The sequence below is a fragment of the Heterocephalus glaber genome, unplaced genomic scaffold, assembly GCF_053883595.1.
Source record: "Heterocephalus glaber isolate CG9 unplaced genomic scaffold, H.glaber_assembly_v1.0 deba00001788, whole genome shotgun sequence".
Lineage (NCBI taxonomy): Eukaryota > Metazoa > Chordata > Mammalia > Rodentia > Bathyergidae > Heterocephalus > Heterocephalus glaber.
This window is the reverse complement of record NW_028258471.1, coordinates 1-62404: the sequence shown is the minus strand read 5'-3', so window position 1 is coordinate 62404 and position 62404 is coordinate 1. Positions and strand designations below refer to the sequence as shown.

Here is a 62404-nt window from a genome sequence, read left to right as displayed (position 1 = left end):
CTCCTTAGATCCCCACAACCTTTTGAGGGAGTGCTATTTTTATTCTGATTTTACAAATGAGGGGAGCAAGGGGCCAGGGGGTGAAAAAACTTGCCAGTAAGTGGCAGAGCCAGAACTCAGACTCAGGTGGCCGGTGGGATCCAACCTCTTAACCACGAGGGAGCCCAGGCCTGGGCCTGGGATTCAGAGGGATGACGACATCATCAGCCACGGCCCCCACGTGACAGCTTCCAGTTCTCTCAAGGAAGACTCGCTAGGAAACACAAATGCATCCCTCTCAACTAGGCCAATGTTGTTTTGAACACAGTACATCATATTATAAAGTGGACATCCATTTGCTCACTGGCTCCAACTCTCAAACTATTTTGTCCTATAGCAAACCATTTTTGCAATGGGACCTTACAAACACCTTCAGGCCAAGGTTGGTAAAATTTGTTTTGAATTGTTTTCTGCTCAGATCAAACCCAACTCTTTTCCTTTCTTCTCTGTTCATTGCCTTCAGTTACTAACCTCATCCCTTAAAATCTTGCTCCACCCGGCCCCCAGGTCTTCTGTAAGTGAGTTGCCAAGGCCAGGTAGGACCTGGAGAAGGGCCTATCAGGCCCCCAGCAGGCCTGGGGCACTCTGAATTCCTGTATCTGTTCCTGTTCTGCCATAATGAATCAGCATACAACCGGGTGACTTAAAACAATAGAAATGCATGTGCTGGCAGGGCTGCAGTCCTTCTGAAGGCTCCAGTGGAGAACCCTTTTCTGCCCCTTCCTGGTGGCCTGCACTCACTGGTGTTCCTTGGCTTGCTGCACCCTCATTTTGTTTCTGCTTAACAAGGGCACTGTCATATAGCCTTCTTTTCCTGTATACTTTTTTTTTTTTCCCAAGGGTACCAGTCATTGGATTTACACCTATCCTCATCCAGTATGACCTCACCTTAACTGGTTTATAACTGCAACAACCCCATTTCCAAATGAAGTCACAGTCACAGATTCTAGATAGATGTGAATGGGGGGGGGGCACTAACCTGGTACCATCCCCAAAAGTCACTGTTAAAAGTCCTGAGCTGAGGATGCAGAAGTATAAATTATAGCCACACCTTCAAAGAAACTCTGGTTACTGAGGTAGGACTTGTAGTCAACTACTGTAAATAACTAAGCCAGGAGATGCTAAGAGCCAACAGCCTGAGGCCACATGACAATCCATGGGCCAAATGGCAGTTGTGCTCCAGAAATTCGGCCAATGGAACAGTCCCTGAGGATGCCAGTAGGGACATTCACTCACTCTTAGGTCAGGGTGATGCAGGCACACCCTTGAAAGAAAAGTAAGAAAAGCAAAGATAAGAAATGAAGGCTTATTAGAGAAATGCAAATTAAAACAAGGTTAAGATTCTATCTTACTCCAGAAAGAATGGCAATCATTAGGAAATCAAACAATAACAAATGCTGGTATGGCTGTGGTGAAAAAGGAACCCTCCTTCATTGTTGGTGGGAAAGCAAACTAGTATAACCATTATGGAAATCAGTGTAGAGATTTCTCAAAGAACTGAAATTAGAAATTCCATATGACCTAACTATCCCCCTGCTAAGTATCTTCCCCAAAGAGTTTAAGTCATTAGACTACAGTGATACACACATACCAATGTTTATAGCTGCACAATTTGTAATAGCTAAATCCTAGAAGCGGTTGGTATACCCATATACAATAAACAATTGGATAAAGAAAATGTGGTATCTATATATAATGGAATACTACTCAGCTATAAAGAGTGAATGAGACATTTGAGACATTTGTAGGAAAATGGATACACATGAAAAATATAATATTGAATGAGATAAACTAGACACACAAGCTTAAATACTGTATGACATCTGTCATTTGAGTGAGGCAAAGTACAAACAAAGAAAATGATATAGATAGAAAGGGACAAGGGTATGGCTCTCATGCAATAGGGAAGTAGTTCAAGGGAAGAAGGATGAAGGGTGCAGAGGAGAGGAAGGGGAAATGAGAGGAATAAAGATGGGCCATACAGGAACCTAATAACTTCAATTAATGTAAACATTGTGTGCCATAACATGAGCTAAGACAAATAATATCAACAAGTATGAGAAAGGGGGTAGGAGAACAGGTGGGGGAGGGGAAGGGAGGGAAAGGGATTATAAAAAAAAGCTACACTATGTACATGTAACCACTCCCCAAAGTTGTAAACTGTATTAATTGCAAACATGTACTGATAAAATTTTTAAATTATTTTAAAAATAATTTTTAATACATAAAAAAGAAAAAATAATGAAGGCTTATAAAAAGCACATTGGGGGTGAGGAGGAGGTGTGTGTGCCTGGCAGGATCTCACTCCTGAAGTTTCATGCAGAAATGAGAGGCCAAAGAAAGGCAGATACTTAGCATGCCAGGTATATGAACATGATGAATTCCTTCTACAGTGATACACAGTGATACAGTGATACGATGTCATAGCAATTAGCAGGCTTTAAAGTCCTCTGAACTGGAAGTGTAGCCTTAGTAGAATGCTTACCTGGCATGCTTGAGTCTCTGGGTTCCATACCCTCAACACAACAAAGGAGGAGAGAACAGAGGGAATCAAGGAAGGGAGGAAGGGTCTCCTTCCAAAGCATTTCTTGTGATCTTTATAACAGTCCTGAGCACTATCAGAGAAAAGAACATTGTATCTTATATATAAACAAGGATGTGAGTCTCAAAGGGGTCACATAACTTGCCCAGGCAAAAGAGCAACTATAGAGTTGGTATAAACACTGGTCTGGATTTTCCTTGTTTAAGAACTGCACTACCAAAAGATGTTGCCTCTTGGGTCAGCATTTTAGTATGAGTTGTGTGGTTCTTGATCCAAGGAAAGCTTTTACAGAAAGGGGCATTCCTGCAAGAGAGGGAAAGCCTCCCTGATGTGAGTCCCATACTGAAAATACAGTGAACCTTCCAAAAATGTCTGAACTGGTTTCAGTAAATTGTGTAAGGATTTCCTAGTGTTTTGAAGACTCCTTTTGGCCTTCAGAGACTTCATTGGATTCAGAACCTTCTGCAGAATTTGGCTGATTACCTTGAAGAAATAAAGGTTAAAGGCACACAGAGACATCGGTAAGAAGTTGCAAGGAAGTTGAATACAAGTGAGAAGAAATTATATCATAGGATGATGAGCCAGCAGCAATTAATACTCAGAATTCAATGCATGATCTTACCAAGGTGGAGTCACACTCAGGACAAGATCCTGGTGTATTTTGAAGACTTTCTGATAAAGAATGTGTAACTATAAGAAGCAACTGGAGGCAAATAGAAAGTCCAACCCTGAGCTGATATCTAATGATTTCACACGTTTCACTGGAGTTTTCTTTACTTAGGAAGCATGTAACTTGCTTCCTTTGCTGGCTGAGTCTTTAAAGATACAGATATTTCAAAGGCTGAGATGCTTTTGCGTCTAGTGTGAGTCACTGAGTTCTTGCTTGTTCAAAGTGCTACACTGGTTGCTATGGGAAAATATAAAAATATAAAAGACAGTCACTGAGCTCAAGAAATTCCTATGTAATTTAAGGGATATGAAACATATAGGAAAAAATTACATAAGTGTGGTTGCAATGAAATTTGTAAATCTTCCTTACCACTCGGTTCTCTGTTCAGATGTAATGTCTTAAAACCAGGCATTGCCTGGCCACTGTGTTTTAAACACTTGCCTCCTCTACCACCATAGCACCTTTTGGCTTTAATCATGTTTTATATTATTTCTGATACATTAGGTCAAACTAAGTTTGGTCTGAGAATGCCCCTGCGAATGGAGTCCTAAGGTAATGAACTACAACCTAATTAAAGGTAAAGACACTGGGCATTTGCCTTTGTAACAAATAGCTGCATCTTAACCAATTGCAACAACTGAGCTTCAGTCCATCACAGGTGGTCAAATGCCAAACTGTAACCAATTCAGCTATACCTCACTTCTGTTTTCTGTATCTTACTTCCTTTTCTTTGGTTGTAAATATAACCTGCATATGTTGGGGTGGTTTGCAGCATTCTGAACCATTTCTGTTCTGGACTGCAACCTGATCCTAGAGTGGCAAATAAAAGCCAATTAAGATTTGAAAACTAGTGTTATGGCTTGTATCTAAATGTCCCCCCAAAGCCTCATATGGTTATAGGCGTGGAGTTTCAAAGATGGTTGGATTAGGCTGTGTGAATGTGGATTAAGGGTGTGGGTAATAAAAACCCCACCCTAGGTATGGGTGACCCTAATCAATGGGCATGTAGCCTGGATGGAATATAAGTGAACAGAAAGAAAGCAGGCTATTGCTGCTGCTCACTGCTTCAGCTGGCTGCTTGCTGCCTTCCTGCCTACCATGGACTGTTTCTCCTCTGTGGTGCTCCTCTGACATGCCAGCTTTGGAATCAGCTGACTATGGACTGAAACCTCTACAAACTGTGAGCTAAATAAATGTCTATATGTTTTCTGCAAGAAATACACCTCATCTATGATAACATACAGTGATTAAAAATGAAAGGATGGAATATAATACACCAAGTAGCTAGAGTCTGAAAACAACTGGCAGTAACTTAATTAGGAGAAGTAATATGTAAAAAAGTTGGCAGGAGGAGACAGTGTAAGCCAATACATATTGGTAAAGAGAACAATTCACCAAGAAGAGATAATAATAAAAATATATACACACCGGGGCCGGGGATTTAGCTCAGTGGTTTCACTGCCTGCTACACAAGGGCAAGGACCTGAGTTCGATCCCTGGGACAAAAAAAAAAAAAATTTATATATATATGTGTGTGTGTATATATATATATATATATATATATATATATATATATATCACACTTCATCACACTCAATTCCTTAAAACAAACAATACTTAACCAGAAAAAAAACAAAAAAACAGAGATGTGTGAAAAAAATGATAGTTGGTTTACTCCAACTGCTATATCACAACAGATAGGTCAAAAAATTAACAGAGAAACATCAAAATTCATCTACAGTATGGGAATTAAGCAATTAATCTAATCTTTAGAGTAGTATATCCAGTGGCAATAGAATACACTTTCTCTTCAGTCCTTTAAAGAATTTGTTGCAAAATAAATCATATTTTAGACCATTCAGCAAGTCTCAATGAATACAAAAGATGAAATAATTTCATATATCCTAACAGGTCACAAAGGAACCAACCTAGCAATTAACCACATGAGAAATCACAGAAAATACACAAGCCTTTGAAGATTGAGTACATGCCTAAGTGATCAATGAATTACTGAAGAAATCAGGGGACAAATTTAAAAGTTCCTAGTATCAAATGATATTCAAAACAATGTGTGAGACACAGAGAGCATTTTCATGAGGGAATTTTACAGCTGTTACTGCCTACATTACAAAAACAGAGTAAACCCAACTAAATAACCTGATGATGCCTCTGAGGGCTTCAAAGAAAAGAACAATCCAAACAACAAACTTCTGGAAAGAAAAAGTTATAAATATCAGAACAGAAATCAATGAAATTGTGACTGAAAACAATACACAAGATCAGTAAATCAAAGAGTTTGTTCTTTGAAAGGATGAAAAAATATTGAAAAACCCTTAGCCAAACTTATGAAAATGAGGAAAGAAAAGACACACATTAATGGAATTACTAATGAAAAGGCAAAATTAGAATAGACACCATTGAAAGCCAGGGTGTAAAGCCTTAAGTTTTATATTGTGTAGGGTTACTGAAAATTATTTTGAAAACTCATTTCAAGAAATTGAAGGGTCTAGAAGAAATGTGTAAGTTCCTAGACACATGGCTTATAATAATTGAATCAAGAAGATATAAAACCTCTGAATAGATCAATAAGAGGCAATGAAATCATAGTAGTAAATAAAAACTCTACAATCTAAGAAAAGCCAAGGTCCTGATGGGTTCCTGGAAGATTTTTCCAGATGTGTAGAGAACTAATGTCAAATCCTCAAATTTTCCCTTAAAATTGACAGTTAACATACACTGTCTTCTGATAATTTGAAGACATCATTTCATGCCTCTAAATATTAACAAGAATTCAACAAAAAAGAACGTTGATAAAAATAGGTGTAAAAATCCTCAGTAATATACTTGCAAACAGAATGCAACCAATCATGAAAATGATCATATGTCATGACGAAGTCAGGTTCATCCTAGGGATACAGGGATGGTACAACATACATCAATCGATAAATATAATACATAACAAAAATAGGATGAAGGATAAGTACCACATGATCACCTCAATATATGCAGAAAAATCCAACATTCACTAATGATAATATCCCTAACAGAACTATTTAAAGAATGATCATACCATAAATTGAAAAAGGTCATTTATAACAAATCCATAGGAATAAATAGTTTAATGGGGCCTTGAATTTTCAGTATTAGTCACTTTCCCAAAACTGTGGCAAAATACCCAACATCTACTACTTAAAGAAAGAAAGGTTATTTTTGGCTCACAGTTTTCAGAGGATTCAGTCCATGGTTGGCTCATGTCATGGTAGAAATGGCCACAGAAATGCAGTTCAACCCAAGGTGAGCAAGAAGCAGAGAGAGAAGACAGGATCTAGGGACAAGAATACATTCTTACAGGTCATGTCTCCATTGGCCCACCTTCAACTGGGTTCCACCTCCAAACAGCACACTCAGATAAGAACTCACTAATGGAAAATCAACTGATAAATACAGCACACCTGTGATTCAGTCACCTTCTAAAAGCTCCACCTCTTAACAGGATATTTGGGGGAGAGTTTGGATCTAAACTATAACTTCCTGATAGCAGTCCCCACAATACTCATGTCCATCTCATTGTACAAAATTAATATAGTATACCTCTGTCAACAAATCCTTAAAATTTTCATCATGCTGCAAAGTCCAAGTTGAAAGTCTACTCGGAGTCTCAAGTCAAATTCTTAACTGTGATCCATTGTTAAAAGTAAGATGAAAACAAATACTTCCAACATAAAATGGCACAGGGATAACACTTCCATTCCAGAAAGGAGGAAGAGAACACAAAGGCAAGAATAAAAATTAGAAGGGCAAACATAAAATCCTGTAATTCTATGTCCAACCCTGGGCAATCTGTGGTGAGATGTGAACTCCAAATGGCTTGAACAGCCCCAACCCTACAATACTGTCAGTGGAAGCCCACATGACCTCTCTCTAGTGCTCACTGCCTACAGAGTCCTCTGCATGTGTTCCACCTTCCTGGCACTGCTAACTTCCTGGGGTCCCCACTGTGTCATGGACTTCACCCTCACAGCCTTATGCCTCACACTCTCAGAGAAACCTGAAAGGTACTGTTAATTTGCTACACATTTTTGCTTGTCTTTTCAGGCTATCTTTTGTAATTTGTATGGAGATCTCTGTGACCCATATTTCTCATGTTTTGTGTATGTGAAAATACAGCACCACATATATGATGGCAATGTCTGCTGTCACCTGTGACAGTAGCCAAGCCCCCTTACAGAGAACAAAACATCAACCAATTCATCACCTATATCTCTGAAAGTTGAGTGATGACAGAAAGCCAGAAAGTAAGCCCAGGTGCCTTCCAATCCTCCAAAGAAAAGAGCCTCTCAAGTGCACATTTCCAACCAACACAAGGTTGTGCCTTGGATCAGCCAGCACTGGGTATGTGGTACCCCAGCAATAACACCCCTAGAAAGGCAAAGACCAGACTGGCACTAGGCAAGAATCCAGTTTTTCCAATGACAGTGACATGCAGATCCCCAGAATACCTGTCTTCCCCTTCTCATAAAATCTGAATTGATAGAAGCCAGGCCAAGAAGCCCTCTCAATGAAATGAGGAGCGCTCACCAGGCACACGCCTTGATTCTTCCACAACAATGACTACTGGGCAGGTAGTGACCACTTTTTATCTAAAACACAAGTCAGGGCCAGGGATTTAGCTCAGTGGCAGCACACCTGCCTTGCAAACACAAGGTCCTGAGTTTGATGGCCAGTACTGAAAAGAAAAAAACCAAAAACACAAGGCAACCCTTGAAATTACCTGTCTGATATTTATCTCAGTCCCCAAGTTATAAATGGGTTGACATTTTTCTTCATCATATGAGGGCAGGTGATGTGCTGAGGTAATAAGAACCAAGTGGATCATTACAAAGGCCAATTGTGTTGATTGAGGACACATCAGAATTTTAAGTGTAAAAATTTATACCATAAGAGAAGTTACAAGAAACCAAATGGTAAATATTTTCATGAGAATGCCAGAAGATGGGAGGTCTTTTGAATTAAGTAGCAATTTAGTCAATAAGTTGTCTTCCTCAAAAAGAAAAACATGTAAAACCCTAGCAGAAATGCCTTACAGCAAAGACTAAAGAGACACTGAGGAAAATGTGGACCTCATCATTACCATATAGTGCCAATTTATACATAGTCCAAATTCTACTCCCTTACAAAGACAAAGTCCCAGTATCCACAGTCATGGACATAATCTGGGATCTGATATACTCAGAAAAGAGAGAAGGTTATCCTCAGCACAGATGATTCCCAACTTCATCCATAAACAGACTTGTGAAATAAAATAGCCAGATTACTTTTCCCATTTCTCAGAGGACAGGGCTTTATTTTGAGTTCAATAACATCAGGAAGTGGATAGAGGACGGGGAGGGCACTTGCTCAGCTTCCGGTTGAGATTTGAATGAGTCCACCAAGAGCCTGGACAGTAGTGCAACAATACAGGAAATAATATCAAGAATTTACAAATGCAAATATATCAAATTAACAAGTTTCTGTATGATCAAGGAAACAATAAAGAGACAATAAACTTGATGGAAAAAAATCTTTGCTAATTATGTGTCTTTGTTTCTCTTCTTGTTGCTGGGACCAAATACTCAACTTCCACAGGATAAAGGATGAGAAGTTTATTTCACTTCACAGTTTGTAGAGGTTTCAGTTCACTGGAGTCAGCTGGCTCCAGTACAGGGCGGCATGGCACAGGGACATGGCAGAGAAGAAACAGTTCACAGCAAGGCAGGAAGGATGCAGCAATCAGTGGAGCAAGTCTCCCTTTCCCCTTTATCCTGTCCAGGCTACACACCTTTTGGGTGGTGCCACCAATACCCAGGGTGGGCTTTTCCTTTATCCATATACATGACTATGCTAACCCAATCAGTGGACTGATTTAGTACCACACACCCTTCATCCCAGTATCACACACCCTAGATCAGCTAGCTCTGAAAAGCCTCATGTATGAGTGCATGAGGCTTTGGGGGGACATTTAGACCCAAAGCATAGCATTCCTCTCCTAGTCCCTAAAAGACTCATGCACATCTCTTCATGCAATAGGCATTTAGTCTATTTCTGAGAGTTTCTAAAGTCCTACCAGTTTCAGCATTGGTGAAAAATCCAAGTTCAAAGTCCCCTCTGACCTTTCAGGCAAACTCTTATTTATTAGCACCCGTACAAAGGACAAGAAAGTTATACACTTCCAAAATACAATGGCACAAGATAAACATTCACATTCCAAAAAGTACAAATAGGGGGACAGTAAAGAACGGAACCAAGGCAAGTCTAAAATTCAGCAGTGCAAATATTAAGTCCCCTAGTTCAATGTCCAGCATCCAGGTCAAGATGTGAACTCCAAAGGGCTTGGGTTGCTCTACCCCAGTGGCACTGCCTGTGGTTGTACCCGTCATGACCTCTCTTTGGCTGGCTTTGCTCACTTCTTGTGATTTTCCTCAGATGACCCACCATCTTGGCTGCTCCAACTTCTGGGGTCTCCACTGCACATTTGGCTTCACACTCACAACTTCATATACTGCCCTAGCAGGGGCACAGTGCCTGCCCACCCAGGCCTTATTTTAAAATCTAGGTGGAAGTGTTCCTCACCTGATAACTCTTGCATTCTGCACAAAACTAAAACCAGCACCATGTGGATGCTGCCAAGGTCTGCTGCCAGCTGGAGAAGTAGCCAGGCTTCCTTCTGTCTTGGCTGTAGGTGTCAAGTGAGTGACTGGATTGCTGAGTACTATGAACCTAGTCCCAAGGAACAAATTCTCTAGACCATCACCATTCTGGAACATAGTACCCTGGGGTTCTCGTCTTAAAGCAAAGTCTTTCAACTTTTCAACCCTGAGGTTGCAAGGGTGGAGTCCTCATGGTTGTTTTGATGTCCCCATGCCATCTTTTCTATTGTCCTATCCAAAATACTTGGCTTTTTATTGCTAATCTTTTCAGCACCCAAGTTCTCCTCAGTTACATCTCTGCAGGCTGCAACTTTACTGGAGCTTTCTTTGTGGCCAAACTCAAAACTTTTAAAATCATTCTGATAAGTTCTTTGCTCTTGATTCTCAACATAGATCTGGTTAAAGGGCCCTAGAAGTAGCCATGCCTTCACTTGAACATTAGATTGTCTTGAAAGTTTTTCTATCATGTCCACTCCCCCCTAATCTCAGTTTCAGGCAGTCTCTGGACATTAGTGAAATGCAGACAAATTTCCTGCCAAAGCATAACACACATTAAATGGAGTTCAATTGTCAATGAAGTCCTTGTTCCCAACTGGAACCTCTTGAGCCTTGTCTTATCCAGCTGCATTTTGGTCGGCATTCTGGACCTCTGTTTAAAATCTCCCATCAAGTTCGGCCTATAGCATACCTAGGATGCCTCTTCAGCTTCAGGCTTTTGAATCATATGGCCAGAGCCCACTCCTGGAACTAAAATGTATCTTATTTTGTCCTTGCTGGGGCAAATTACTTAACACCCTCCAGCTAAACAAGGATGTGTTTATTTTAGCTCATAATTTGCGCAGGTTTTAGTCCATAGTTGGCTGACCCAGCCAGCTCCAAAAAGCTCCATCTATGAGTGGGTGAGGCTTTTGGGGCACATCTATATACAATCCATAATGCTATGCTTCTACAGAGGACTGATATCTAGAATACATAGAAAATTAAAAGCTAACCCCATGAAACAATGAACACAGTAAAAAAAAAAACTAGGCAAATTGAATAGATACTGTTCTCAAAAAGCAGTTCAAATTCCTCAGAGGTATGTGAAATGTTTAATATAGCTAACCTTCAGAAAATGCAAGTTAAAACTTAATTGAGATTTGATGATCTCACTTCAGTCAGAATAGCTGTCATAAAGATTAAAAGGACAATGAATGCTGGTGAGAATGTGGGGGAAAAGAAATCCTTTTATATTGTTGGTAGAAATGTTAAGCATTTCTAGTTACACATTCCATTAGAAAATGGGGCGATATCCCCTGATCTAGGATGAGCAGGATTAATGTTACTCAATGTCCATATTACTAAAAGTGATCTACAGATGCAAGGCAACCTCTGTAGGAATTAGTACACAGATTTCTTTAGAAAGTAAATATGGGTACAAACACCCAATGACAAATGTAAATGAATTTTATACCTAAAATGTACCAATAAAAGAACAACAAAAAAAGTAAATATGAAATGAGGTGAGATAAAAGAAGTAAAACTAGTAAAAAGCAGGCCAGGAAAATGAGAATTTAAAATTGTTCTTTTAAGAGAAAATGCAGGTTAAAGACAAGCTCTTTTCTTGCCTCTGGAGGCCACCACAGCATGTGACCCCTCTCTCCATCCTTATAGAGAATAGTGTTAAATTCCTAAAGGGCCTCTACAATAACCTGTAAATCCCTGGGTGCTAGACCCCTTTAGCCTGCAAATTTCCCTTTCCTCTAGCCCAGAAAGCAGCTGCATTGGACAAACGTGTCTTAACTTGAGAGACATATCTCCACTTCAAACCCATACAGATGGCTTGCAGTGTAACCTGGCAGACGGTGAGATTACACATCCGAGATCACCCATTTTGAAAACAGCCTTTGAATGTCCCCCACCCTGGCTTGTAATGTGTTTTCTTTCTTTGAGCAGCCTCACTCTACTCTCGAGTGTGTCCTATATCTACCTCTAATAAATCTTTCTCATACTCCTTTAACTGACATGCCCTAAAAATTATTTTTCCATGCCAAGAGTCAGGGAACTTGCATACTTATTTTAAATGGGAAAATTAAATTTCTTATTTCAGCCTGAGAAACCCTCAGGCCCAGTCCAAGATAGAAATACAATTTGAATGAGCTACACCATTCTTGAGCATAGTCTTGAAAAAATTATCTATACTATAGTGATATATGAATACTCATATATCATATCACAACCCCAATCAGGATTTAGCTTACAAACATATTTAATTTAATCTGAAGCAAATGTTTAAACAATTGAATCATTTGGAGCTCTGTGTGCAGAGGTGAGATAAAAGTTGACATAAGAGTCAAATTGTATTCTCATTGATTAATTTACTGACTCATTGAATGATTTCTAATGTTTACGGATACTAAAAGAAGAAAAAGTCAGTCCATGTTCAATACAGGTGCACTTTTTGTCATGAATATTTTCCTTCCATGGATACAAAAACCATAGATATGGGAGACTACTTGTACTTACTATTTTCAGAGATATGTTCTTTACATTTTATGAAATAACTTGAGACATGTCATCACATCCAGTGTGCAATGACCTCTAACTTCACTTTCCTTTACTCTTGGTCCTTTTGTCACACTGCATATAAACCTTGGAGGAAATATGGGTGAATGTTGTCACACATGGGAGTGTAGAAAAATTATCAAGTACCTAAGAGCTCCTGTTCATTGCCTCCTGGCCATTCTATGCATCTCAACACAGGCTCCCTCACTGTCATAAAATACAGCTTCCCCTAAGTTAACCAGAGGGACTCATGTTTGCCAAATTGATGAACAACCATCCTTTTAATTCTATGAACACAGATTAATTTCTTTCATGGAACACGCATGCAATAGAGAAGATTTTATGTGTACCTATTTTTGTTGTATGATTTGTGTGTAACAAGAGTTATCACCAGGTCAATTTGAGAAGAGCCTTTAAATCATTTTGGGATAAATGTGGTGGTGTGTTTTCCCAGCTACTTGGAAACTGAAGCAGAAGTATTTCCTTGACTTAGGAGTTTAAGTACAACCTGCACAAAGTAGCAAGACCATATCTCAAACTAAAACAAAACAAGAAGACCCCCAGTTCATTGTAACAAATCACAATACATCATTTAAAGAGAAATATTGTATGATTCTGGAATTATAATTCATATGGAAAGAGGTGAAATCACAATAGACACCACTGAAATCCAGAAAATTATTAGCAACTATTTTCTAAACCTGTGTGCCAAAAAATTGGAGAACTCAGAAGAAATGCAGATTCCTAGGTACATATGAATTAACAAAACTGAACCAAGAAGTTTAAAAATCTTGAATAATACAATAAAAGGCAATGAAATTGAAGCAGTAGTAATAACAATAACAATAATAATAATAAACCCCTACCAACTAAGAAAAGCCCAGGACCTGATGGAGTCACTGCATAATTCTTAAAGACCTTCTGGAATGACCCAACACCAAAACTCCACAAACTCTTTAATGAAATCTCCAAACCAGACAAGGATATAATCAAAACAAGAACTACAGGCCAAATTCTCTAATGACTATGATGCCAAAAATTCTTAACAAGATATTGCCAAATGGAATATAATAATGACCCAAAAATCATACACAATGACCAAGTAGCTTCATCCCAGGGATGTAAGGATGGTTCAACACATGCACATCAGTAAATGTAATACATCACATAAAGAGAAGCAAGGACAACAATCACAGGATCATCTCAAAAGATGCAGAAAAAACTGACAAAATCTAACATTCATTCATGATAAAGACTCTGAAGAAAACAGGCACAGAAGGACATTATCTCAATAGGACAAAATTATTTATGACCAAAGTACTGTGCATATCATATTAAGTGGGGAAAAAATGAAAGCTTTCACTCTAAAATCAGGAATAAGACAAGGATGACCACTATCACCACTCCTATTCAACATAATTCTCAAAACATTAGCCAGAGCAATCAGGGAAGAGAAAAAAATAAAACAGTTACTATAGGAAAGCATGAAGTCTAAGTATCATTATTTGCAGATGACATTATCCCCTACTTACAAGACCACAAAAATTCCACCATAAGACTCCTAAAAGTTAATAACCAAATTCAGCAATGTAGCAAGATACAAAATAAACACACAAAAATCAATAGCATTCCTATAAACTCATAACTAACTCACTGTGAAAGAAATTAAGAACAACATACTATTCTCAATAGCATTAAGAAAAATTAAATACAGGGTCAGGTATTTACCTCAGTGGTTCTGCCATCTGCCTCACAAGTGCAAGGACCTGAGTTCAATCTCTGGTACCAAAAAAAGAAAAAGAAAAATTAAATACTTAGGAATTAACCTAAACAAGAAAGTGAAAAAACCCTACATTGCAAATTATATCACTCTGAAAAAGAAAACCTAGGAGAATATCAGAAAATGGAAAGATATCCCCTGTTCCAGGATATGTATAATCAATATAATCAAAATGACTATATTTCTAAAACTGATACACAGATTTAATGTGGTACCAGTCAAAATATTTACAGAATGCCTCACAGATTTAGAGAAAACAACCTTGAAATTTATAGGGAACAAGAAGATACTCAGAAGATCCTAAGTAACAAAGGCAAAGCAAGACACATTGCAATCCCAGAATTAAAGTTATACTAAAAAGCTATGGTGATTAAAACAATATGATGGGGCTGGGGATTTAGCTCAGTGGTTCCGCCACCTGCCTCACAAGCAGAAGGACCCAAGTTCAATACATGGTACAAAAAAAAAAAAAAAATATATATATATATATATATATATATATATATACGGTATTGGCACATAAACAGGCATGTGGGTCAATTGAACAAAATAGAGGAAGCAGAAACAACTCCAAGTGCGTTCAGCTGTTTGATCTTTGAAAAAGTGGCAAGACATATACTGGAGAAAAGATAACCTCTTAAAGAAATGATGCTGGGACAACTGGATATCCACATGCAGAAGACTGAGTCTAGAGCCATATAAGAGATCATGTACTAAACTGAAATCAAAACACTTCAAAGATTTAAATGCTAAAACAGAAATAATATGTTGGAAGATAAAACAGGTACAACTCTGGAAGACAGACATAGGCATAGGTAGGGACTTTCTGAACAAACCCCAATGACACAAGAAATACGAAGAATCAACAAATGGGTTCACATCCAATAAAAAGCTACTGTGCAACAAAGGAAATAACCAACAGAGTGAAGAGCCTACAGAGCCTGCAGGATGGGAAAAAAACCCTTCTGTCAACGTTTTCTTGGATAGAGATCTAACATCTAGAATATATAAAGAACTTTAAAAATTAGACCCTCCAAAATAAAAGACCCAATCCAAAAATGAGCAACTGAAATGAATAGACACTTCTCAGTAGAAGTTCAAATGGCCATTGAACACATGGAAAAGTGTTCAACATTGCTAGCCATTAGAGAAATGCAAATTAAAGCCACGCCGAGATACCAGCTTACCCCAGAAAGCATAGCTATCACAAAATAAAATAATAACATATGCTGGCAAAAGGAACTCTCCACATTATTAGGTATAATGTAAACTAGTACAACAACTATGAAAGGCAATGTGGAGATTTCTCAAAAAGCTAAAAATAGAGATTCCATTTGACCTAGCTATCCCCCTTCTAGGTAACTTCCCAAAAGAATTAAATTCATCATACTTCAGTGATAGATGCATACCCATGTTTTCAGCAGCATAACTTAGAATAGCTAGATCTTGAAAACAGCATATCTGTCCATCAATAGATGAATGGATAAAGGAAATGTATTTATACATAATGGGGTACTTCTCTGTCATAAATAAAGAGAAACTTAAGGCATTCATGCACAAATGGATGCAACTTGAGAACATAATATTAAGTGAAATAAGTCAGATACACAGGCCTAAATATCACATGGTTTGTCTTATATGAGAAACTTTTTCATATATATATATAATATTATATATATATATGATAACCTGGAAGTAGGGTGAAGTTCAAATAATTTTCCAAGTTATCTGTTATGTTGTTTCAAAACTATTTTATGATATATGCTAATTTGTTTCATTTATACTGCTGGTTTCTTTTTGGGTATTGAAAAGAAAGTTTTGTCTTTTTATTTGTTTGTTTTTCTCTGTAAGAGTGAATCTATTGTTGTCCATGTCTTCTACTCTGGATAATATTTAGGCCATTTTTTAAGATCATGATTCACAGTATATTAACAATTGTTATTCTCTATTTTGCTACAAAATTTTGTTTGATATGTTATAGAGTAAGAAGAATGCTTTTAAATTTTTCTTTATTAATATCTACTTGTATTACATTAAAATGAAGAAAATGGAAACGCAATGGGTTATGTGAAAAGGCAAAACACAAGGGGCAGCTTTGTTCTCTACCTTCTCAACTTGTGAACACGAGAACTGAGCAAAAGGAGAAAGGCATAAATCCACTGTCTTAGTTCCTTTTCTCATGCTGAGACAAAATACCCAATGCCCAAAGTTAAGGGAGAAAAGGTTTATTGGGCTCACACTTTGTAGAGGTTTCACTCCATAGTCATCTGGCTCCAAGGCAGGGTGGCATGGCAGACAAGCATCGCAGAGGAGAAACAGTTCAAGGTGGGCAGAAGGTAGCAAAACAAGCAAGAGGGCAAGACAAGCCTCTTTCTGTCCCTTATATTGCATCCAGGGTACTGAGATTAGGGTGGTGCCAAAACAATCAGTGGATTGATTTAGTAATCACCCACCCTTAATCCTAGCACCCTTAATCCTAGCATTGCAGCATGAATCAATCATGCACCCTATATACAACCACCTCTGAAAAGGCCCCACCTGTGACTGCATGAGGCTTTGGGGGGATGTCTAAACACAAGCCATGACATCCACCATGAGACTTGAGCTCCATGACACAGATTCCTCCCACCAGACCCCCTCCGAACACTGCATCCCTAAGGAACGGTATTTTGAGAGATACCTCAGCAATCCACAAGCTGGTTTTAGAGATGGTGGGCATTTTTCTAGGAAACATGGCCATTCCCAGAATTGAGGAGCTTCTGGAACCTTTGATCCAAAGGCCATAGCTCTGTCTAGGGAAATAAGGAGTCTAGCATAGGATTTTACATACTTGACCAAGCTGTGGGGAACACTGGAATAAAAGGTATAAGGGGCCAAATTGGGTCCAACTAAAATTTAGAGGTTGGTCCCCTAAACTCCAGTAGTTCATGCTATGACTGTATGAGGGCTGGGACATTTAAAGAGGTAGCTAGGGTTAAATGAGATATTGTAGTTAGGTGGACCCTACTATAATAGGTCTAGGGCCATAATGAGAGGAAATTCAGGTGTAGAAAAAGACAATGGGGATTCATAACATGTGAAGAGGTAGCAGAGCACAGCTACAAACCAAGGACAGAGGCCTTGCAAGAAGCCAGACCTGCCACATGGTGCCAAGAAATTGGATATCTGGTCTCCACCATGGTGAGTAAATGAGTCTGTTTTGTTGTAGCTCTCAGGTCTGTAGTAGGTGGTCACAGCAGCTGTAGCTCACTGGTACAGAGGCCAGGAGGTGCTGCTTCTTGCTGTTTCCCAAAAACTATCCTGGCCACGATGAAGTGCAAGTAAAGGTGTAGGGAAGGAGATCATTCTTGTTTTTCCTGAAAAAATTTTTTATTTGGCTTCATTTTAACAAAGTTAAAGTATACTTTGAAAGTGACACATAAGAACACTAATGTTGTATATAGGGATTGGCTATCAGATGATGTTCTGATACATGATTACATTGTGTACTGTTTAAATGAGTTTCCACCTACCTACGTCCTGAAACACTTACCATTCATTTATGGCAAAAGAAACTATCAATACAGATTCTTCTAGGTCTTTGAAATGCTTTCTTATATTTGTAAAAAATAAGTTATGAATTTTAGAACTGTTTGAAGTTTTAGGCAAAAAGAAAAGTTCTAATTACACTGCCTAAAAATATTAACTATGAACACTGTATCATAATTTCATTCAGTTGGTTTTTGAGTAGCAGATATGAATCATTATATGGCCATATTGTGGTTTGATTTGCTCATTTAATACACCAATATGATCACTATTCCATTTCATTAAACCTCTTCAAATTATTTTGTAATGCAACCTCACCACTCCATCCATAGGCTTAATTGAACCAGGACCGTAGAGCATAGAGCACTTTTTGTGAGTCACTGCCACTCATGGACCACATCTGGAGAAGCATCTGTTGTGCCCGGTCCCCTGGGTCAGTCCCCAGTGATGGGGTCCCTGTGAGCAGATGCCTGGCCTCCTGCCTTCCTGCACCAGTGAGGGCTCAATGCCAGTGTCTCTGGTCCTCAACAGTGAGCACAGAGGAGCAATGTCACTCAGAATGGCTGGGGAAGAGGAGTGAAAGATTCTCTATCAATGGAACAGAGGTTGTTGGTCACTTCACAGAAGGAAGTATTGTCCCAAGTGGCCCTGTAGCTGGCTCATCCTGTCCACTTTGGGCAATTTAAATCCAGGGCCATAGGATTGGTTTCAAAGGAGGAATGAGTCCTAAGATGTCCAGACCACTAAGTGCATGATGGATTTTTCCAGGCAAGTGACTCCAGTTTGCTACCCTCTGGCTCTGTGATCCTGGTATGCAGTGGCTCCATGCTTCTGTTGGTGCAGTCAGCTCTCTGGAAACAGGCCAGCCACAGCAATGACCAGGAACAGCCCTTCCCTCTCACATTCCAGCAGCAGCAGTGCTGGACACTTTCTGAACAGGGAGGATAGGAGGCCTGGAAGGACAGGACTTCCAGGGCCCTGCACAGGATTCACCTTCCTTTTCCTGTCAGAATGTCCCCTGCCTCCTGTGAATGCAGGGAGGAGTGGGACTCCCACATGAGGGATTGTCTCTGTGATTCTGTGGAACAGAAGGGTCTGGGAGTTGGGAGATCCACTGTGGAGCTGCCAGCCAAGAAGTCCACAGGTTAGCGAGAGGCACTCCATTCAGTGGGGGTTTAGCTGCTTCCACACAGAGTGGGACTCTGCAGTGGAGTATGTTGCCTAGTGTTCTTGTCCTCTAACAGGCCTTGGTCTTATCTTGGTGACAGAGCTGCCATACCTAGGGATTATAATAAAGTCAAGTGCTTCACCATCTCCCACTAAGAGATCTGCACCTACACCACGGTGGAGCTCCAGGCCCCAGGAAAGGGCTGTGCTATTCCACACTGGGAGGTATAATGTCCTCAAGCAGGCCCAGGGCTCCCAGATCAGCCTGTTCCTCATGTTGCCTCTAACATTCTGTGATTGTGTAGCCCTACATAGAAGTAAAATCATTCTGGAGCAAACACATGTATTTGTTTAAATTTAACAATTGGATTTACAGGGACTTAAGCACATTATAAATCACACAAGTATTCATAGGAAGAGACAAAAATAAAGGTATGTGAAAGTTATGGAATGTATTGCACTGCAATTATTCATTATCCATCCCTCCCCAGGAGAAAATCAACACTTCTGCTACTTCTCACACCTTAGGCTTCTGTGCCTTTTGTCTACAATGCAGTGGGCAAATAAATAAATAAATAAATAAATAAATAAATAAATAAATAAATAAATGAAAAAGCTAACTACATCTTTGAGATGAAATCAGACCCTTCTTCAGCCTACAGTGTTCATTGTCTGCTCTGTGGCCACATCTCTGGCATTTACCTAAGGTCAGAGGAGGTCAGGACAGGACTGAGTGATGAATTCCCCCAGGATGCCATGCAGCCCTATGAGAATCAAGGCCAGGGCTCTGGGTGTGGGGGGCTTGGCCTGGGTCAGAGCTTCTGATGTCTGTTGCTGCACACACACACACACTGGGAGACTTTATAGAGTGACAACACGGACCTGCTCTGCAGTGTCTGTGGTGGAGACCATGTGTTCCCTCTGCCCTGCTGGGTGCAGGCAGAGTGCTAGGTCAGGAGTCCAGCAGTGAGCAGAGAGGTCAGGGCACTGTGCTGCTGTTGCATAGATCTGACAGATCTCAAAAAACAATCAGTGGGAAACTGGTGCAGAGCTTCACCTTGTCACCCTGGCCTTCGCTGTACAAGTTTGCTATGTGGACCCTTCAGCACTTAAGGCAGGCCTCTTAGGATTTTTGGTTACTCTGGGTACTAAGTTACATTTAATTTTATGATGTCTTATTTTTGAATCTTCATCTGAGTTAAAAGGGCCCAAGGAACAGTAGAGTTAGAGGGAAAGTAAAGCCCTGTCTCTTTCTGCCTGGGGAAGTGATCTCCTCTGGTTTCTGCTGGGTATTGGTGGCCTATGGGACCTTCATTCCTGGTCCTCTTTCTTCCATAGATCCTTTTCTCTTGCTCAGAACAGTTCTCTGAGAGTATTTGCTGTCAAAAATGTTTGCTCTCTTCATTGGTGCCACCCACACCGAGGGTAGGGCACCAGTCAATCAGCTTACAGCCTGCATAAAATATGAAGGGAGAGATGGAAGTCAGCTTCGCTGCTGGGTTCTTGGTGATCGCTGCTCATTGCCTTCTGCCTGCTACACCATGAACTGTTTCTCCTCTGTGATGCTCCTCTGCCATGCCACTCTGTCTTGGAGCCAGCTGACTATGAACTGAAACTTGTACAAACTGTGAGCTAAATAAACCTTTCCTTCCTTAAAGAAGTTTTGCTTTATTTAATTTGATTAACCACTTGGTGTAGAGGGGATACTTTTCAAAGGCAGGAATGCGAAACTGATGGTTTTAGTTGCCAGATGGAGTGTAGAAGTATCAGTATTGTAGTGCTCTTATTCAAGTATTATTCATGTCCTAGCCTAATGCCAGGTTGCCATGCCAACATCATTCACATCATGGCATCTTATGGCATAGCCATTGCAGGATCTCACTTGGTCACAGAGTAGGATGGATGAGCAGAGTGCAATAAGGCAATTTGAGGGAGAGAGAGAAAATGTTCCCATGAATTTTAATAAATTGTGTTGTGATTATTGTTCTTTTTTATGATTTGTTACTGTTGCTATACGTTGAAACTTATAGGCCTCTCAAGTGCACGCTATGTTGAAGTTTGATCCCCGGAGTGGCACTAGTGGGAAACTGGAACATTAAACAGGTAGGGCTTCATGGGAGGCCTTTTGTTCATTGGCAATGTGCCCCAGGGAGTGCATTTGACCATGGTCTTCATTTTCTGGCCATGAACGAGCACTTACACTCTGCCACAGGTTCCATTCATGCGACAGCACTGTATCCCTTTCCCTTGAGCAAGTGTCTGAGAGTTCTCTCTTGCCTACATCCTCAGCCCAGAACAACCATGGTGTGTGTAAAGTGTTGTCTCCTTGTGATTGGGCTTTCCTGTCCCAGGAGATGTGTGGCATGGCAGCAGTGAGATGTCAGGCCATGTGTCCTTCCAGCAGGAGGGTGATGGTGTGCTCCGTGGTGGCTGCAGTGTCGTATCTGTCTCACACCCTGGGACAGGAAAGGTGCTGGGATTTGCATTTCAAGCCACATGCCCTGAACTAGGAGGATGAGGGGATGTAGATGGCTATGGCACATCACTGCAGCCCCCAATTTCACAAAGGACCACTGTTAGCTTTCTGCCAAGACCATACTGGGCGCTCATGCAGCTGTGGCCTGCTCAACACTGCATTGGTTTTCACTGTGTCTAGGCAGCCTATTACATGTCTGGTTTGGATCAGTACTTGGAAAGAGTTTCCTCACTTGAAATCTGTCTTCACGTAGGCACTGCACTTTGGTTTTCATTTGCATGAATACATGTGTCACTACCCAAAATGCAGACAAAAATGCAGTACATCCTCTTATTCTCCACCCATTTGGTTAAAGTTTGTTTCAAGCCCACATCCTACTGGAGGTTAGGGAACATTTTGTAGGCTTCTGATAGACTTCTCTCTGCATCTCCTTTAGAAATCTCAGTTATCTGGATCACATGGCCAAGAACTCGGAGGGGTACCCAGGTGACCCCTGCCTTCAGTGTCTGGAGAGACACTACTCATTTTCACCTCTGTGGTTTTGCTGCAGCTCATGAGCCTTTGCTTTCTCCTGGACTTGGTGCTTCACGGAGCACTTTGGGAAGGTAAGACCCCTGAGCTTTGGGTTCCCTCTCCCAGATGTATCCCTCATCCATTTGTGTGTGGCCCTCCACCTCTCCAGGAGACAAGGAATGATAGATTTGGGTGTTCTGCTGCTCTGAGCGCTCTGGATTTCACACTGTTTTTCTCAGGGCTCTCAGTGCTGCTTGTTCCCTTGAGCAAGCTTCTCCTTTGACTTTTTCTCTATTAGAAGGACAGGAACACCAGGCAGCATGTCCCCCTGTAGAGTTCTCCTGGCTGTTGTGCTCTCTCACAGGTAAGGGGACCCCAGCTGGCAGCTGCACAGTGAGGTCCAATTCTCCTGGACTTGTTTGTACTGCAGAGTCACACAGACCAGCACTTGTGTGGGTTCCATGCTTCTCCCTGCATGCACAGAGGGACCAGGACATGTGGATAGGAGCAGGGCAGGTCTACCCCATGCTGGGACTAGGAAGCCTTGTCCAGCCCAGCAATGCCCCATACTCCTGTGTAAGATGCGCCAGCACTGATGGTGCTGGAATGTGGGAGGGAAGGCCTGGCCCACCTGGGATGTTTCCCAAGGAGCTAACTCCACCAACAGGAGCAATAAGCCACCGCAGGACAGGGTCACAGAGGCCAGGGAGAAGATCAAACTGAGATCACTGTCCTGGGGAACTTCACCACACACTCATCGGTGCACAGCTTAGTGTGCATGGTCCCCTTGAAGCCCATCCCATGGCCCTGGATTTAAATTGCCCAGAGTGGAAAAACCCAGCGCATTCCAATGTTTCCTCTTATGAAGTGGCCCTAGGTCTCTATCTTAACAAATGTGGGTGTTTTGACCCTCTTCCCTGGGCATCCTATCAGTGTGGCTCCCCCATGCTCATTCTCTTGCTCCTGATCACGGGCACGTGCACCCCTTTGTGGTGCACTGAGAGAAGGGGGCAGACAACTGCTCCTGGGGACCAGAGCCCTGGGCACTGGTCCGGGGGACTGGCCAGAGCAGACCAACCCAATGGGAACATGGTCTTGTGAGTGGAAGCCCATCTGGAATCGTGTCTTGGGCTCTAAGGTTCTGGTGTAATTAAGACTAAGAATTTCTTACATTTCACTACAAACTATTTTGAAGATGTTTGACAAGATGAATAGTGACAATGCTAGAAGGTTAAGTAGACAAATCAGACCCAAAGTGGCAATATACTGCTTCATGTTTACCACACGAAAGAAATAGTTCGTAGCACACAAACTGAAAGAAGTTTGGATGAAATATTAATGGTTTTAACTTTTAGGCAATGCAATTATGAGTGACATTTTCCTTTTGCCCATACTTTGAAATAGCGGTGTTTTTACTATGTTTTGGTTTGCAGACAGAAGAAACCTTCATTTCGAACCTTTGAAAGTTTAGAGTGCTGCTTTGAGGGTGAGAATGTGAAACGGTGAGGCCACAGCAGAAAACCCCTCAGCACTTCCTCAAGAGTTAAAGCCATGTGGCCAGGAATGCCACTCTCAGCATACAGCTCCACGGCTGGGGAGTAGACACACAACTACACTTGTACGTCCCCAACAGCATTTTTCAACTCTTCACAAAAGCACAGGCATCCCAAGGCCCCTCCACGCGGGAATGTTTAAACCAAGTGTGTGGTGCCAGTGGTCCTGGCTTTTCGGTGGTGTGAAGGAAAGACTAACATACAGAAACTGGGCTGCACTTTGCGCTACTGCTGAGAGCAACAGGCCCACTCAGAAGACAGGCATTGAGGATTCCACTGATAGGAACTGTAGAAAAGAGTCAAAATCACAGAGATCAAAGGTAAATTAAGGATACCAGGGGTGGTCTGGAAAGGGGAATGGAAATTATTACTTCAAGGGCACAGAGTTGTGCTATGGGCAATAAAAAACATTTGGAAAATGTAGGATTTTGGTGGTACCTGTAATTACTGTGACCAGGGAGGCTGAGGCAAGACTACCACTACTTGAAGACTGCCATGCAGTAGGCACCCATTTCAATCCAAAGTACCAGAAAAATAAACAGAATGCAACAAAACAAAAAATAAATAATTGAAACTGGTGGCAGTAGTTTCACAATATTATGAAAGTAGTCAACACCGCAGAACTGTACAATTTAAAATGATACAGGCCGGGGATTTAGCTCAGTGGTTCTGGCACCTGGCTGGCAAGGGCAAGGTCCCAAGTTCGATCCCCGGTACTAAAAAAAACAAACAACCCCCCCCCAAATAAAATGATACAATGCAAAATTGTATTTAATATATATTTTTCTCCCAAACTGAATCTGAATGTAGCCAAGGGCCTTTGACAATCTGAGGTCAGTTCTGGTAAGCAGAGGAGAGAGCAGATGACTTAATGAGAATGCTGAGTTCTCCAAGAGCAGTGGTGTCAGGGAAGTCCCTTCCACATCTATCCAGAGGCCTAGTGGTTACTGCAAGTGGAGCAGGTGGAGAGTCTGAGAGCCAGATGGGGCAGGTGCCTGAGGCAGCCACCCAGGCATTTCAGTGGCTGACCACTGCCTGTTTCAACTGCATCTGGATTTTGTGGCTCTGGTACTGCGATCGTAGCTTTATAGTAAAGGTCAGTGTGACTCTGGAGTGTGGCTCTGTCTCAGCCAGGTTCAGGGCTAGTTGACAATTTCTATTGGCTCATATAGCCTCTGCCCCTCAGGGCCAATCCTTTGTGTTTCATGGGGAGTCGGGTAGAAAAGAGCAAGGGCTCCTCCTGGTGGTGAAATGAGAGACGACTCGATGGATGCCTGAGCCCCAGTGACCCAATCTGAATGTCCTTTCTCTTGTCTCGTAGCTGTGAGTCCTTGGGGGGACTTTCTGAGTCCCTCTGAGCCTCTTTTTCCTCACTGTGAACCTGGATTATCGGGTGGATGTGAGAACTGAATGAAATTTTGCAGTTATCCATTCACCCTGCAAGAACACAGAGCTTCTCTGGGCCTGATTGTAGCCCCAAGTCTAGGACAGTGACTGGCTGGGGCCCGGCCATGTTGCCCGTGACATGGTGCCACATCCTGGGGACATGTTATTATTTGTCCCTACTGTCAGAGCCAGCTCTTTCATTCCTGGAATTGACACACCTCCTACCACATCTTGTTTTTCATAATCTTTCATTTTCATTTTGGGTATAGCACAATACTGATTTGGCTTAGCTTTTCAGGATAATATGTGGATCAGTGGCGCCCTCTGCAGGACACATCCCAGATTCTCAGGTGCTCAGTGTCTGCAGGCAGGGCAGGGAAGTGTCCTGGCCTCTACTGGGCCCAAGCACTGCCAGACCCAGCCCCAGCTCCAGGACTACCTGACAAAGGCAGAGAGGCAAGGTCATCCAGCTCCAGCTCTGGACATCTGATCACCTGATGACTGTGATTTCCCCTCTCAGGCACACTCAGCTATTTCCCCTCCCATGCTAGGTCTGGTGGAGTTAAACTTGAATCTAGGTATAGGCCCTGTGTCTCAGCCCTTGGACCTACACACAGATGGCAGAATTATGCATGCTCATTTGCTACCAAAAACTTGCAATAGATTAGGTACCCTTCCATAACCACTATTTCATATTCAACAGTTTTTGGAATAAAACATTTATTACATAAAATGTTCCACTTGGATCATTTAAGTTGCAGAATTCAGTGGGATTTGTGAAAACATTGTCACCACTTTTTCCCAAATTTTTATCGTACTTTATTTTGTTTTTGTTTGTTCTCCTGACACTTTGGATTAAAACCAGGGACTCCCGCTTGCTGGCCTTGAACTTGCCTCAGCTTCCCAGATAGCTGGGATTGCGGCTGTGATCCAACATATCTGATTATTTCCATAAAATTTTAATGACTCCAAACAGATAAACAATGCTGTCATGGAAACAAGCCTGTTAGAAGGGCAAAGATGTCACCTTCCCCACCCTGCTGCCCAAGTCATTTCTGGGCAAGAAGCAGCTCATACTCTCCCTGAAGCCCATCTGCTTGGTTGGCAGCCTCAAGGGGGGGGGGGCAAAACACCTGGATCTGTCTGTCCTGCAGAATCACGTAGATTACCATTCATCAATTGAAGCCCAGAATGGTGTTGCTGGGAGGTGGTAGAAACTCTAAAAGTCTATTCCTGGGAAGGTCTTAGGTCACTGGGGACATGCATCAAAGAGGATTCTGGGACAATGGTCTCTTCTTAGTCTTTACTTACTGGTCTTGGTGTGAGCATTGATGCTCTGTTGTAGATTCTAGCCACGAGACTACACCATTTCACTTTTCCCTGGGAAACTGTCTGAGAGCTCTCTTGTGCACATCAGCACCAACCCTGAACCACTGTGGTGAGTGTCAAGTGCTTTAACTTGCAGTTCCTTAGAGATTCATGCCATTTCAGCAACATGAGTGTCAGGCAATGGGCCCCTGCATCAGAGGATGGGACGCTGTATTCCATGCGAGCTCTGGTCTCATAACTTTCTTACAACCCTGGGAACAGGCGAGAGACTTCCTGAAAAGAAATTCAGGCATTGGCATCTGCATATTAAGCCATATGCCCTGGACTAGGAGGGTGAGGGAATATAGACAGGCACACTAGATCTACCACAGCACTTAATGTCACAGAGAACCCCTTCTTGACAGCATTTTCACAGCATCCTCTTGGGTGCACATGCAGTTGTGACCTGCTCATTTGCTAGGTGATTGTCATTGCCCAGGGATAGCCAATTTCATGTCTGGTTTGGATCAATAGTTGGAAAGTGTTCCTTCTGAAATCTGTCTCCATATACATTCTGCACTTTTGCTCTTAGTGCAACTTAGTGGAACTGAAAACAGAAGCCAGTGTTCAAGCCCTTTATGGAGCAATGGCCACTGTGATAAAGGTGGTATATGCCTGTTCCCTGTGCCAGTAGGGAAAACAGTGAGGGCATGAGTCAGAGAAGACATGAGCACACAACCAGCCATCTTTCTAAGAGGACATGTCCCCTTTCTCTGATTTCCTGTCCTCACCAAAATGTGCTCAGAGGCCTGATGCCTTCTCTGGGAAACAGGGCATTTATTACATATTTTGCTGTGAGCATGGGAGACAGTAATGGTGATGCATGTCAACAGACTGTCATTGTCACCTGCACTGGGGTATGGGAATGGTCAAGGTCCTTCTTATTTTTTGATTTACCCAGACTCAGGCATGAATGAAATTGGGCACAGCCTCCATGACCCTAGTCGCAGATCTTCCCCTTAATCTAGGATGCCCCTTAAGCTAGGGTGGCCTGTTCCCCTTAAGCTTCGCCTGCCCGTTTCTTCCGGTACCCTTCCTAGGTTGGGGAAGAGACTCCCTGTCAGGGCCCCACATCAGTGAGTCATTTTCACATCCCCTCCTTCAGGTCTCTCTCTGACCCTGACCTCTGGCAACTTCCTGTAGTCTGCATGGCCATTAGGTGTTCCACTGTCAGCACTCACTCGGGCTAGGAGTCAGCTTAGCTGATGACCCAACTCCTTTGACTACTAAATCTTTTTCTCTGTTGGGACTTGTGAGACTCTTGTTTGAAAAGAGAGCTGACTTTCACTTCAAATGCTGAGACATGAGAAAGATGGGGGGGTGAGGGGGAGAGAGGCAGAGAGAGAGAGGGAGAGAAAAATTGCTTTAAATATTTTTTCCTGAATTACTGCAGGAAGCATCCTACCCTGAATAAGGGCAACCAGGGAAAAAGAGGATGATGTTGTGGAGTGATGGTAAAACTCAGTGGTAAATACTTGCAAAGGTCATTTCATTGTTGAACAGTTAAATTGGGGAAGGTAAAAGTAGCACGTTTACCTTAAATATTATCATTACTAATCTACAGTAATCACACCTTTGAACACAGAGGACCTGAAATACTCATTATTTATCTACTCTAGTGTCTCCCCTTGGGAACACTGGATGAACTCAATTTTTATCTACTTCTGACTCCCCTTCTTTCAGACATTTCTGTTTACAACTGAGACCCTCACCATTTCTTTTTAATCAAATGAAATATGGAGGTGTCTTTGTTTGTTTGTTTGTTTGTTTTCTGGAGGCGAGCCGGGTGGAGAAAGAGTTGTAGGCAATGTCAAGATGAATGGAAAGAGCAATGGAGAGTAAGTTCCCGGGAGGCCACGGGCTGTGGGCCTCACATATCAGAGCATGTGGGCCCCAATGGGAAGAGAAGGAACTTTGCAAAGCATGCAAAGCTTAAAACGTGTGACACAGACTATCACCTTCATCTGTCACATGCTTCTGTTCACATCTATATGAAGCTGCACACACTTGCTTTTCTATGTGGCTATTTGGTCTCACACAATTTTTAAAGGCAATAGGCATTCCAGTTCTCCAAACCACTGACATACACAATCTACCGTCTGGTGGACCCTGCAAGTAATATTCCTTCAATGCTCTTAGGAAATATTTGGACCTGGATTCATACAGAATTTTGGCTGAACAAAGTGCAGTAGTTTACAGTTTCACCTGTACTGTGTTGTCCTTTTCTACAAACCCTGGGAATAGTCATAAATGCGCTTATTTTGCAAATGAAGCAACAGGCTCATAGGGAGAAGTCGTTATAGTGTCGAGCCCAGATTGGGGTCCAGTTGTGTCTGATGCACTGTGCCCATTTTATTTAAAATTCTAAGTGCTTCTAGCTAGATATTTGAACTTATATAAGTTAAATATTCTGCCCAAGATTATTTCTTTATCAGTATATTAATACCTGACATACCAATCTATCTATTTTGATCTACAACTCAAAAAGTCCTGCATAGATGAAAGCAACTTATAAACTCTCGCTTGATTATGCTGATCTGGAAGATTCTTGGGGTATACTTGACCAGAGAAACCCCTCCAAAAATAACAAATGAAATGTAGTAAGCAGAAATTCAGTATGAATTTTATTCATAAATTCTTTTATGCAGCAAACATTAAGCTGGCATTTCCTTTATGCAGCGAGGCTGTTTGAGCCAGCGAGGACCAGTGAAGGAGTGAGTGCTCCTGCTGAGGAAGTCAGTTCATGTTTACATTAAAGATACTCTTTCTCAGAAAGAAAAGCAAAAGAGGATGTGAACACTTCAGGAAAAGTATGATGAGAGAATAAACACTTAGAAGAACGCTTGGGCCTGAAGATACAGTTTTGACATCTAAAATGTGCATCGCCTCTCCTCTTTAATGGCAGAGAATCCTTAAACCCAGGGAGTAAGTGTGAAATTCCTTTACTAATAATCTACCTGAGACAATGCACAGTTAATACTAAACTTGACTTTGGTCTGTCATAAGGGGAAATTTTTCTTTTGTTAAAATTTCTTGCTATTTAATGTGAAAGGCTAAAAATACTCTAATATTGAACTCTTAATATTTTTCAGGAATATGAATTACGGTCATAAGAAATCATGATTATGGCTGTACAGGAGATATTAAAGATAAAGCAGCCCTTTTCATTTTATTGTAAAGAAATATCTGATGATGGACGATTTACAGAGAAAAAGAGTGGTATTTAGCTTGTTCTTCGGGAAATCAAAGATGAACATCCACTCCTGATCTTCTTGCTGGGACAGCCCTGGGATGGTGCAGAGTGTCACATGAAAACAACCAGAAAGCACAACTGCAGGTGTGTCTTTTTGGTCTCCTCTCTCTTCTGTGGAGTCACCAGGATTCCAACACAGGAGCTTTACTCTGATGAGTTCATCTAATCCCAGAGGTCTCATCTCTAAACTCCACAGTCAGATTAAGTTTACATCACCTTAATGCCTCACGATATATCTAAATTTCCACACATGAAACTCGCATATAAACCACTTCAAAGGGTATTTTTGGTAATCAGTGCAAACTTTAATGAATCTACAAATGAACTTATGCAATTTGAGATTTTTCTTTCCTGTTGTATTAATCTACCAAGGTTACCTAAACAAAATACCATGAGTGAGTGGATTAAACAACAGAAGCACATCCCTCACCGTTCTGTGGCTGGCAGGCTTAGATCCAGAAGCCAATGGAACAGCTTCCATCGGGGACTCTTCTCATGGCCTGTTGGTGGCCAATGTCTCAGAGGATGTGCACATCACCTATTTGTATACCCAGAGAAAGAAGGGGAGAAAAGGGGGAGCAAGGGAGATACAGCTCTTTGGTGTCTCTCTGCTTATAAGGACTTCATTCCTGGACACTTCAGTTCACAAACTGGGGTACATGACTGCTCTGGCAAGACAAGAAGAGGCTCCAGAAAAATTCCAAAAGCTGTGCTGCAAAGCCCAGTTGCCCAGGAGGAATCTGCTCATCATGGTGGGGATCATCAAGGCAGCCTCCCTGGAGAGGAACTGCAGAGGACCCTGATGAGGCAGCTGCTGCGGTAACGGTCACCCCTCCTTGGCATATCTTCACTGGCCTGGGCTTCTCAACTGAGATGAAGTATTATGGGGTTGGGTCTGTGGTCACCCCCAGAAAAGGAAAAGGAGGAAGGAATCAAGAGCCCTCAGGAGAGCCAGCTGCTGCAGATGACTGAAAATTGCCAAAGCATCACCTCAGGAGCCACTTGGGGCCTGGTTCTGGGACTTTTGCTCCATGAACATCAGCATATTTAGATCAGGATAAAAGTGTTTTCTGTGAAGGGGCCAACAGTAAGGGGTTTTTGTTTGTTGATCAAATTTAGCTGTACTGTGATAGTGCAAAAGAAGCCTTAATGACGCATATGCAAAGAGGGGTCACTGCGGCTTCTTTTACAAACAGTTCTAATACCAGAGCACACAAAACAAACAGAATGATATTTTAGACCACTCTTTCCTGCTTGTGTTCTCTGGACCTCTTGTACTAGAATCAGGTAAGTGTTCAGTTTAGATCCATAGGTTGCAGTCTGCTAATTTAGGTCATCTCTGTGTCCTCTTTGCAAAGTTCTGTGTTTCAGTTTAAAAGTCTTGCACTTGTTTTGTTAAACCCATTCTCATTTATTTTTCTTTTTGATACTACTGTAAATGGAACGATTTCCTTAATTTTATTTTCCTTACCAGTGTGTAAAAATGGTTTGCAGTTGATTTTTGTGTAGTTATCTTCTTTCTGAAATGCTGCTAAACTCATTTTTTAGTTCTAGTAAGATTGTTTTGTAGGCTTTTTGCTATTTTCCACATGCAAGTTTGAAATTATCCAAATAAATATCAAAATCAAGTGCATCTTGATTTCTCTTTGATCTTAAAATCTCTCTAACTGGATCTTTCCTTACAATGCTGGACTGAAGAGAGTGCATCCTTGCCTGCTTCCTAATTTTGAGGAGAAGACTTTCTGTCTGTTATCAGCAAGTATGATGTTATGTGTATTTCTAGTTGCCATCTATCATGTTGAAAGAGTTTACTTTTCTTCCAAATTTTGTAAGGGATTTTGTTGTAGTTGCTGTAGGGTTTCTTTGGTTATTTTTATTTTGTTTTACCATGAATGAATGAGGGATAGTGTCAAAAGTTTCTTCTGACTGTGGATATGATCATGTGGGGTTTTTTCAGACTACTAATATGGTGTATTACATTAATTGATATTTTGGATGTTAGATCAACACTGCATTTGAGCCATGAATCACACTTGGTCATGGTGCACAGTCTCTTGTACATGTTGATGGATTTTGCTTGCTCATATTTTATTTAGTAGTTTTGCATCTGTATTCATGAGGGAAATTTTTCTATAATTTTCATTTTTGTGATATGTTTGAATAACTTTGACATTGGCTAACATTAGTCTCTTTGAATACACCAATTTTCTTCCTTATAGTCAATTAAAAAGTCTATTGGAAGGACATTGGGCCTATATAAATGAAGCAGAGTTGGAAGGCAAATAGTGAGAAAGAAGAAAATGGCTTTTCTGGAAAGATCAGGGTTTTCACTTAGATCATCGTCAGAGAAGTGGACAGAGCAGGACCTTTCACTGGGCTTGCCGTGCCTGCCTCTCTCAGCTGGCGTCTTCTCTGTTTAGCTTGTGCTCCAGTAACTCTTTGTCCACAGAGAAACCTGCCACCTCCTTGCTGGATTTCTGTCAGGCCATGTTGTCAGTGACCCTGGTGAAGAGGAGACACCAACTCTGCTGCTTAAAATGGCAAGTAGAGCCATGCAACATGCCTGGCCTGAAAGCGGTCAATGCCTGGTGTTATTTTCAGTGGATTCTGTGGACACACCATGGTTTGGTGTGAGGAATTCATTAGTTCCTAAGTGTCCTTTATGGGGGAAAGACAAAGAGACTTTGTGCCCCGTGGGAGCAAGCGCACAGTTGTGTCTGGCTTGTGACTTGCCCCTCAGTGGCCTGAACGCGTCTTTGAACACTTTCTTCTCCTTCCTCCAGCACTGGCTGTTGACTTCTCATCCTGAGGGAAGAAACTGTCCCTCGGTGTAAAAATGGGCAACTATGGGTTAACTGTGTAACTATGCTTGCTGAGAAAGATACACTGTAACTAGTCACTACTGTAATGCAAACTCACTAGAGCAAGGCGATCTCAGATAGCCCTGCCAACCCTCCTGCTCCCCGCTTCTTTGCCCCTTTGCTTATGTATTTATGCTTAGATTGATGGCTGTTTCCCCAGTGATTACGGTTGATGTGTCTCCCTCCCATAGACACATGAAGGTATAAAAATGAGAGTAAACTTCTGTTTGACGCTTTCGAGGTGATTTGAATCCCTTGAAGCTGTCCACAATAAAGCTGATTTTTGCTCCTACTGTGTGGTTGGTGGTCTGTCTGGAGATCCCCAAGCACTCATGCTTCAGTCCCAAATTGCCCTCTGAATTTGAGGTCACAAGTCTGAGTCCCTGCCTGCGGCAGTCGCTGCAGAGGGTCCCCTGAGCTCTGGCACCTTGGGTAGGGACAGCGATCATGGGGGCCCCACTCCAGCCTTTCCAGAGGCGCTCTGCTTGCGAAGGTCACTGAGGAGATCTGGACAGTCCCTGGTGCAGCCTGTGGCAGGTGCTTCTGGCCCACACCCTTGGCCAAGCGGCCTGCTGGGGTTGAATGTGCCTAGGGCATAGTTAGTGCTTGACAGACTGTTTTTCTGTTCTCTGCCAGAGTTATCAAAAAGAACTATAGGAAAATCTCAGGTAAGGGAGGCTACTACACATGGCTTATGGGAAGATCAGGAACAGTTTGTGGATGGTTTGAGGATGACTCAGAGGATATTCCATTCACTGACTGGACAAATGCTGATGTCTACCCACTGCACCTCATCCTGATCCAGAATGAAAACATACGGCTGAAAGTAAACATGAGGGCTTACAATATAGTGAAGCAGACAAATACTCATCAGGTAATCATATAACCATTATGAATTTATATGGGAATCCTGGGTGTGGTGGCACATGCCTGTGATCCCAGCACTCTGGAGGCTGAGGCAGGAAGATCACCACAAGTTCAAGGACAGCCTAGGCTCCATGGTGAGTTTAAGGCCAGCCTGAACTATATAGTGAGACCCCATCTCAAAACCAATTTTTTTTTTTACATGGGAAGAACCCTAATGGTCCAGTGGGGAAATAGTGAAATAAATTATGACGTGTTCTTTTGAGTTAATATACAGCAATTGAAACTGTTTCTAATAGTTGTAAAATGATTATAGTAACACTGGGTGTTTTCAAATGGGATATAAGATACACAGTATGTCCCGTTTTATAAAGTTCCTGTCTTACACGGAAAGGCTGGCCATGTGCCACACTATCAGTGCCTGTTACTGGTGGTGCTCAGGAGACAGCTCATCCTCGGGAAAGAGCCACACCCTCTCCAGGAGGCCAAGAGTTGCATGAGCACAGGATTCCCATGAGGTGCAGTGCAGGCTCTAAGAGATGAGGGACTAATTTTCATGGGGCAGGGCTGGGGTGAGGCTCCTCGGCCTCCTCTTGCTGGGACTCACAGAGCTGAGACATGGCCTGCAATGCTGTCCCTTCACTCTCGCTCTGCAGCGCTCACTTGTCTTCATCGGCTGTTGTTTTTTGCCCACTTTTTCTAAAGACAATAATATGTGTCTAGGGATGAAGTGGAAGTTTGATTTCCGAGTGTTCCTGGGCATCTGCTTAAACTCCTTTGTCATTCATCCAGGCCTGGTGTTCTCATGTGTTGCCCCTTCTTCTAGAATCGACTGACAATGGGTGTTTAATTTGAAGACTTTTTCCTTGGAAGCCAGTGACATGCTATTACTTTTATCAATTTACAAAAACTAATCGCATATTTCTGGATTTGTTTTTCTCAGCAGCTTGGGTCTTTGAATAACAAATTAAGTTAACTTATTACAGAAGTACTGAGGTCATGCACGTAAGTACAGGGCAGGAGATATATGGTACAGAAGGGGAAGGTGCTGACTTTTCCTCTGACCTGTACAGTTTTTCACTTCAGCAGTTTCCCTCTACGTTCAGTCACTTGTGTGCTTTAAAGACCTCAGGGGCTGGCTGCTCGGGGGAGCAGTTCTGTTGGGCTGCTGGTGATGATGCCAACAACCTGTCCCCTCTGCCTCCTGGGACTCACTCTGCTTCTTGCGTGAGGTCCCCATGAAGACAGGGCTGTTTTTGCGTTGTTAGTTGAGGGGCACTGCTGCTTTCCTTGTGCTGCAGGTTACTCGACAAGAGATCTACCCTCTGAGGCCTCTAAGACTTCGTCGTGGGTGTGCTGCAATGTGAATACTGATGGGAAGCCGCTGTCATCAAGATCTTGCTGGCGTCTTCTGCCACCACTTGAGGACACAGCTAATGACCTAATTTGGGCTCATGTCTGCTGGCCTGAGGCAGGAGCGGGGAGGATAGTGTGGAGTGGAGGTCCCACGGCTGGCCTGGTCCCTCAGGGACACTGCTCCTGCCCACACAGGGCTGTAGTTTATACAGAAAGCAAGGCTGCTGCACATGCACGTCACCCACCTGAAGCCAGATGACAGCTCACTTCTGGGATTTATTTTTTCTCTTTATCAATGTACAGTCTGTCCCATCTGTGTTTCCTCTTACCTGCCAATCACCACTCTATTTCAGGGATAGTTTCAGGCACAGTTGAATTATTGTTAATAGCAGATGACTTTTGGGCCTCTTAACTTTCATGTTTTAACTACATGGTCCAGTATATAATGGAGCTTCACTTCTTCTGGATCCTGAGGTTCAGCAGTTCAGCTGACCCTCTGGGCACTGTCCACGCCAGTACAGTGAGGCAAGAGGACACTGGAAGAGCTGGGGGTTGGGGAGATGAGGAGCCACTGACGGCAGGGTCCCCTTGCCTGGAGGTCCAGAGAGGACAAGTCCCGCTGCCTGCACTGTGGTCCCCACCTGTGCACCACTTGTGTGGGGCTCCCCCAGCAGGAGCAAAGTGGGATGGGCAGCTTCAAAAGGCAGCTGCTAGTTTTGCAAGGACCTGGCATTTCCCTTCTGAGCAGTTAACAGAGGGCTCCACATGAAGGCCAGTGTGTGCAGGGACCAGGGAGTAGAGCCAAGGCCCGAGAGTCTGGTTGCCTGGCCCTCACTGTGCATGCACAAGCTGAGGGTGGCGTAAGCAGGAAAAGGGGCAGGGCAGAGAGCAGTGCCCAATGGGAAGGGATAGGAGAAGGGGAAGGGGGGAGGGCTAGGGGCGGAGTGTGGGGAGAGCAGAGGGACTGGGGTCTGCTGGGCTCAGAGTCCCACTCAGCCCAGTGTTCCAGCTCTGGGTCTGTTTCACCCAGCCTTCATCACAGGCCAGGGGCGGTGTAGCGCAATCATGTGAGTTTTCTCTGTGGGAAGTATATATACAAGGTAACTAGTATCAGGAAACTCACATTCCTAATGAAAAAGCCTAAAAATTGACCATATCCCCATTTCACAAGCATGCATTCTCCATCTTCACTTCAAAAATTCCTGAGAATTGAATTGAGTGTTTTCAATTTTAAACTCATTTATTACTTTAAGCGCTTTGATTTTCCTTCAAGTATACCAGATTTTGAACATCTGCTAATTATCCCAGTGTTTCAGGGAAGAGAGTCTAGCAAGAGCACAGCTAAAGGGCAGAGTAACTGTATCAGTCAGCTTCCTTTTGCTGAGACGAAGTACCCGAAGCCTCTGACTTAGTGGGGGTTTACTTGGGTCATGATTTAAGTGGGTTCAGCCCATGGCCATCTGACTCCAAGGCAGAGGAGGCGTGGCAGAAGGGCATGGTAAAAGCAGCTGCTCACGCCATGGCTGGCATGAAACAGAGGAAGGATGGAGAGGCTGGAAACAAAAATGCATCCTTCCAGCCAGGTATGGTGGTGCCAACGTGTAATCCCAGCACAAAGGAGGCTGACACAGGGGGATCACTGTTGAGTTCAAAACCAGTCTGAACTACCTAGCAAGACCTTCTCTCCAAAGACAAAACAAACCAGGTCACAACCCCAGCCCCTGGACATCTCCAAACCAGGCCCTACCTCCTAACAGCACATTCAGCAATAAACCCTGTGGATTAATCTACAGGAGTTCAGTGTACCCAGGGTCATTCTGGGGGAAGGAGCTCATGTTCCCCAGACTGGAGGTCATCTGTGGGCACTCAACTCTGTGTGTCCAGTCTCTCAGAGTGGAAAGTGACCTGTGTTCCTGCCCAGTGCAGCCAGCAGCCTGGGCCTGATATCCACAGCCTCCCTGGGCCCTTGGCCTGCATAAGGATGTGGGAGGGTGGGAAGTCTTCTGCAGGTGGCCTCTGCCCTCACCACAGAGCACAAGGACAAAGCTGCAGCCCAGAGAACATCTTTTCTCTGCCCTGTGTGCAGCCTCCTGCTGTCTTCCAGCTGGACAGGGTGACACCACAGTCTCATCCCCATTCTTCCTGCTGGGGATAAAAGGGCCTCTCCTTGCCTTCTCTGCGATGGACTGGCCATCACAGTGGCCCCAGCATCTGCTGAACAATGTTCCAGACTGGACCTGACATGTAACTAAATGGAATCCATGGATCTGAAAGGATCCTTCTACTAGAACAGATAAAGAGCAAACCTCAGAGACACTAAGGAGGAGTAAGCGATAAAATGTGTTAATTTCCTGATTGTGAAGCTTGTATTGTAGTTGTCAGAGCCAGGTGTGGTGGTGCATACCTGTAATCCCTGCTACTGGAGAGGCTGAGGCAGGAGAATTGCATGTTAGAGCTCAGCCTGGGCAATTTACAAAGACCTAGTTTCCAAAAAATAAAAGGAAAGAGTTGGGGATGTACCTCAGTGCTCTCTGGGTTTAATTTCTGGGGGGAAAAAGACAAACAGAAAGGTGAAAAGCTGGCAAAATGTTTCTCTGTGCCGAAAGAATTATAGGTGGGATTTTTTTATTTTTGAGACAGAGTCTCACTATGTAGCCCAGGGTTACTTTGAGTTCATTGCAATCCTGCCTCAACCTCCCAAGTGCTCAGACTATAGGTGTACATCACCACATTGGGCCTATAAATCAGTTCTTAAAGTTAGAAAAATAATAAAATTATATGTTTGATGGCACTTGCAACATGTTACAGTGTTGACAGTGGTTATAGCATCATTATACCAAACTGATGTCATCCATACAGAATGACAAGAATTGGGAAAATGCAACTTTCAAAATATCACTAAAGTGATATTTCACTCCAACAATGCATTAATGAGAACTTGGTTGTTCAGGTGGATTTAAAATAGCTGGCGCAGGGCCAGGGATTTAGCTCAGTGGAACTGTGCCTGCCTCGCAAGTCCAATGTCCTGAGTTCAATCCCCTGTACTGGAGGGGGGGGGAGCAGGCATATAGGAAGTTTGAGTACATATAACTTAGTAACCCTGGGTTTTACTTGCAAACATCACTTAAAAGTTACAGATGTGAAGAAACAGTTTAAAATAATATATAATTTTCATCATGTATCTATGATACAAATTTTTTTCTTTTAATAAAGTTTTCATGTCATGCAGCTTATGGGAAATAATTAAAATGTGTTATATACATATATATAGTACAATAAAAATTATCTTTTCAGATCATATATCTTCTTAAAATCTCCAGATATTCTTGTGTTGTTTCTGAGATTAGATCTTGGCTTAATTTATTAGCAGATCTTGTGGGAGAAACTTTTAAAGAATCCAGATTCAAGTACAGCAGTAGCTAGAAAGAAAAAGAGTTACAATCTTTATCTCAAAGACTTCATATTAACTAAACCTGAGTTATTAAAAAATTGAGAACTTGATCAGTGATAACGAAAATTCCCTATGTACAAGTATAATACAAAATTATTACTAAACACAATTTGCCTCCAGTTGCGCACTGAACTAATTATCATGCAGCTGACACGACCATGTGCTAAGGTCCTGGGAGACCAAGATTGGGATGCAGGGGCCAAACTGACTCTGTAACCTGGAAAAACAGGTTTCAAGTGGAATCCACACAGATGCTGTGATAGATAAAAAGTGGCACTGCTGGGACACACAGAGAGACCTGTATTTTGTGTCACTCGTGCAGGATTTGGGGTGGAAGTGATATGTAAGGTGGCACCTGAAGCATAAGGAGAAAGCACACCGGGAAGGGGGAAGGGGGACAGGAGATGCCTAGCAGGGAGGCAGAGCCCAGGGGCAGAGGAGGGTGGATGGCAGGAGACAAGAATCCAAGTGATCTGAGTACTTTTATTCCATGCTAAGGAATCTAAAATTTCCCTGAAGGCCAAAGGTAAACCAACGACAAAATCAATGACAGGAGCTTTAAAACAAAACTTGTCAAGCAACGGTTTATGAGCTGCAACTGCCTGACTCCTCCTCCTAGACGAGTTCAAACTGTAGCCATGAAACAGGGAAGTTGAGGAGGCCTCTGTTTTTCAAGCACAGTTTCATCCTGCAGCTGAGTCTCTGGGGAGACCCAGGAGGGAGGGTGCTGAGCCAGGGCAAAGAGACACACAGGCTTTCTGAGACTTTTAAAGTTATGAAGCATGACAAAATGAGGACTACGTATATCCTTTATTGGAAACGTTTATATTTTCACGCCTTTCATTTGGTGTTATAAAACACTGAATGGAGGTTCTATTACACAATGAAAGGAAAGAGATGCCATTTGCTTTTTATGATTTATTTCAAAAGTCAATTAATATAAATGTAATTCATAAATTTTGTGAACACACCTGCTCTTACTGCTCTAGTTATACTTTTGTCCAACTCTTGCCGCATCTGACATAAATCAAATGTTTAAGCTATCGTAATGTTTAAGGTATAGAAGAGACATTTTATGGGAATAGTGTCACTTCGAAAATGTGGCCTTTAAGACTTACAGAGACAAGATCTAACCTGAAGAATGCTTGAAAGTTGCATAAGTAAAATTCTTAGTTTTAAGTTTAGATAATAGACAATACATATACGCAGTGCCGTTAGGGTAAAACCTAATGCCATTTGGTCTATTAAAGGAAAAAAGTGAGAGAGAAAAAGTTATTGTAATCCAGTGAGGACAGTGTATCTAAAAGTGTATCTTACTACAATTGACTTATGTGTTTTACATATTTCTTCGGCCTAGGTTAGTCGGTTTTTTACTCTGTATGTCTGGTAATTAACTTTCTAAATTATCAATAAATGAATCTGATGCTGGCAAAAATAAAAGAGGGTGGGGGAAAGGGGAAAAAAAGAATTGAAATGTGTTATGTACACGTACTGATTGCCTACAATTAATGTAATCATTATGTATGGCAAAAAATATGCTAATAAATGTCAAAAAAGAAAAAATCAGTCTGTTAAATATAGAGATGATGTTTTATTAAAACAAAATATAAAGCTCTTATTTTATGCTGAATGCATTGCTTTATATTTCTTTATTTTCCCCTACAGTACCGGGGATTGAACTTAGAACCTTGGGATGGCCAGGCAGGCATGGCGACACTGAGCTACATCCCCACTCTATTTTATAGTTCTTAGCAAAACTCTGCCCATTATAAAACTTTAATCCTTTTTTCCACATTAATAGATTTTTACTGAAAGTTAACTCTACTTTCCCCTACTTTTAAAATAATTAAAAATTAAACATACATTCTGTTATTAATTTCTAGCACAGAATCTGAAGTATAGAAATGGAGAAAGTGGTATTGTTATAATGGCATGCAAAAAATCTATTCGCAGAAGATTTAAAATACAAAGGGGCCAGAGATTCAGCTCAGTGGCCCTGCCGCCTGCCTTGCAAGCACAAGGACCTGTGTTCGATCCCCGGTACCAAAAAAAATTTCTTTTTAATTAAATAAAATATAAAAGAATAAAGAATAAAGCTGGCATTTAAAAAAATAAAATACATACAAATATTTCAGAGAAATCTGCTTAAAAAGGATAAACATTGGTTAGAGCCAGTTTGCAAACTCTCTTTGCTTCATCACTTTCTAGAAATGGAAACAGGGAAAACAATATGCAGCTCTTACTATAACTTTGCTATCTTTTCAGAAGTTAGAAGTCAATTCTTCAGAAACATGTGACTCATTAATCTTTTCCATTTATGAAATGTGGGGAATGTGCCCATCTATTTTACACTTTCCCCAGCTAACATGTTCTTACTGAAAACTTTTGTATAAAAGCTTTTTTCTTACTAATGCTCCAAGGAGGGTGGAACCTAGCACACACAGCATCATAACGCTTTGTAGTGGCAATGATAATGTGATATCCAATGCCTTTATGAATTTTAGGTGTGAAGACAAGTTTCTTTGACAGGTTTCCCAATATTTCAAAAGACTCTCTTCTGTCACATTTCTGCAGCAACAGCATTACAGACAAGTGTTACAAAAGTACCAAATGAATACCAGAAGAAAGTGGAAGCATTTATTAAAAGAATCCTCTACCACCACTAATTTAAACTATGTAAAATGTCGATCATACTTTTACAAGACTTGAAAAACTAACCATGTAATTATATTTTCCTACTTACTTACTTTCTATAGATAATAGATTTTATGTCTTTATATCCCATCCACAAGAACTCATAATACATGAATTTGGCTTTGATAAAAATGAAATCTTTTCCTGAAAAGATTGTTCAATTTTGTGAAGAACGTTTTGGCCTTTTTCCTTACTTCTTTATCTTACTTTCTGCATTGCTGAGACAAAATACCTGACCCCAAAAGTTAAAGGAGGAACAGTTTGTAGCTCATTTTGTAGAGGTTTCAACCCAGAGTCAGCTGGGTCCAACGCACAGTGGCATCACAGAGGAGAAACAGTTCATGGCATGGTAGGCAGAAGGCTGTGAGCCTGCCTTCATCTTTCCCTTTATATCCCATCCAGGCTACAAACCCATTTGGATGGTGTCACCCAGGCCCAGAGTGGGTCTTTCCATTATACACATCCAGAAAAATGCTAAACTAATCGGTGGACTAATTCAGTTATCACCTACTCTTAATCCATATTCACACACCCCAGATACAGCTAACTCTGAAAAGCTCCACCTATGAGCACATAAGGCTTTGGGGGAACATCAAGACATAAGTCATAACACTTCTCTGTGTGTGTGAGTGTTGGAGTTTGAATGCAGGACCTCACACATGCTGAACATGGACTCTACCATTGGACAACATCCCCAGCCCTGTAATGAAGACATTTTAACTCTCTAGATAGGAAATACTTGTGGTATAGCAAATTTAAACCACAATCATTGTTTTTTCTCCTCTTAAAGACTATCTGGCAGAAACTGTCTCTGTTCCAGCCATGAGTGGCCTCCACCTCCATTAACTGTCTGCCACATTTCACTGACCCTTGAGTACTTTATAACATAAATGATAGCTGAGGGCAACTGATTTTCAGGAAGAGAGAAGAAAGCTTAGAGGGAAAAAGGACAGACTCAGGACATCCTGAGGGAGGGCTGCTCTGGAAAGTGACCCCCCCCCAAAGCGCACTCAAGGTCTTGAGAACAGAAGGCTCCAGCTCTGTCCTTGTTGGTGGGAGGTTGGAGTGGTTTGGCTCACAAGTGAAAACTGACAATTTGCTGAATTTAGAAAAGTCCTTTTAATTCTCACTTTCCCATTAAATTACAGTTTCCTTACATTTCCCTTACTATAAATTCAGAATTGTTGTTCCCAGTAGAATGGCTTACTACAGTGCCCAGCACATATTATGAAAACTGTCTTGGTGACACTAATCACCATCTTTTTTTTTTTTTCACTAATCACTATCATATTCCGCTAGATGGGGTGTCACCAAAGACTTCTGACCTGTGTCAAGGAACAGGTTAGTGGAAACTGAATGTTGCCAGGAGAAATAAAAAAGCCTGAAAAATTGCTAATGTTTATGTTTACTATTAAATCAAAAGGTATATTCACTCCTTGTGAATATATATATTTAAGGAAACATGCTCCTTTCTCTGTAGTGTGATGTTTGTTTCTTGATGGGGATTGCGCTTCTAGGGCTGGAGAAAGCGAGTCCAGCCTTCATGAGGGAAGCAAGTCTGCAGCGTCTTTTATACTTGCCATTTCCAAAAACATAAGGTGACAAAATTGTGCACAGCAGAACAGTGCACCGTGGCGTTCAGCTTATTAGAATTCTCTCACAGCTGCTGGTTTTCAAACTATGTCGGCAGAATCTAAGGTTCCCCTGAGGACACTGCAGGCTGAATGGAGAACAAGTCCCCCTTTAGAGCCTGCACTCCTTCTTCAGCCAGACAGTTCTACTTCTGCTTCGTACAACAGTTTCATGCAAACATTTTTTTCTTTAAAAAAGTTCTATTTGAAAATATTTTTTTAGAAAGTAGTGAAAGTCAAAGTCCCTAATCTGACACATGAGCCATCACAGGATCAGAGAGGTCATAACTTGGCTGTAGTCACAGGGCCAGCGGGTCAGGCAGGAATGGGCTTGCAGTCATCTCGCGGGGCCTGAGTTTTGAATAGTTGCTTCTCTCATATTCAGGAAAGATTATACATTTTTAAATCACCTTAGAGAAAATATGTAAAACTGTCATGGAGCTCAATGATGTTCAACATGAGACGTTAAGAGTAGCTCTCTAACAAACTTGAGTTCTAAAGTTATGAATATAGATAAAGCATGCAAATTAATATGAATTGTTAGTAGCCACTAAATCACAGAACAGGGAACTTGAAGGAGAAAATCATAAGACGTGGTTTACTCAAATCATTCAACAAGTGAATAATCCATGTTTTGGATTATTTATAGCAAAATTCAAAAAACAAAACAGATTTCTCTTTACCATCTAGCATCATCTAGCCACCTCTCACCATGACTTGAGATATACAAAGACATGGTTTAATTTCAATCTTAGTCCCGGCAGAAGCAACAGGAGAAGCACCATATGGACTTAGACTCTCTCTGCCTCCCTCCTGCAGGGACGTCCTGGCTGCATGAAATCAGGTCTGCTGTCTCTGCGGTGAGCAGCTGCTGCTGGGACAGATGCCAGGTGCTTGTTTCATCCACTGACAAGTGTGTGCTGAAGTGTGTGATCCTCAGTGAGGCACTCACATGCCCACATCTGCCCGTGAGCTATGTGCTAGCAACAAAGCTTATGATGGATCTGGATCTATCTGACCTATGTTCTGAGTACAGATGGAGGGAGGTCATTTTCTGCTACCTCACTGCAGTCACAACAAGAAAGATGATGATATAACCCTTATATACATGTTTTCTTCCTCCTTGACTTGAAATATGCTGAATCTAGGCACTGTACTACATACGTCTACATACATCAACGAATTCATGCAGTTGGCACAATTCTGAACAGGAGAAGTTAAAAATACGTATAAGGAAGTCACAGGAATTCCCCAGGTCTTCTGACTCTCCTTTCAATGCTCATCCATCAGACCAATTATTTCTATGCTGAAATATTTAAGTACCACATCTAGGTCAGTTACATTTTTTGAATAAGGTTAACGAGTATCTCTTGAAAAATGAGAGCTACAGGGACTTTTTAAAAAAATTGTGAATTTGTTTCCTTTCTTTATAGTAACTCATATTAGTGTGATCTTTACTTAACATGTGTAAGTCAACTAACTAAACACAGTATTTCATCAGATTAACCTCTCCCCCTGGCATCAAACCCAGGGCCTCATGCATGCTAGCCCAGTGCTCTACCACTGAGCTACTTCCCCTGCCCAGTATTTCACCAAATTATCAACAAGAATTAAGACAGAAATCTGAGATACGAAGGAAAGATGATACTATCACTAACCTTGGTCAGTAGCTCTCCATGCTGTTGTTTGAAGGCTGTGGGTTTAATGGAGGAACCAGGAAGTTTCTTCCCTGGGAAGAAAACTTCTCTGGACCACTAAACTATGATGAAGATTTCTAACACAAGGAGATTCTAGGACAGGTCTTGTACTAACAGTGCTCAGTAATGATCTATTTTGTTGTTGCTCCACCAGAAGTCTGATATTGGCCTCTTCTAGCTGCTCATTAGCCCTGTGAAGACTGCAAAAGACAAATACTGAATATCAAGCAAGTGTGCTCATTGAGACAGATGGGTGAGCGTACAGAACATTCTTGAAACCTTAGGTACCAACAGTTACATGCTTTGCAGCACAAAAAGCTACATTGCTTGAACAGAAGTTTTGATATATTGGGCAGGAACATAGTGCAGTACAAACATTTACATTGCTTGAACAGAACATCCTGTGGCAAAAACATGGGGTCGGGGGGCAGGGGCTTGGCAACAGACAAAGCCCTGCCCTGTTGTGCCTTACTTCTTTACCACCTTAACAGTGAAAATGTATCACAGCGCACCTATCACAGGACAATTAAAAGTGTTCTAAAGAAGTACATATATTTGTAGTGGGATTCCTAACTAACAAGCCATTCTAACAAAGTGAGAAAGAAATGGCTGTCAGTGGTGGCTGGCTTCACAGGAAACACTGCTACTTCCTATAAGAGCTCTTCTTATGAGATTCCTGAGGAAGCCACTAGAAACACTTGTATTTAAAGGATCACTATGAGAGATAATGGATAGGTTAATTAGCTTGACTGCAGTAGCCATTTCTCTTTGTATATATATCTCTATAATCCCAGCACTCTGGGAAGCTGAGGCAGGAGGATAACAAGTTGGAGGCAAGCCTGGGCAGCTAACTTAGTGACTGAGACTGAGATCCTGTCTCAAAATAAAAAAATAGAAAAAAAAGGTACATATGTGTGTGTATGTATGTGTGTGTCTACAACAAACAGACATAGGAAAACATTATGTTGTACTTCTTACATATACAATGAAAAAATAAAACTAAAAAAAAAAGAAGTGTTTATATTTAGTTAACCAGTTTAGGGGTTTTAAAAACCATTTCTTAAAGATATTTTCAAGTGGTGGCTTTCCCACCTGCATATTTGCCCCATTACCTGGCAATGAGAAACTACTTCAGCGCAACCGCCTCCAGGGGAGGAGACCGTGGGCTCAGTGATCACAAAGAACCAGGGCACTCCTATGGAGGCATGGCAGGTGAGCCCGCCTCTTCTGTCTTCCGCCCGCCTCTCACACTAATTCACACCAATGAGCTATACTTCTGCTCGTCCCTGTGTGAATCTTTCCCTATATCACAAATATGACTTTATGTAGAGTAGAAGAAATATGCAGCATAGTTTGTCTCCAGGCCGCCTCTAGTGATAGCACCAAAGACCAAAGTCAAGGGAAGTTATTTTATCAAGTGGCAGAATGCACCCAGACGAGCAGTATTAGTAGTACTTGACCTTCTCGGTTTAGGTTGTAATCTTCCAAAACCAAAGTTAGTAATAATTCTACTTAAATGAATGCCAGGATGTAATGTCATAACAACATAACTCTCTTAAGCATAAAGCTTCAAAAATAGCTGAATGACTAGGTCAGATTACCTACAGAAGAATGCTGTAACCAAACGTGATGGTACACACTTGTAATCCCAGCACTCTAAAGGCTGAGGCAGGAGGATCGCCATGGGTTGGAGGCCAAGTTGGGCTACATAATGAGTTCAAGGTCAGCCTGGACTACAAAATGAAACCTTGTCTCAAAAACCCCAAAACCAGTAAAAGGTGGAAGAAATACAAACTTCCTTTGTCTAACATTTTGAAGATAAGTTCATTTACTAACTTTATTTTCCAAAGTTATATTGTCCACTTGGCATTCGTATCCTAATTTCTTTTTAAAAATTTGTTTTTGTTTGTTTATTTTTGGTACCGGGGATTGAACTCAGGACATTGCACTTGCACGGCAGGCACCGGAACCATTGAGCTAAATCCCCGGCCCAATTTCTTTTTTAAAAAATTCTTTTATTGGTACATTTTAGGTATACAATACATTTACATTTATCATTGGGTGCTTGTACCTGTACATGATGTATCTTAGTTCTTATTTTTTCCCCCAGTACCTGTGCATCCTTCACCCCCTCCACCCTTCCTTATTTACATACTTTGTTTCCATTTTTTTCTTTCTCATAATTTTTCCTTTCCCTTCTTCCCTTTCCCCTTCCCCTCCCACCACCCCCACCCCTTTGTCATATCCTAATGTCATGGACCTGTCTCTAAACATTATGCTTTAAGGGACAAATTAACGAGCTTAAACTTTCTGTGATTCTGTTTTGACTTACTTGTTTAGTTCACTGGACAATGACTTTCTTCTAGCCAATTCTTTTAGATATTTTTGCCTATACTTTTCCAATAGTATTTTATTGGACTCTTCTTGAGTCTTCATTTGAAAGAGCACTGATTCCAGGTCTGCAATTCTGAGTTCCATCTGACTTCTCAATGAACCATTACTAGTCTCTGTTAATTGCTGTACATATTCTTGACATGCTGCTTGTCTCTAAAGCAAATTAAAGGATATATTTTAAAAGTAATTATACCCCAATTACAAAAGGTGATCAAACTATGCAGTGAATGTTTCAATTCAAAAATTTTATTACAGTATAAAACAGTGCTATTAATCCCCTTCAAAATCCTTCCCCTCTCTTTTGACACACTTAAATCCATCATCCTTGCCCCTTTCTGAAGCAGTTCTGGAAGTCCTCTTTCATGAGTGTCTTTATAAGGTGCGATTAAAAACCCAGTAAATACTGCTGCTGAGTGCTGTCCAATGAAATGGCAGGCTTGCAACAACATTATGATGTGTCCTCATCTACCTTAGCCACCAGATCTGGCACCATGTGACTTCAGGCTCTTTCCCAAAGTCAAAATGACCATGAAAAGTAAACATTTTGAATCTGTTCAGGACATCAAGACAGCCATGACAGCACAACTAAGGGTGGTCATGATAGAAGACTCCAGAAGTGCTTCAGAAAGTGGCAAGAATGATGACACAAGTATGCCCAAAATCAGGGAGAGTATTCTGAGGGGGACTCATGGCAATGTGTCTTTTTTATTGTGATAAAATTTGGGGTTTTTTTTTTTTTTTGCCACCGGGGATCAAACTCCAGACCTTCTGCTTTCGAAGCACACAGCAGAACCACTGAGCTAAATCCCCAGCCCCAAATTTTTAAAAATATTTAAAACATTCACTGTATGTTTTGATCATAACTCAGTTATTTTGTATTTATTTCCTTTAGTTTTGAGGCAATGATTCAGAAAGAAATTTGATATATGTGAAAAAGATGCTGGATTTACCATCACTATTAACTGCATTAAATCTGAATTATAAAAATTGTGAATCTTTTTTTCTTCGTGGTGCAAGGGATCCAACCCAGTGCAAGGAAAGCACTCTACCGCTGAGCTCCTTCCTTAGCCTAGAATCATTTTTAATATTCATGTAATCTGATCAAAGAATAGAAACAATTCAAAAACTTAAAAACTGAACAAGGTGACAATTTAAGAGTACTGTATAACTGTCAAACCACGTTTTTCTCTGCTTTTAACAGTTTCATGTCCATTAGTCTTCAAAAATCAAATGATTCTTTAATAAATACCATTATTCTGAGAGATCAAGTTAGTTATAATGAAATGGAAATATTTAATGGAAGACACAAGATGTCATCTTCCTTCTAAAAAATTCACAAGACAAAAGTTATAAGGGAAGGGGAAGAAATACATACAATGTAAACATTCAAAATATAATTTTCATGAAATTATTTCAGCACATTAAAGATAAATAAATTAACCTGTAAAAACAGATTGACTTGTGATAATTTTTCGACTAATTCCCGCCTGGCTCTTTCTTCAATCTCCTGCTTATACTGTTCTAGTTGGCCATGTTCTAGCACATTCTTCTCTATGTGACGTCTCAGGTTAACTACTTCTTCTTCCAGCTTCTTTTCATTCTTCTCTAGTGTCTCACACTTCTTTTGTATATTTTTCATAGATAATAACTCGTGCTGGAGAAAGTCACTATTTCTATCCAGATGTAGACATCTGGATGATGCAGTTTCCAGTTTTGCTGCAAGATCATCAACCTGCATGAATAAAAGAACACGGATTGGTAATGAAGGAAGTAAGCTGGAAATAGAATCAAAATTTCTGACAGAGGGCCGGGGAAATAGCTCACTGGCACCCCGCCTGCCTTGCAAGCACAAGGTCTTGAGTTTCATCCCCGGTACTGGAGAAAAAAAAGAAAAGAAACTGACATAAATTCACTTTTCACAAAACATAATCTGTACTATATTCTTAGAAAATATTCCCTTGAGGCCAGGGATTTAGCTCAGGGGTTCCACTGCCTGCCTCGCAAGCGCAAGCTCCCGAGTTTGATCCCCAGTACCAAAAAAAATAAAAAATAAAAAGGAAATATTCTCTTGAATTACTCAAAAAATCAACAGTTAAAACCAGCAGGAGGCATGAAAATATACCTTTTTTTTCCCCTCCAATGTTTTTAAGTTTAAATAGTGATTTGTTATGTTTTTCTGTTCTTCCCCCCCCCATTAACTTTATTGGTACATTTTAGGTATAAAATACAGTTACAGTCATCACTGGGATATTGTACCATTACATAAGTCTCTTGGTTCTCATTTTTTTTCCCCTTCCCTTGCCCTCCCTTCAACCCCTCCACCCTTCCCTATTTGCAAAGACCTTGTTTCCATTTTTTTCCTCTTCTCATATTTTTTCCTTTCCCTTTTTTCCCTTCCCCTACCCCTCCCAATTACCCTGCTCTTTTAGACCTTTTCTTCCTGTTACACAATATCAGTTATACATTTTTAAAATTACAATATTAACATGTAGGAGACATTACCACAGATTTTACAGAATTTGAAAGGATATAGAAAGCATATTACAAAAATCGTTTTGGAAATAAATTTGACAACGTCTAAGAAGTAACTTAGAAGACAAATTAATGAAACTAACTCAGGAGGAAATATAAAATTTGAATAGCACCTATTAAAGAAAGTATATTCCTAGCTTGAAAACCTACCTATATGACAACAGCAGGCTCATAAACATTTTAACTGATAAATTATATCAAACATTTAAAGCAGGAAAAAGAAGGAACACTTCTCCCCTCATTTTAGGAACTCAACATTGTGCTAATCCTAAAACTGGATAAAGATAATAGAAGAAAAAAGTATGAACACAGATAGAAATTTGTTTAACAAAACAAACTCTTAGAAGTCAGATCTGGCAGTATGTAGAAAGTGGTTTTATTATAGGGATGGCAGTGTTGGTTCAGCATTGGAAAATCCACCCCCAAAAGTCATCGTTTTAACAGAGGAAAGGAGAAAGCCATATGATCCTGTCACTAGTTGGAGAAAGAGTATTGGACTAAATTCTACAGCTGGTCATGGTAAAAGCCATCAGGAGACTAGGAGTAGAACAGAACCTTCTCAACAGATCAAAGACATGTACTCCATACTTCCAACAAAAACTCCTTCTATGAATGGAGACGATACAATGCTTTCTCCCTCAAGTGGGGAACAAGGGCATATATGCCTACTCTTCATCTGTCCATTAGACTTTGAAACATAGGTCTAAACCAAAATAGTCTGGCAATAAAATGACACAACTAGGATAGGATTGGCACGGCAGAAGCAAAATCTTTTTATGTAGATGACATGATCATCTACAGAGAAAATACTAAGAAATCTCTAGGAGCCCCTAGGACTTGTACTTGAATTTAGCAGGATTAGAAAACACAAGGTATATATAAAAATTCAGGTCTGTGTATACTTGCTATAAATGAAGAACTGGATATTGAAAGTTTAAAGTTATGTAGGAGTACAAAGGACCTAGAAAAGTTAAAAACAAAAACAAAAAACAGTGTTGGAAGGCATTTAGCACCCAATTTTAAGACTTCTTCTAAAGCTACAGTAATCAAGGCAGTGTTGGTGTAAGGAAAGACATACAGATCACTGGAATAAAACAGAGAATCTAGAAATAGAACCACACATATATGGTCCACTGAGTTTTGAAAGATTATTTAACATTAGCATTTTATAGAATATAAACTCGATTCAAGAGCCCAGGAAGAGATAGTGTCTTCAGCAAATGGCACTAGAACACCTGGTATCCATATATAAAAAGTTAACCTCAACCCTTTTTTTCCCATACATGGAAAATAACTTGAAGGGATCTATGAACCTAAATAAGAAAGTCTAAAAGTAAAAAACTTTAAGAAGAAATTATAAGGGAAAATATTTATGAATTCAGGGTAGGCAAGAACTACCTAGGATCATGATGTATAAAAGAAAAAAAAAAGATAAATGAGATTCCACCAAAATTTAGAACTTTAAATGACATCATTAAAATGAAAAGTAGTCCTTAAACAGACCATATTTACAACGCATATAACCTATGAGCAGAATATGTAAAGAATTCTCAGAGCTCATTAATAGACAACCCAATTAAAATGTAGACATAAGAGGATGATAAATAGCCAGTATAGCACAAGGAATGGTGTGCAATTCTAGAATCAGAAAAATACTCATCAGTACAATAATAAGATTGAATTATACAGTCTTTAGGGACATGAAGTCAAAAGCTTTAAAAGCCTTGTCATGACTTTTTCTTTTTGTTGGATTCTCCCCCTTTGCATTTAATTTGTCACACCCAGTGGATTCATTCTGCTGGGCTTCCTGGGGTTGTGATCCTCATTGTCTTTTCCTAGGGTATTGTCTAAAGTTTTTTGGAGTGCCGGTTTGGTATTCATGATGTTCCTGAGGTGCTATTTATCATCAAAGTATCTTATTTCTCTATCAATTTTGAAAGATAGTTTTGCAGGGTACATCAATCTGGGTTGGAGGCTGTTTTCCTTTAGGGCTTGAAATACATCACTCCAAGCTCTTCTGGCCTTGAGGGTTTGCATTGAGAAGTCTGCTGTGATTCTGATGGGCTTTCCTTTGTGTGTGATTTGTTTCTTTTCTCTCACTGCTTGTAGAATTTTATTCTTCTGTTGGATTTCTGGAATCCTAACTATTATATGCCTATGTGTAGATTTTTTTTGATCAAGACTAGCTGGAGTCGTATATGCCTCACTTATCTGTATGTCAAGTTCTTTTCCCCTCCTTGGGAAGTTTTCTGCCATCACTTCTGTGAAGAGTTTTTTTATGTCATCTGCACTCTCTCCTCTTTCTTCATTGACTCCAATCAGCCTTATGTTATTCTTCTTTGCATCATCTAGCAGCTGCTGGATTGATTTCTCATCTTCCCTTACAATTTTAAAGCCATTTTTCTTGTCCTCCTCACTAATTGCAATCTTATCTTCTATATGTGAAATTCTATCCTCACATTGGCTCATTCTGCTGCACAGACTTTCGATGGAGTTTTTAATCTCTTGGAAATTTGTTTGTATCTGTTTTATGGATTCCATTTGTTTCCTATGTTGGGATTCCATCATGTTCCTCAGATCCTATATTGTTTTCTCTGTGTCCTCTCTAGATGTATTAATCATGTCTTGGACCATGAGCAAAATCTTTGCTGTTATCTGAGTAATTATTTCTGATTTCATTTTTCCCAGATCCCCTTTTGTTGCCAGTTCAGAGAGTCCAGGTGGTTGAGTATCAGAGTGTTCCATCTCTTTTCCCTTTGGGGTTGCTGTAGGTGATCTGGAAGTCTGTTTTGGAGGATTATGTGTCTTCTCATTCCCCCGGGAGTGGGGTGCTTCTGGCGGCCACACGGCTCACCTTCTCTGCCCTAGGAGCTTGGGATGGCAGTGGGGGAGCTTCCTTCCGAATACTGGGACCGGCTGAGCTTCTCTCCCCTAGGAGGTTGGGGTGGCGGCAGGGGAGCTTCCTTCCAGGTGCTGGGACTGGCTGAGCTTCACTGCCCTAGGAGCCTGGGATGGAGGCGGGGGAGCTTCCTTCCGGGTGCTGGGAATGGCTGAGCTTCGCTCCACAAATATATTCTCTACACTCATTATTCTTTGTCACAAAACGTGCACTTGATCTTGGACTCTTTATTTTCCTAGGATTGTTTCATTTCTGTCCTTCTTAAAATGACTCTGAGCTATCTCTTAGTAGTACAACCAATCAATGCTAACAGAGTAAGATGTTGAAAATATGACTTTAATTAATGACTATGGTATGTATGGATTTTAGTTATAAGCCTTTTCCTGAATTGCAAAGGTTTTATGTCAATTGGAATTACATTCTAGAATGTCCCTGGATTGGACATAAGTGGAAGCAGAAAGGACCTAGAAAAGGAAGCAAACTCAAAGGGCTCCAAAGCGACTGTTATTGGAAGAGGGGTGGCCCTCAAAGAGGCTGAGAGGAAGAACTTTGAGGCCAGTGAAGGAAATGATACTGATACCTGAAGAAAGAGGACTCTGGCTACATAGCAAGCAGCTGAAAGAAAAACTGCTGAAAGATGAGCTAAAGTGAGACTTGCTGAAAACCAGGATTTACTGGGTTCAAATATCTGCTTCTCATTTGTAGCCTCTGGACATGTCAAAGAATGCTAAAATTTTTGCAAAGTAACATTAATATATAACACTGCCAAATAATGCTAAAACAAATGGCTTTTGGGATCAGATCAAATCCAGGGTGCTGCTGGGAACACATGGTCTGAAGACAAAGCCAAGGCTAAAAAAAAAGAAAAAAGAAAGGAAGAAAGAAAGGAAGAAAGGAAGAAAGAAAGGAAGGAAGAAAGGAAGAAAGGAAGAAAGGAAGAAAGGAAGAAAGGAAGAAAGGAAGAAAGAAAGAAAGAAAGAAAGAAAGAAAGAAAGAAAGAAAGAAAGAAAGAAGATGAAGCCAAGGCTATGACTACAAAAGCTTTTGGTAAGATTTCAGAAAGACTTAAGGCTGTGCCCTCAAATGCAAAAATCTTAATGGAATCACCTTAGTACAGTTTCACAGGAAGCCTAAGATAGACAGCTTAAGTCAAAAAGATTTGGAAAAGTAACTTCTCACAGGGCATGAATCCAATAAAATTCACAGAAAATATAAAATTGTCAAGAAAATGTAGTAGCAGAAGCACTGCTCACCAGCTTGAACTAAGACAAAACAGCAAACATGAAAGAGGTCTTTGGATGTTGAAGTTCTACATTTAGGAAGCAGGCTGAGAAAACCAGTCTGACTAGATTTGAGAACAGTTTTCCAGATATGACATCAGGAGAAAAAAAACGATTAACTAGACTTTGTCAAAAGTAAATATGCAGGGCTGGGGATTTAGCCCAGTGGTTCCACCACCTGCCTCGAAAGTGCAAGGACCCGAGTTCGATCCCTGGTGCCAAAAAAAAAAAAAAAGTAAATATGCTTGAAAACATACCACACCAAGAAAGTGAAAAGGTAGGCTACTGAGTGGCAAAAAATGTGTGAAAATCATGTATCTGGTAAGGGATTTATGCCTAGGATATATAAAGGACTCATAATTTTAAAATAGAAAAGACTACTCAATTTAAAAATGGAGAAAGAATTTAAATAGACATTTCTCCGACGAAGATGTGTGAACGGCCAATCAGCTTGTGAAAACACATGTGCTCCACACCATCCCCTTAGTCACCAGGAAAATGCAAGTGAAAACCACAATGAGACATCACTTCACTAGAATGGAATCTTTTTTCCATCAAAAAGAAGGACTGTGTGTGGCAAGGATGAAGAGAAACAGCAACTCTCATACAATGCTCATATGCTCTCATACAAGTCTGGAAAACAGACTGGTACTGCTAGTTTCTCAAAAGGTTAACCACAGAGTTATCACATGATTCAGCAATTCCACTCATAAGCCAAGAGAAATGAAAACAGGCAAACACAAAAACTTGTACATGTATATCCATAGCAGCATTAATAACTGTCAAAATGGAAACTATTCCAAAAGTCCATCAAGTGATGAATTAAAAATCCATTAAGAGGATATTACTTAGAAGAGGAAATTAAGTACTGATACCTGCTACAACACGGATAAATCTTGAAAACATGCTAAATGAAAGAAGACAGTCCAAAAAGAAGCCAGAGCACATATCGTATGAGGACTCTGATACAAAATGTCCCGAAGAAGCAAATCTCAAAGTACATCAGTGGTTCTCTGAGGCTGAGCAGGGAAGGTGATGGCTAAAGGGTATGAGTTTTCCTTTTAGGGTGGAAGAATGTTCCAAAACAGTGGTGATGATTGCTAACTCGGTGAGTATACCAAAAGCCACCAAACCACATACTTTAAATGTCTGAATTTCAAGGTATGTCAATAGTGTTTCAATAAATATGTAACCTTCCCTCCCAGATTCATTTGGTACACATGATTTGGGGTCATATAATGGTGTATAGGTTGGCTTTATATCATCAGCCAGGGCTTAAGACAGCAGTATGCCTTTTTAAGAGAAAGCCATTACATTTTTCATTGATATTAAGTCTATAAAGTAAAAAAAAAAACCCAAAAATACCTTCATTTTACTGCTCAACACACTGAGAGATTTATAGTTCCCCAAACTAAGTAGTTTTTCTTCCCCAAACTAATGAAAAATTACCTTGTGTATTAGGATGCTAATTGGAATATCCAATTCATTGGATTTTAAATCTCCATGAAAATGGAAGTCTCCATTTTCCTGCTCATTTAACTCTGTTTTTGTCATTTTTAAAAGGTTCTTAAATCTGCAAGAATGTACAAAGTGAAGTTTTGAGAGAGTGTTAATTCTTTAAACAGATACTATGTTCTATCGAAAAAGAAGCAAATCTAGAAATTACGATTCTTTCATTTGTTTCTAGCTAACATTATTTGAAAGCATTCTCATGCAATTATAATCTTAGAAGAATATATGCACAAAGTTTATGATATATGTGTGGCACGTAAAGAGCTAACACTGTAACCATATACAGGATTCTAAAATTAATATCCACTTTGGTATATTAACATAAAAATGAACTTATTATTGTTAGCTAAAGCCGAGTAAGCAAGGTGGAAAAAAATATATAAAATATACTGATATAGGAATGCTTAAAAAGATAAAGAAAATATACTTTGACACCTTTTAACCATGGTGAACAAGTAAAGAAAGCGGGCACAAAAATCTGGAGGTGGACTGGAGGTGTAGCTCAGTGATAGAGCATGTGTTCAGCATGTGCAAGGACATATGTTCAATCCCAGACCAAAAGGGAAAGAAAAGGAAACAAAACAAAACATCAAAGAGATCATTCAAAGTAGAAAACAGAGGAAATAGCATCTTTGAAATCTGAGTTGGAGAGGTAAAGAAAAGAGGCAGAGTTTAGGGGAAGGGAAATCAACAGAGAAATAATGGATAACCTAAAAGGTTGTTTAAATAAGACGTTTCAGCCTTTCTTACCACAATGTTCACAAAATGCAAGAGATGCAAAACAATGTAAAGACAGACAGTTAAAGGAGAGAAAAATAGTGATTAGATTCATAACAAACTCAAGTTGTCCACAAATAAACAGAAAAGCAGCCATGTTGGGGACTTCAAGACACTGGAAAGCATTCCATTTTCTTCATCTGGTGGTAGAAACATTTGCATCTGCAAGTCATATGTACATTTTGTGTGTATGAGCCATATATACAGTCACTGCTTTCTATCTGTAGGTTAATCAATAGTGGACTGAAAATACTCAGATAAAAACTGCATCTGTACTGAACACATACTGATTTTTTTTGTCCTTACTCCCTGAATGATATAACAATGATTTATATAACATTTACATTATATTAGGTATTGTCAGTAATCTAGAGATGATATAAAGTGTATGGGAGGGTTGCGTAGGTTATGTGCAAATACTACACCACGATATGAAAGAGACTTGAGTGTCCATGGAGTTTGGCATCTGAGGGGGTCCTGGAACCAATAACCTGAATACATCGAGAGATGACTGTACATTATTTATGTAGTATATATGTGTAAAGATACACACACACGTGCACACGCACACACACACACTAAGCAAACAGAAGGTTAATAACACGTACACCTCATGCACACATGGAAGTACCAAAGTGTAATTCTGTGATAGGTTTTATAACTAAAAAAAGAAAGAAGTACAAAGAAATACAAGATAAATCAAGATTAATTTTAGTGTTGTTAAAGATGATATAGGCTGTCTTTAGCTTTAGCAGTGAAATCATTTAATGAATAGTTGATAAGACTTGACATAAAAAAATCTTACCCAGTTAGCTCTTTTTGAAATTCAGCATTTTTCTTCTTTTCTTCATCCAAGGTATATTTCAGATATTCCGTTAGCTCAGTAAGTTTCTTTAATTGTTCTTTATCACCTTCAGACTTTGAAAACCAATTTAAAATTATTTTTTAATCTAGACATTCACTCGTCTTTCTTAAAAATATGACTTCTCATGAGTTCATGAATGTTTTAATGCATTGTATAAACCTGACACCAATAAGTACAGACTTCAAAAATAATTACTTCTCTTAACATAGCTCAAATTAACTTGTAGCTTCATAATTCCTTTTCGGAAATTTGTACTGCCAAAATTTGTTAAAAGTTTTACACATAAATGTTGAGGAAAAAATTAAAAAAGAATGGTTATATTTCCATTTTAGTTTCTAAAGATACCCTAGAAGTCTTTCCATCAATAACTTAAGTTTCCCAGATTTATTTAAACCATATTTTATCAAGACAAGTTTTGGAAAATATATACCTGATTTCATTGTATTTTTGAACCACCTGACTTTGGGAAGAGAAAGATACTAATTCTCCATAAGCAGTCTCTCAGGAATTTATCTCCTCCTCCTCCTCCTCCTCCCCCCCTCCCCCCATCCTCCCCCCGTTCCCTCCCCCTTCTTCTTCCCTCTTCTTATTCTTTCTTTCCTATTAAACATTTTTCCTTAAAGTTTAAGTCTTCTTTGTAATGTACAGAAATCTAACTTTTGAATGATTCTTGTGGCTATCATCTTGTTTCTCCTGCTCCACTGGCCTCTAATATTCCCTTGACACATGGTCTCACCTACAAATTTAGTGTTTTTATCACTTCTTGTACATTAAAACCTACTTTTCCTGCTGTAATTCCAATAAAGTAATGTGAGGGTCCATCAAGGACTTTTATTTTAATAGCACTCTTAACCGGCCAACTGCTTGGCAGCCTCTGCTCACAGTGTCCACACCTCCTCTCTGCTCCTCTAGCCCCACTGCTCTCCCAAAGGCAGTAGCTCAGTCTTGTCCCCATTTCATTTCAAATTCTCAGAGGCCCTTAAATCAGACCCTTTGACTCTGATTACCTCATCCCCATTACCATCCCTGACCTCTGTTCAGGGGTCATTTATACTTTTACTTTTTCCTTTCAGTTCACTTCTCATAGAAGAAGCCTCACCAGCCATTATTCGGTATGAATTACTTCTGAGGAGAATCCTACACATTGCATATTGAGTCACATTGGTGTTACTTTGAATTTATTCATTTTCTAATCTTGGGGAGGGGGCATTTACCCTTAGAATACTGACCAGCATAATTTATCTTCTTTTCTTTTATAATGCTACTTTTTTCACTGGGGTCAGAATGTTTCCCATTGTTTTCTTTCCAATACTTTCCTGTTCTATACTGTGCTATTACCCATTTTTCAACACCTGAATACATTTGTGCATGATGCTTAATGTAAGAGTATGTCTCCTGGCATTTTAATTCACAGAAGACTCTTTATCATTATATTGTTATGGGCCGGGGATTTAGCTCAGTGGTTTCACCACCTGCTGCGCAAGTGCAACGACCCAAGTTCGATGCCCCAGTACCAAAAAAAAAAAAGAAAGAAAATAAAACATTATATTGTTATGTTATGTATATGAAAAGTATAGCAATAAAGCAGGACTAATTTATGTGAAATCTAGAAAAAATTAGTTCTCCATGTTTCTTCAGAGAAACAATACTCAGAACACTCTGGTGCCCCTGATTACGTGTCTTAGTTTGCTTTTCTTGTTGCTGAGACAAAATACCCAACACCCGCAAGTTAAGGGGGGAAAGGTTCATTTAGCTCACAGTTTGTAGAAGTTTCAGTTCATAGTTGGCTGGCTCCGAGGCAGGGTGGCATGGCAGAGAGACATCTCAGAGAGAAGACAAGCAGCAGCGAATAAGCAACAAGTGACAAGCCTCTTTCTATCCCTTCTATCTTGTCCAGGCTACCTAACCTTTGGGATGGGTAGCACTCACACCCTTAATCCTGGCATCATGTCCTTGATCCCAGGACTACGCAAATCAATCAGTGGACCAATTTAGTAATCACACACCCTTAATCCCAGCATCACACACTAGATTCAGCCACCTCTGAAAAAGCCCCACCCATGACCACATGAGGCTTTAGGGGACAACTAGACACAAGCCATAACATGTATCTTTGTAATGGAGCTGTGTGGAATAAGTTGCTCTGATGTTAAGAAATTAGTAGTAGGCTGGGGATTTTGCTTAGTGGTTTTGCCACCTGCTGTGCAAGTGCAAGGACCCCAGTTTGATCCCTGGTACAAAAAAAAAAAGAAATCAGTTGGTGGAAGGAGCTGGCTCACAGCTCCAATTCCCCACACACAGTGCATTCTGTGACCCTAATTCCCAATGGCAGAGCATGAACAACAGGAGACTCTGCAGTGCTTGCTCAGCAGTTACATGGTTTTCATTATACCTCAGCAAACTGTCACCAGACTTGTACATCAATCTTCTGGACTGTTACATCTTTGAGTATGGTAAGCATAAATGGCTGGAAAAAAATCTGAAACCACAATGCTAGGAGTGCTAGTTAACTCTGTAAGATAAACAGCCATTTGTACTTTTTTACTGCCATCTTTTTCCTCTTCTTACAGTCGAAGAGAAATAAATGTTTCTCTGGGAAAAAATGATTGCCTAATGACCTAGTATCTATTCTTGATAAGGATATAAATTACAAGTAATTTATACTCAAAATCTCATGGAAAAGCTTTGATTCCAAGAGAAATTCAAAATTCTAGATTACATAAGTAAATATCCTGAAATTTTAAAAGTTATTATAAAATATTAGCTAGTATTCCAAATATGTAATTATATATCAATGTCCAGAGAAGCATTATTTCCAACAAAATGTAGAAATAACTTTCAGGTCCATCGATGGATAATGGATAAACAAAATGTGGTATATATAAAATATTGATTTTAGACTATCACAATCTTTCTTATTAAAATATTACTGCCAAAGTAATTGTATAAATTCAACTACCTTCTATAAAGAGGACTTCACTACAAGTAGAGCAAGTAGTATCAATATGATTATGACAGATATTTTTATCAATGAGATTTTTCTTATTGCCTAACATATTCCTATATACTATTAGAGAATAAAAATCCCTTTTCACTATGATAGAAATGCAGAAGAGACTGACTTACCCAATTTGCACTGAACAAGTTTTTCTGAAGGTGTTCAATTTTCCATGCTTGCTTTTTGACTTTACTTTTCAGCCTGGAATTTTCAAGTTGAAGTCTAAAATATTTATAGAAAAATAATTATTTTCATGGACCTATTTTTAAAAATCACATAATTTTTGAACATTTGAAAAAATATACACAATCTCAAAAATTGGAAAAAGTAGATGATTTGGTAATTATCATGGTTCTAGCTGTGGTCGTGGATAATTCTTCTTCTGCAGTGTTGTGATGGAGCCCAGAGCCTCATATGTAAAGCACATGCTCTTACTATTGCACTATATCCACAGACCTAAATTTCTCATTTCAAGAAACTTTATCACAGGTAGAATTTCACACAGCTTGATGGAGATTTACTGATTATCTGACATATTTCTCAAACGATATTGTTCATTTGCTTTACAAATGCTCAAGTTATTTGTATAGTGCTTTAAATCATACTTTTGCAGGTGTTCTTGCATCTTCTCAGCACCCTGCACAGTCTCTGTGTATCGATTCTCTTCTTCCAACTGAAAAAACAAAACAAAACAAAAAACTTTACTAATAACCTGCCCACCACCAGTTTTCACGCTACAGTTGTACTGGAACACAGCCACAGTGCTCCACATCCGTACTGTTCATAGTTACCTCTGTGCTGCTACTAAGAGTTAACTGAATTGTTGAAGCAAGGATCCTCTGGCCCACAGAGCTCAACATAACACTATCTGGCCCTTTACAGAAAAGTGTATTGATCCCTGCTCTAGGTCTGAAACACACTATTCCTGATTTTAGCTGTCATCGGGTACTCAAACTGACAAAACCGGAAGGCTGGCACAGTACTATGTGCCTGTAGTCCCAGCTACTTGGGAAGGTGAGTCTCCAGACCAGCCTTGGCAATTCAGGGAGATCCCCGTGTTGCAGGAAAAAACCCAAAAACAAAAAAACTTGGTAAAATGGGGAAAAAGAGGAAATTCCTTTACTCATGCTGTCCTTTTAGTTGTATTTTTATATTACAAACATTATACTGTACTTTTGTATTTTTGTATTCCAAGTACGATTCATCAACCATGAGTTGAAAAATTCTTACACATGACTGACAAGAGGTATGCCAGGGATGCTGAAATGAGCATTACAATTCAGTAACATCTAGATGGCTCCTGAAACTGTTTGAGAAAAAGTATCTACACAAAAGTGAGAATGCCTGGGCCTGAGTCCCAGCTCCACCAGTTACCAGCAGTGGGATTGTAAGAAGATGAACTTTGTCTTGTTTTCTTCGTCTATGAATTGGGAGATAACTACAGCATCTACAGCTCAATAGACTGCTGGAAAAATTAACTGATGGAATATACATAAAGACCTTAGAAGAATATGTGACACACAGTGAGCTATATAAAATCTTTGCCATTAGATATTACTGTGTTTTATGTTTTAATAACATTTGATATTTTAGGGAAGCTGAGGCAGAAGATTGCCTAGGTCCCACCCAGCCTTGGTAATTTAGTGAGATCATGTCTCAAAATTTAAAACAGGAGCTGGGCTTTTTGTCACACACTTGGGATCCTAGCACTCAGGAGGCTGAGGCGGATTGCTCTAAGCTTGAGGCTACCCGGGGGTGACATAGTAAATTCAAGGTCAGCCTGGGATATAGAGTGAGATCCTATCTCAAAAATCAACAAGAAACAAATTAGGCCAGGTGTAGTGGCGAATGTCTATAATCCCAGCACTCAGGGAGGCTGAGGCATGAGGATAGCAAATGTAAGCCCAGCCTGGGCAATTTAGCAAGATCCTGTCTCAGAATAAAACATAAAAACAGCCCGGGTTGTAGCTCAGTGGAAGGCCCACGGTTCAGTCTCCAGTGCCAGAAAAAATTGTTTTTAAAAAGGTGAAGCAGTAAAGAGCAAATACAGAAGTTTTCAGGATGCACCAGGGCTCTGGGTGAGGCTGTGGCCAGCAAGGTCCAGGGGGTTTGGAGGAGGGAAGGAGGGAGACACTCACTGTGCTGCTCCCTGGTGCCTCCTGAGCTGACTTCAGGCTAGAGAAAGCAAAATCTGATGGCAGCAATGGAAGAGGTCTTTACAAACTCAACTGGCCATTATTCACAAAGAAGGCAGCAATAAACAGCGCATGGGGCCCAAAACACACCCCATTGGTTAATCAATGAGACCCACTGATTAATTCAAGTAGCCAACGGTATCTTACTGTAACAACTTACAGTTTATTTTCTCTCAGCACCACTCAGTGGGCAATGATCACACAGAGAGTGCTTCCTGGATTGAGTATTACGTATGTGACTCGACCACAAGAGGGCACGAAAGCCGCGGAGCTGAAGCTACTGGACCTTTTTGCTACACAAAGGTCCCAAATCAATTCCTTTCCAGTAAGTGCTGGGCTCCTTTTGCAAGCACTCTGATGAGCAAATGAAGGTGTGTGTGGTGTGGGTACATAACAGAGCTTTTCAGTTTGTCAAATGCATGGTCTATAAATCCCAGGTATAGCTATATAATGAAGAAAGGCATTTCTTTTCTATGGTGAGAAAAATATGAACATTTGATAGAAAATTGTCCTCTATTAGATAAAGTGCTTCAATTTTATATTTCTTAAAATATCTTTATAATATAAACCATAATAACAAATGATTGGTTATAGTGTAAAATAATAATTATTCTTTTTGGACAAGGTCTTGCTTGTAGTTCAGCCTGGCCTTGAACTCACTATGTAGCCCAGGCTGGCCCCAAATGGTGATCCTCTTGCCTCAGCCTCCTGAGTGCTGAGATTACAGGCATGCACCACCATGGCCAATCTTAATTTTTTTCCTAGTAACTGCTAAGGAAAAAATATTTTCAATTTAGTCAAGGACAGGTGATGACATGAATATCAAGACATTATTCTCTCCTTAAGTCAATTAATTTATACTTAGGCCAGATTATTTCTCCAAAAAACAAAAA

The 62404-nt window shown here is 40.5% G+C and overlaps 1 protein-coding gene and 1 long non-coding RNA gene across 3 annotated transcripts; one reads left to right on the top strand and one right to left on the bottom strand.

The window, feature by feature from the left end:
• The first annotated feature begins 21660 nt into the window (after positions 1–21660).
• On the top strand, positions 21661–30924 carry LOC147820877 (uncharacterized). Its single transcript, XR_015448035.1, has 3 exons — positions 21661–22037; positions 23379–23818; positions 29345–30924. It is a non-coding gene; the product is annotated as an uncharacterized LOC147820877 (long non-coding RNA).
• A 6788-nt stretch (positions 30925–37712) lies between these two features.
• LOC147820876 (ankyrin repeat domain-containing protein 26-like) lies at positions 37713–60328 on the bottom strand. Of its 2 annotated transcripts, none has more exons than XM_087203149.1 (8): positions 59922–60328; positions 59445–59538; positions 56259–56371; positions 54614–54737; positions 47895–48185; positions 46392–46606; positions 44021–44259; positions 37713–38005 (listed from the first exon to the last, which is right to left on the bottom strand). In XM_087203149.1, exons 1-7 carry the CDS (start codon positions 60086–60088, stop codon positions 44064–44066), a joined length of 1200 nt encoding a protein of 399 aa, XP_087059275.1. In that variant the 5' UTR covers positions 60089–60328; the 3' UTR covers positions 37713–38005; positions 44021–44063. The 2 variants fall into 2 exon arrangements, with proteins under 2 accessions (XP_087059275.1, XP_087059274.1); XM_087203148.1 differs by lacking the exon at positions 37713–38005 and adding an exon at positions 39608–42772 and having other exon boundaries at positions 59922–60327.
• Positions 60329–62404: the final 2076 nt, after the last annotated feature.

Bases quoted from the DNA above. Each gene is read 5' to 3' on its own strand.
- LOC147820876 (XM_087203149.1), bottom strand. From the start codon at position 60,088: ATGTGGAGCACTGTGGCTGTGTTCCAGTACAACTGTAGCGTGAAAACT. The intron at 48,186-54,613 runs GTAATTTTTCAT...TTATTCATGCAG, and splicing joins TTAGCATCCTAATACACAAG to GTTGATGATCTTGCAGCAAA. The intron at 44,260-46,391 runs GTAAGTCAAAAC...TGTCTTTTGCAG, and splicing joins TTGTCCAGTGAACTAAACAA to TCTTCACAGGGCTAATGAGC.